We start from the raw sequence: 60,948 nt of genomic DNA, 5'->3' as shown, positions 1-60,948 counted from the left end.
CTTCCTCCTCTCTTTCCCTATGTCGTTTCCATTTTCCCCGCCCGTCTCCCCTGTTGCCAGTGCCAGCCTTGCCCCCACTGCCTGGTGCCTCCATCATTCCTAGGCTCACCAATCTGATCGGAGCCGTGCTGCCCGCAGAAACGCACGCTCTCCCAGCCATGCCCTCCCCATCCTCGTGTTCCAATCCCCCCTTCCTCTCTCCTCATCAGCCCCGTTACATTCTTCCTAGCCTGACGCCGGCAGCGAGTCTCCTCCCTCATTCCCTCCCTCTCTCCTTCCCTTCCTTCCTCATCCCTCCCCCTCCTCTCCCTGCAGTGCTTCCCAGCCCTCGCTGCAGTGCAATCCATCACTCCCAGCAAGGTCCTCACACCAGGGGAGGGGGAAGCCTGGCTCCCTGTGAGGCAAGGGTGGGTGGGCAGGGAGTGCAACTATCTCCTCCTTTGCTAGGAAGTGAGAAAAGCTCGCAGAATACAGACCCTTCTGGAATTGAGACCTCCCATCTGCTTCCAGCTATTTTATTTATTCCTTTACTTATTTAGTCTCTTTGTTTTCAAAGAAAAATATGTTTCTGCCAACATTCCAATGAGGGCGACTGAAAGGAAACCAAGGAGACAGAGAACGCCAGAGTGAGAAAAGCTTGTTCAGATAGAAGAACCGGGAGACAGCACTTGGAGGGAGGGGAAAAGAAGGAAAAAAGGAGAAAGAAAAAAGAAAAGAAAAGAAAAGAAAAGAAAAGAAAAGAAAAGAAAAGAAAAGAAAAGAAAAGAAAAGAAAAGAAAAGAAAAGAAAAGAAAAGAAAAGAAAAGAAAAGAAAAGAAAAGAAAAGGAAAGAAAAGAAAAGGAGAAGGAAAGAAAGAAAAAGAAAGAAAGAAAGAAAGAAAGAAAGAAAGAAAGAAAGAAAGAAAGAAAGAAAGAAAGAAAGAAAGAAAGAAAGAAAGAAAGAAAGAAAGAAAGAAAGAAAGAAAGAAAGAAAAACATGGCAAAAAACAAAAACAAAAACAAAAACAAAAACAAAAGCCAAACAAAAAAAACCAAACAAAAAACCAACCAACCAACCAAACAAACAAACAAAACCAAAACAACACCAAGAATGAAATTGGAGAGAAACCTGAGATGGCAGACATGGCAAGAAAACTCAAGGAGTAAACAATAAATAGCCAAAGGAGCCTTGCTAAAGAAGTTTGATTGATATGATGAAATAACATTTATATTTTAACAAACAAATTCAGTGGGCTTTGATTTGAATGCAAATATTCTATACAGCTGCACACAAATAAAAATCCAGGGTTCTTTATTAATTGTCTTTTAATTTTTTAATTTAAGAAAAATAACTTAATGGGTAAATGGTCAAAGGTTTTTTCATAAGAAGATACATATCAGTGCAGCTGCATTAATGGACAGAGTCAAGAAATTATTAGAATAGTGCCAAAGTAGATTTTTCAGCTACCAGTGTTGCCCCTTTACAGGCATGTTGTGAAGGTCCTGTTGATATATAGAATGGTCTATATTTGTTGCTGTTTTCATCTCTTTAAAGCTGAGGTGAGCTAAAGCAGTGCAGGCCTTTAACATGCACACATTTCACATCAGGACAGATTTTCATTAACATTGCTTGCCTTGATATCAGTCTGCCATTGAATAGAATAGTGACTACACCTGGGGAAGGTCACAGGAAAATTCAGGTGACCTGGTTGAAGTCAGCAGTACCTACAGGAAACACAGTGATTTATATCAATGTGGTTGCAGTAATGCCCAAAATCTTCATTCAGATTCCTGTAATGTCAACTGTAGAATAAAACATAAACGAATATTTAAGTCAGACTTTACAGTCCCTGTGAAGGTATAGGAAATGGAGGGATGCAAACCTGAAAGTGATGCTTCCTAATTTCCCCACAATGTAAACCCTCATCAATCTATCTGCTAACATAAAACATCATTTGCATTTCTTCTACTCAGTACAACTTGTTCTTCTTTCAGAAGCAGGGTGAGTGCTGTCAATGCTGACACGGAGAAGGACTTCAACATTTTGAATATTTTCAAACTGGATGTGGCCAGTTTAAAAAAAAGGCTTTGACAACAGATCTTTCATAAACATTACAGAATTTAACGCAAATGCCTTTTAAAGTTGACAGCTTTCACCCCTTCACCAACAATGTTTAAAGCTTACAGGGTATGCTATTTTTAAATATCATTAATACAGTTTTGCTGGCTTTGGACTGTTAAGGTAGACAAAACCAATAAAATCTGTTCCACCATGGAGGACTACTAAAATACACTAAAATGGTATAAGAGGCTGGACTTTAAGTAAGACAGATACTGTATTGTTTGGAAACCTCAGGTGTGACTTGATCTGTGCGGAGCAGCTCTGTGAACCTGTCTGTGTCAGTGTAAGACACAGCTCTACTTCCCAGCAGTGACTGCTTCAGCCAGCTCTGGTTACTGCTGCAGGGCATGATTGCTGTGCTGCAACAGGAGGATTAATCCTGCTGGCTTTGCTCCAGAGTTTGTGATGTCCACAAGAGATGGGAGAAGGGGAGGGAGAATCCATCACGTCCTTGCTGGTGTTTGACCTGTGTCTGCAGCCTCATCTGTATATAAAATTGCACCAGTTGAATTAAATATGGTGTTTCTATGTGCTCCAGAGTCTGTATGGACACACATAACTCAGCCTGCAGGAGGGATTTATATGTTTGTTAAGCTTAAAGTGTTATGCATCCCCTGAGAGAACAGTTTTGGAAAAAATTCCCTGAGAAAGGCCATATTTGAGCTCACATCCTTGGACAAAGCAGAGGTTGGAGGAACAGGTGAAACAGCCAGGAAGAATCCTGTACCCTGAGACAGTACAAAGGATCAGAAAGGAAGGATGTTTGTGATAGTATGAACCACAGAAAGAGCAGAGAAGGAAACCCCAAAGCACAACCAGTGAAGAAGGAAGGCCCTGACAACTCACTGTAAGCACCTTGGCCGTGAGAAGCCTGAAGCACAGGGACAAATCAACCAACCACAAAGCAAAGAGCTCACTTATTTCCTCTTTTGTGCTCAGTTCTTCACAATGCTGAATGGATTTGAAGGAGCTGAGTCAGTATTAATTAGAGTTTCATGGACGACCTTTTTGTGTTTTGTGACTGCAAGACTGCCTGCCCTCTATGCACTGCCTTGTTGATTTGGAAATAATGGGGTGAAGAATTCCTTATTTTTGTAGATGGGACAACAGAAAATATGACTGTGAGTAAAATAGAGACAAATTGTGTGTCTAGGCTCCTGTACTTGGCAGTATTCACTCTTCTACGATGTGATGAAGATGTGAAGCTCCCAAAATTGGGGATAGATGGATCTGGCCTTTAACTCATATCCCTTCCCATTGATGACCTCACCAACACCAGTGGAGCAACTGCAGGATGATGTCAGACCCCAGGTACTAAAGGAGCCCATCAGCAGTAGGGTGCCAAGAAAATTCCTTTCAGTCCCGATTCACACGACTACTAGAGCTGCATTATTGACATGATGCACTCACAGATCTCACAGCAGTTCATTAATTTCTTATCACTTGGTTGTAACTTAATGCCCTGTTACCATGAGGATATGTGAAGTCCCCAGAAACAAAGAGGAGAAGTAAAAGTCTCCAAGACCTTTGCAAATAGCATGCCCCAGGATCACTTAAACTGTCTGTTCAGATGCTGTAGTCTACAGGGTAAAATGCACCAAGAGACTTTAATTTCCAGGAAGGCTGATTTTGTATCTCATCCAAAATATGCTACCATTACTACAGCATCCCAGATAAATATGATGGGATCAGTACCAACTGGAAAGGAAGATAAGTTTTTGCTGAATCACTGTCACTGCATCTGGTCTTAGGTAAACACCTACAGGCCCTTGGGTTAGCACTTGAGGGAATATATGTATAGACGTGTTTCCTCTTTGAGTCACCCACGCCATTTACTGTGGCAAACAGTTCTTTTTTGAACAGTTCTTCCCACTGTACTGTGGCACTGATACCTTTTAAACTTTTAGAAGAAAGAGTGCTTTACCTTGAGTCATCAGCTGTAGATGTCCCCCAAGATACCCTGTGATGGAGGACAGCAGCATGCAAAGCAGAAAAGAGCAATGTGAGTGAGAAGGGAACGTGCAGAAGTATGTGAAGTATTCATCTCTCCTAGCCATGAAGGGCGTCCAGCAATCTTTGTCAATGTCCATGATTATTTTCTATCCCAAAAAAACGAGTTGAACAGTTGCTAATCCAGTAGGCAGAAAAAGAGGAGAGCTAAGAGGAGATGCTTCATACCAGATGAAGGCCTGCAGATGCAGCGCCACATGTCTTGGAGAATGTGCTTGGACTGCAAGAGAAAAAGGGGCGTTCGCATGCCGGTGTGCTGCGGCTCCCTCCGGTGTCCACCGCGAGCAAGAGCAGCAGGACACCTCCAGCTATTTCTCTGTGGCTTCTCTGGTATGTAAAATACTGAACAGCTTCCAGCGAGCAACTCCATCACCAGCAGCATCGCCCCCATCAGCACTAAGCTCTCCAAACGGAGTGGTTTTGCTAGCACAAGGGATCTACCCGCATCAAGCAGCTGAGAGAGAATGTCTTCCAGTTTGAAAGAAAAATTTAAAGCTCAAGAGCAATCAGCAGAAACCTCCTCACCCAGTACTGGCTGTGAATCCTGTGCTCTGTGGGAGACGGTGGTACATCAACACATTGGTAGATGACAACATTTGGCATCGATGAAAATTTCCAAATAAATGTGTTGAAAACTCACCAGGCCTTCAGGATGTTTTAGTTAGCCTCTTAAGCGGTAACAGCTCAAATGACAGCACAGAGGCACAGAGAAAAACAAAAGCCAAACCAAGGTGTGTGGAAAATTGTCCAAACATAGTGCTATGTGGACTTCCAGAAAAAGCCAAGGATATGAGACGATTCCTCAAACGGGTGGTGGTTATAACTTCCATCATATCCTTCTGTTTGTTTAATGACCCCTTGAGCATTTCCAATGGACTCGGTTTTAGCCAGTCCCTGAAAGCAGGAATGGTGGTGTCTTGCTCCAGTGAAAGAGAGGAATGGTCTTTGGGTTCAGAGGGCTGCCCTGGTGAGCAGGGAAATGCTTAGCTTTCCCCAGACCCTCTGCACCTCTTCTGGTATGGTCCACCACTCATGCATCCTCCAGAAGTCTTGGGAGGACCACAAATAAGAAAGAACAGTTGTTTTCCCCTTGAGCACTGCCAAAACCAATGTTCAGCCACTCTCAGGTAAGAAGTGGTGACTTCATTTATGTCATGTGTGGGCAACATGGGTCTCACGTGGCAAGGAGGACACAGTGAGCATTTCCTTAGCAACTGTATATAAGGCATTGTAGGATTTTATTTTCAGTTTGCAATTAGTTGAGAACAAATGGGGTTACCAAGCTACCAGGATGAGCCTTAGGGGACACAGCTTTCCCTTACAAAGTTTCTGTCTTTCATTGCTGTATGAGGCAGGGAGCTGGGGTCATTTCCTAGCCTTCTCCTTGGCTCCAGGACTGAGATTGTGTCTTGAAGCTCATCCAGCGCCTCCTCAAACCCAGCAGAGTTGTTACAGAAGCAGTAAAGGGAAAAAAAGGGAAAAGAAGGCAGTGAAAGCAACAGGAGGAGGTCAGATCCAGGGGCTGTTGGAGGAGGAGTTAGGGGAGAGTGGCTATTCCAGTGGGACTTGTGGGGCTTGCACCTCCGTCAATCATAAAATGCACCGTGCTTGGAGACACGGGGGAGTCAGGGGGATGGCAGTGAAGGTCAGGTCTCATTCATCGTCTTCCTTCTCAGTTTGTGACTCTCTCATTTTCCAATTTTTTTTTTCTTTTTTTTTTCTTTTTTTTTTTTTTTTTTTAATTGTCTGTCTTTCTCAGGCCAGAACGGCAGCGGCGCTGCAGGACGGGCCCCGTGGCCGGTACCTGTTCCCGTTCCTTGTGCTCCCTGCCTGCCACGAGCCTGCTCCAGTGGGAAGCCCAGTCCCTCCATCCCGCCGGGAAGCGCCAGCAAGGCAGCAGGGTGATGTCCCCGCTGTCGCTGCCCGCCGATGCCCTCCTGCCAGCCCGTCTGCCCGCCGGCCCCGGCCCCGCCACCGGCCCCGCTCGGTGCCGCGGGGCGGAGAGCCGGGGGAGCATCCGGGCGCATCCTGCGGGAGAACGGGATGCGGGCTCCGCAATGTCCCTGTGCCACGGACAGCCAGGGAAACGGGGAAGAGGACCGGAGCACTGGGGCGGGGGGGACTGGCGGCAGCTGCGGCGGGAAGCGTGGCTAGAGGTAGCGGCCTGAGGAGAAGCCGGGCTGCATAGAAGGGCAGGACGAAACGGGACACCAGTGTGCAACGCAGACCCAAGAATCCATCCCTGGTGCTGGGCCATCCTGGGGGAATGGGAGGAGCCCCTTCGCAGGACAATAAACTCTGGAATGAGGGTGTGGGCTGCTGCTCCTCGCTCCCCCCCTTCATTCCACATGCATGATGATACCATATCCCTCCATCTCGCTGGCTTCTTGGTTTTTTTTGTTTTGTTTTTTTTTCCTTTTTTTTTCCCCTTTTCCCAGAAATTGTATTTTGAAGACAAGCAAAAGGAGAACGTGTTCTGGGTGTGGCTGCATGTGATTTACCCAATAGCCAAAGTGGGGGGGCGCCGAAGGGGAAAAACAGAGCGTCTGCTGCTGAAGGGAGTGGAAGCTGAGGGCTGCAGTAAGTGATGGGGACCCTGTCTTTTCTTTCAGTGCTCCTCGAAATAACTGAAAAGTAGAAGACAATGGAGGGAGAGAACGTGGGGGAAACTTTTCGTTGCATGCTGAGTGTGTGTGTGGAGCAGGGCTTAGCCATCTAAATGAGAAAAGAGTTGGGGACTGGAGAAAGGAGATGGAAAAGAGGAACAAAGCAGGTGGTGTTATAAGTTCAGTCCAGAATGTTTCAGAAATACCTGGAAAACTCACCACATGAAAAGGGAGACAGGAGGGAGGCTGAAAGACCAAATGGTCTTGAGAGGAAAATGGGTACAACAAGCAAAGTTTTTGAGGTGTAGGGGAGGGTATACCAGTTCCTGCCTTAGCTTTCCTCTGTTCTCTCCTCCACTCCACAGGGATGAAGATCTCTGGAACCTGTATACTGTTTTGTGTCTTAACACTCTTCTTGTCCCCAGCTGGTGAGTCCTTATGCCCAGGGGAAGGATTTCTTCCCCATCTGGGCCCCTCGGAGTTTCCTACACAGAGTAATGTGCAATGATCTACGGATAAAGACAGAGATATGTGGAGGGGTAGAGAAGGGGGAAGGACTGAACAAGAAAGGCAAGGTGGATATAGGATTGTAAGGAAAAAAATAGGAACTGGAAACAGTTTCCCATCTGTGACACTCTCCAGTAAGTACTGGGAGTCACAAGAGACGGAGGTCCACAGCTTCTACTGCAGGTATGTTATAGTAAGCAAAACATCCAGATCAAGATGAGAAAGAGGGTTAGCTGTGCTTTGCGCTTACTGCTGTACCACCTGTGTATGCACGATCTGCAGGACATTTCCCAGTGCTCTGCAAAATTTGTTCTGTCACAGTTGTGACATGTTTGCTGTCACTAGCAGTTCCTGCTGGAATGACCTCATTCCAAGCCACTCAACTGCTGGGAGGTTTTGTAGTATTTGTACAGCTGTTTTGAGAAACCTCACCTCTGTAGTTCAGACCATTTTCTGCTCTTGGTGGTTGTGGTTGTTGTTATTCTGTTTTGTGTCTCCATTACTTTGTTTGCTTGGAGATACTTTGGCAAAAATTGAGATTTTTTTTTTTTTAAATGGCACAATGACAACAAAAAAAAAATAAAACAAGAGGGCAGTATCAGACATTATAGTCAGAAGACTTGGGACAGATAGTGAAAGATTAATTTCAGTGAATGGACAAAGCTTTGCCCTGGAAAGACTGTATGTATCACTTTCAAACTAGGTTATTCTAACACCCTCCTTGATCCTGCCCTCATGCTGAAAGCTGATTCTGTTCCAAATAGCACTTTTTCCTTGAAAGGTGCACAATAAACAATGTCATGTTTATGACTGTGAAGTAGGGAGGTGAGGCATCCAAGAGATGAGCTTATAGATGGACTGCAATTTGAAACAGGAATAAAAAAAAAGGCCATGGTTTTTATTGTACATGAAGGAAGCCTGAAAGGAATATTTCTTAATTTTGAGTATTTTGTTTTAGCACTTCTCTTTGGGTTTGTTTGTTTTAACTTGGAAAATAACAGGAATCACCAGCTGGTCTCTCATTGTTTCTTTTGATTTTGGGTAAGCTACAGATTTGGTGAGCTGCAGTTCTAGATCTCAAGAATGAATTTTCTGCAGCTTGGATAAGAAAGTCCAGTTGTTTATAAGGCTTGTTTATTGGGTACCACAGTAATTATAAATTGAAGTGATTGAAGGTGGGATAAGAAAATCACCCTTTTTGTGTCCTCGCCTCGTATGAAGAGATTTCACTTATGTCCTTTTGTTTTAGAATTGGACTGGTTTTCTATTCAAGCCCTAGGGGAAACCAAGATTCGTAATAGCTGACTTTTCAAAGTTAGAAAAAGGGGAGGAGCCAGCCTGTCTTTTCTGCACATCTCTTCAAATTCAGCACTGCTGGCTTCTGCAATGGTTTCAGGATTTTCATCCTTCCTTTTGCATCAGTAACAAATGAGAAAGTGCTCAACACCATTTTCTTCCCTACTTCTTACAATTAAGAGATTAGCCAGAACAGGGGAAGTTTTGGGCTGTATTGAATTGTGTACTTAAGTTATTATGCATGTCTGGCCCTCCCTGGGTTAATCGCCAGCAGCTGGCAGCAGGGTGGGGAACAGAATTATCAGGGTCCAGCAACTCCTGTAATGCTGTAGAGCAGGATTACGTAGGGGTCCCAAGAGACCCTCTGTGGCCTGCGAGTAACTGCCCTTGGAATGTGGAAGAACTATGACAAAAACTCCAGACCTGATAGTCTTTACCCACACAGTGCTCCCATTAAGAGCAGAAAGCTGCAGGCTGAGGTCGCAGGACGTAGCGGGATGTACTGATTTTTGGGCTGGTCATGCACACATCCCTGCAGTGCCCCAGATCGCTGGCTTTTTCCTGCCAACTCCTTCCTTCATCCCACCCCAGTTATGCAGACATTTCCCTCGTCTGTGGCTAGCAGGAAATATTTTCCTATTCCTGGCTGCTGTAAGGAAGTTGCTCTGTCACCCTTTATATTTAAACAAACAAACAGTCTAGCCCAGTTCCAGTTCCTTCCATGTAGCATGCACAGCCAAGCCTTCATCACTCCCCTTCTCCAGTTCAGCCAGAGACTGAGAGGGGAAAGATTATCTGCTCTGTGCTCCATACCCTGGCTGGATGATTTGCTTAAGGAGCTACAAAACCTGCAGTCTGCTTTTTACTGTACCAATGACTCAATCCATGCCTCCAAGTAAATAATTTCCATGACTCAGTTTCCTCTTTTATAAAATAGAGATAGGGATTTTGCTCAGCCTCCAGAGCAGGGAGGACACATCGATTTTTTTTTTTTTTTTCAAAATGCATCAAAAGAAGTTTCAGAAGTGCAAAGTCTGGTAGCAGATCTGGAGGTATTTACTAACTCGACCCTGTGCCTAGCCATTGCCCCTGGTGGAAGCAGCAGGGATAGGATCAGGACCCGCTGTATCCACGAGCCTTTCAACAGCAAATGCAGCCAGCAGTGGAGGCTGAGGCTGAGTGGAGAGCATTTCTCCCTTCAGCAGAGGGCAGTGGTGTCTCCTGGATAGATAAACATTAAAATTTCACAAAGCCCGCAGTCTATAAAAATCTGTCTTTTGTCACGCCCCTCTCTTCTTCTCTTGCAGACTGGTTTCCATGGATGGTCAATGGGCAAGAACTGGAAACTGCAACTGGTAAGTATTACAGGCATGTCAATGTGCTGAAGATTGCTTGTGTGACCTAGTTGTCCCATGGAGTTACAGCCTGTTTATTAGAAAATACTGTTCTCTGTTTCTTTGTCTCTGACATTGTGAGCTTACCTTTCAGTGAAGACTAAACAAGCTCTCCAAGACAACCTGCTTAGTGTTACACGCTCTTTACAAATAGTTCTCTAGTGCAGGGGTCCTGAACACTTAGCCGAAGGGTACAAAGTTATGCTCACAGTCAAGGGTTGTAGGAGGTCCACAAAATCTGGTACGTCTTCAACCATGAGTTGCTTGGGGAACTCTACTGCTGCTCAGAAAATTCCTAAGGAGAATGGTGCACAAATGGCATGGTGCTTTAGTAGTGAGGCCATGGGGAAAGGATATTGACTGATCTTCTTACTGGCTGTGTTGTTGGGGGTGAATTGATTTATCCCTCTAGACCTTAATCCATTTTTGCCACACAGTAAGATAAAATGAATGTACATTTACATCATTCTTCAGCACCCAAAAGGACCTAAAGGGCTTGCCTTTTCTTCAAACCTGAAGCCCCTGGCTAAGCCTGCAGCCATCTCCCAGCTATGATCCTATGATATGTAATATCTGCACTTTTCCAGAAGACTATTCAGAAGCCAGCCCAAAACATGTCCTCCAAGCATCCTTTCCTTCATGCTTTACCTCTCTACCACTACCTCAGCTTTGTCATCAATTGCTTTTCAAAGAAACTCATCCACTGATGAATTTCTGCAGTCAAGGCTAGGTTTTGGAGTTGCCTCCGTCCTTCTCTGCCATGGGTGCCCTCTGCTGTCTGTCCTAGTGCTGCAAGACCCCTCAGCACCTTCATTTTAGAAGTCTTTCTTTCACATCAAGATGCCAACAACGGCCATATCTGAGAATTCAAAATATGCCTTCAAAATACACTGAGGGTTGATACAACATGTGCACTAAGAAATCCAGTCCCAGGCCAGCCACCAGAAAGGGGAGTGGATACGGGCAGGTTGGGGGTACTGTGTTTGATTATGTATTTGCTGGGTTGGATCCCACTGTCTCATGAGCCTATGATGGCAGGAGAGGTAAATCAAGCTGGCTCTGGCTGCCTGTGTAAAGGACCATAAAGTAAAGAAAAGCTTTTTCAAGGACATTTTCTTTTCCAGGTGGAGTTACCCCTGACAGCTCTGGTAAGCTCCAATCTCTTGGCATCTTCATGCTTCTTTTTCCCTTTTCACCACTGCTGCCTACACAGTCACAGAAATTACCCATTATGCCCGGAAACTCCTCATCCCACTTCTGATGCGTGGCAGCATTCTTCCAGCACTTACAGCTGTCTGGGTGTCATTCTTGTGCTCCACGCAGGGAAATGAATTTAGGGTGACTTAATGGTCCATTCTCCAAGGAAATGCCAATCTCACTTCATGTATCAGGGCTCCCTGAAGATGTTTCCACTGCATGAATCCATGAAATTTAAAGCTCACATGTCCTTGGGCTTCCAGAGAAGGTGGCAGGAACAAACAGACTAAATGATGAGGGTGAGAAATTGGACAGGCTCAAACTGGGACACAGGCTGTGTGTGTGTGTGTGTCTGCTGACTGGTAACAGATGTGCTTCAGTTCTCAGGAGACAGAGGTGCCAAAAATCCCCTGAAAGTAGTAGAGCAAACCCTGAGCATTGTTGGTGCAGGAAAGTGGAAATTCTGTTCTTTCGGTGCTGTCTGCCCCACCGTGCCTGTGTCTCGGGGGGCAGCAAAATATCTGTGAAGGGAAGGGTGGATGGAGGACTTGGAAGATAAGCACTTAGAGCACACAGTGCGTGTCCTTAGGGAGTGGAGATGGCCCCAGGAGAAGGACACAGAGCTGAGGGAGTGTAGGCAATTCCAACAATGGGCAATGGAGGAAAAAAGAGGCTCAAGAAGGAGCCTCCCCACTTTTTCCAACCCCACTCTGAGTTCAAATCTGTCACCACTGGCCTTGGGTTATGGTTTCTCTCTCTGCTGGAGCAGTCTCTCAAACACATCCCTCTGAGGTGGTGACGACCAGGCAGGGCAGGGAGAACACATGTGGTCAATGCTATGGGTCAGAGAGAAGCAGCTATGCATGGCTGTTTCTGGGGAGTGTGCTCTGAGTGCATGGGAACTCATCTGAGAGTGGTGTCTTGTTCTCTAGAACATCAGCTCCACAGTTTGTCCCTTGCCCTACTCTGCTCATCAGCTGGCTGCAGTATTTGTTGTGGGTCAGACTGCCATGAGACTGAGTCAAGAGGCCAGCTGGAAATGTAATGAGGATAACTGAAAACTGCAGATGAGTCGAGGGGCCAGCTAGGAATATAATTAAGATAGTAAAAGACTGCATATTTTGGTTAAGATCTTAAATAAGTTAGAGTTAAGTTAGAAATCTGGCTAGCAAGAATCATGTACTCTAGTTAAAGTGTGACAAAGATATCTGGAAGTAAAGCTTGGAGTGACAGGGGATAGACGGAGAACTGCAGAAGGGCAGAAACCATAAAAATAACTGGCCTCTAAGAATAATTGAACAAGAGAGGCTTGGACAGTGACTAGCAGTTCAAAAAGTCCTGCCAACCGGACACAGGTGAAGAGTTCACCATGAGGAAGATGGCTTTCTTCCTCCTATATACCCACTCCCTTATTTCAAAATCCCACCGACCCAATTAAGAGGATACAATTGCCCAGCCATAATAGATATTCAGCTAATTATAATGCGAAGCAGGCAGCTAATGATTATGTGTTAGGCATCCATAGAAACCACGTGAATATATAAAACCTTTTTTAGATAAATAGAGAGCAGGAGTCTGCAACTTCTCCTCACACATACCTTTAGAAATTATTCCACAGGTAATAAATACCCTTCTTTTCAACTTTAATTAGTTGAAGAGTTGTTTGTCCATGCTTCAAGACAATACTGGAAGAGGAAAGTGGAAGCACGATATTGTATCTATGATGATGTATGATCTTTGTGGTTGGGATGGGAGGTGAAAGCAGCTGTGTTCAGCGTATGAGGCCTGACAGTCTGTAGGAAGGTAGATAGGACTTCGTGTCCAGACCAGACTGGTGGTGACTGACCTACATCTAAAGGTTAAAAGACTAAAAGTGAAGCCTTTGCAGCAGACTTGGGCTTCAAAATGCTTACTATGGAGGGATCAAGCAAAACTCTTTGCAAAGGATGTGCCATTGGGAGCCATCTTTGGTCTGTAGCATCCTATCAGCTCTAGCACACCCAGCATATTTGCAGAGAAAGCCTGCAGGTACTCTGACAAATCAGGTAATAAAAACACCATGATCAGCATTGCCTATGAACCAGATGTGAGATGGCTACTAGTCAGGACTGGTAAACCATCAGCAGAACACTGGCAGGAGGGAAGAGACTGTAAGCTTAAATTAGGATCTTCCAATACATCTCTTTTTCCAGGTGCAGCTGCCACACCACCTGTGCTTCTTCCTCCTGGTGAGTTTATTCTCAGTTTGCAACCACGTGTTGTGGACCCTCCTTCCCTCTCCTCACACAGTCCCTTACACACCTGGAATCCTGCCTTCTCTGACTGCCCCTAAGCCCCACACTCAAAAAGATTCATTCTCTTTAACACACATGTTTTGTCCATGCTTCTGGCTAACACTATGGCACCTGAGCAGAAGCAGAAGTCCTCTGTAATTGCTCATAAGAACTTGCACCTGGCAGTCAGTTCTCTGAATTCCTTTCCAGTTTGTTACTGGGTAAATTATAAAATGTACTAGTTTGATGTGGTACAGAGGGATTACTTCATCAGAGGGAGTAACAAACCAACCTCTTTTTGACCCCTTGTCATGGACATTAAAGGACCAGTGGTGTTGGGATGCTGTTTCTTAAAGATGTGTGTCACTGGTCCTTGTGAAGGGCAGTCACAAAGTCCTTCACCTCTTGACTTGATAAAGGGTAATTACAGCAGCTAAAGAAATTTACCTGGCCTTTTAAGTCAGAATGTCTCTACCCTGTAATTTTGAACAGTATTGGTAATGCTTTATGGGAAAGCTTAGGCAAATTTTTAGTGTTGTTGACTGCTTAGCTGGCACTAGACTCACATTGGATTTGTACCTTACGGTTTCATGTCAGTAACAATGAAATCTTTTTCCACATTAGAAGTTACAATGGAAAGTTCTTGAAAGAGTTTTCCAGATATTTGTTTTGATTAAGCTGATTTCTAGGAAGGAACCATGGTAACTAACTAACTTTGCTACCCTCTGTCTTCCAGTTCAGTCTGACAGCGAAACAACAACGGCTTCATCAGGTATGTTTTAAGTTTGCTGCCTGCACTCTCTCCCAGACCCACTTTCAGGCACCCTGTTAGCTCTCCAGAGGGGTTCTGGCTGGGCACACAGCTCTGTCTCCTGGAAAATTGCTTTAAATTGTTCCTTGAATTAGAAGTACTGGAGAATGATGGTAATAGAAGCTGAAGCCTTCTCCTGGATGGTGTGCCTGGGAAGGGAGGAGCTGGCAGACCAGCAGACCAGATACAATGGATCAATATTGTGTCAGTGTCAGTGTCCAAGACCTGGCATTTCAGAACAAAGAAAATCCATTGTAGTTAGTTACAGAGTTGATTGTTCAGAAAAGAAAGAAACTAGATTTGTGTCCTGAAATGTGATAATTGCACATCTATTAGAAACGCATGTCTTAAATATGCAACTAAAATTTACATTTTCTTTATATGTGTCTGTCTCCTTTACAACATGTGCCTTCTGTATTGTGGGGGTCCAGTGGGCTTGGTTTGAGTTTCACTCAACTTTCCCTTCTTTTTGTCTTGCGAAGAGAGGGGATCAGAAATGGCTGCACTATTTTCCTCTCCTCTAAATCAGCCCATCTCTCATATGAGAGCAACAATAGAGGCTGGGGTCCTTCCCTTCAAGCCTGGAGGACTGTACCTAGTGATAAGGTTATATTTGTGCCTGAATGAGTGCACCCGGCTGTGATGCTGGGTTGCACCTCCGTGTTTGTGTGTGTGTTCTCAGACTGCCGTGAGGAAAAGTTCCCTTGCACGCGCCTGTACTCTGTTCACAAGCCAGTAAAGCAGTGTATCAGCTACCTCTGTGTTACAAGGTAAGAAACCAGCAGTCCCTAGGAAAAGCACTAAAAACTGCCCAGAAATGGTATGTCCAGTTCAGTAATTGTTCCTTTTGAAGACTAGAGGTTTTCTCTGGGAACCTATTGGTGAGATGAATCCTATCCCCAGAGCATCCTTTCAGAGTAATTATTTAAAACAGCACAATGGCTACAGTCTGTGCAGCACTAAGGAACTGTATTGTGCCCTATATTGTAATCCATATTTAATCCATATTTATAGGGCCATGAAAATCATCGGAGGTATGGAGCACCTCTCCTACAGACAGGCTGAGAGAGCTGGGATTATTCAGCTTGGAGAAAAGAAGGCTCCAGGGAGAACTCATTGCAGCCTGCAATACCTAAAGAGGGCTTATTAAACAGAGGGAGAGCAATATTTTACATGGGGAAATAGTGATAAGACAAGGAGGAATGGTTTTAAACTGAAAGAACGGAGATTTAGATTTGTTGTCAGGAAGAAATTCTTTACTCAGAAGACAGTGAGGCACTGGCACAGATTGCCCAGGGAAGCTGTCAATGTCCCATCTTTGGGAGTGTTCAAGGCAAGGTTCGATGTAGGCCCTTGAGCAACCTGATCCAGTGGGTGACATTCCTGCCCAAGGAAGTGAGTTTGGAACTAGGTGATCTTCAAGGTCCCTTCCAACCCAAATCTTTCTATGATTCTAAGATTTCATTAAGTCTTTACAAAGATTACTTTGCTATTGAGCACCCTTATTCTTGGCAAAGAAATTATAAAAATTTAGGATTTGCCTGCTCACTAGTGAATATACATGTTTATTCCCTGTTGCCCTTTTTTGTTTCTTTGTGTCCCTGTGCCTTCCGCTGCTGATCCCGGTGATCTCGCAGTGTGCGTCGCATGTACGTAATAAACAAGGAGGTGTGCACTCGCATTATCTGCAAGGAGAATGAGGTCATGCAAGGTGAGTGGTACCACAGGCTAGCCTAGAAAGATAGCCGCAGCCATCTGATAGAGTCTCCAAGCTGTCTAGTTGGCTTAGACCCTGATCCACATGCGATAGCTTCCCTGGACTTTGAAAGAGCTCTAATGCAATGCAGTCTTGGACATTATACACATGCCATGATAAAAAAAATGGGAAGTAGAGATTGTGCTACTAAAAAATATGATAGCTCTCTATTCCTCGACCTTGATCATGGTCTAGTAGTCCCAGACACACCCTTACTCAAAGTTGTACTCCTTTGAGGTTAAAGAGTAAATCTCAGTATTTCTGTTCATGAATATAAGCAGGATCCAGTCTAGATTTTTTATGCAATCTTTGTTGCAGCAAAATAAAAGTTGTTTTAACTGTACACGTAAGGTACATGCATAAAGCCAGAAAGAAATTCATAAAAGCCTAAGGACTTGCTTTGCTTCCCTCATGTATATGAGGACTGAGCAGTTTAAACTGTTTCTGTAGATGCAGTGAAGGATGTACCTCTAACTATTCTGCTGGTGAAGAATTTGAAGGAAGCTTTGATTATCTGTCAACCTGTGTGTGTCTGCTTGTCTTCAGATGAGATCTGTCGCCAGCTGGCTGGCCTTCCTCCTCGACGTCTCCGCCGATCCGGGCAGCCCCTGCCTCTCCCTTGCAGACAGCTCCTGGAGCAGCAGCGCAGGCCTGATGCCCTGTGAGCTACCGACAGTAGGAGAGGAAAAGGAAGAGAGAGAAGTCATCATCCACTACCTACATTCCAAGACAAGTGCATCTTGTTTGTGATTCCCCCATTGCTTCCTTGCTTCTATGCCTTCTTCTACATCCTCTTCTTCAGGTGCTGCAGGGCACAGAGTACCCTCCCTGCCAATCTGTCATGATAGCTGTTGTCATCTTTATAATCTATTACTGAGGATAGGGGACTCTCCCCTCTTTTCTCTCACACTCTACCTGGCAGACTGTGAGCTGCTCATTTCCCAGAGGTCCTTATAAATGTGCTGCACCTTCTCTTGCTTCGCCCCTGGAGAGAGCCAGAAATGGGGACAGGATGAAGTCCTCCCCAATGGTACAGATGCCCTAAGCTGCATCTCATCTCACCTTCATGCCCTAGGACTCCTGCCCTAGATTTCTGGCCTGGCATCAGCATGAGCTCGGATGTGGTTGGTCAGCCTGAGCCACTCTGATTCTCCCGAGCCATTGAGTTTGCTGTGTTATAGCACATTCTCCTCCTTGTGTCTGCTGGCCTCAGGGAAGTGACAGAACTAGGAGATGAGCTGTCATGAATCCAAGGCACTCCTCCCTGGATGGCAACAGATCATTTATAACTACCTCTGGGAAGTTTTTGTCTCAAGCCCATTGCCTCCCTCACACACATCTCCTACCAAAAGGAGAAAATCTGCATTTAGTATGGGATTATATTTTTCTCAAAAAGATTATGTTGGATCAGAGTGCTGCTTCTTCTACTCCTCCTCTCCTCTCCCCTGTTCTTGTCCCTCCCTTCCCTCTGAAGACATCTCTTGATGCCCATTCCAGGCAAGTTTCAGGGAGCAGTAATTGCAGCTGCCTCCACTCCTAAGCCCAAGAAAGCCCATGAAGAACCTGTGTGACCTGACATTACTGAGACCTTGCAATGAATTATCTTGTCTTGGTGTCTTGTCTTGGTCTGGCTACCTCCACACTCTCCAGTTGCTGTGCCTGCTTTCAATCTCCAGTTGAGTTCCTACCTCCTGACCTGGAAGCTCCTGCGCAAAGCAGGAAGGAGCTGCAAATTGGAATCGGATGTGGGAGCAGAATCATTATCTGGGATTGCTGTTTACCTGGGACCTGGGATTTTCCTGCAGAATCTCTGACTGTGCTGACCTGCACAGAGCCAGGTGCTGATGGGGAAGGTAAACATATCTGCAGGTATAAGTGCTTATACAGGCCAGTCTGGGCAGAAGAACTCACTGTGGCAGCACTGGATGTCTGGTCTGCTCAAGGACTGTGTTTTCTAGATACATGGAGAACATTTCCAGGTATATGGGCAGTTTTCATGATGCGGCCAGGTAGGGTAAGTGGGGAAGAGCAGTCTGAATTGTATTAATCACTCCATGTGACTCTTAGTGGAATGATTCTGTGGGGCACCAGAGGATCAGCAAGACCCTATGTTGTTCCCAAGTAGCTGAAAGCCAGTTTGCTAGATTTGGCATTCAATCCCCAAGCATTGTCTGCTGAACCCTTCAGTCTTGCAGGACCACTGCCCTGTTGCACAGATCCAGGGTCACACAGTACTGGGGACAGTTTGCTGCGCAGAGGCAGACATCTCAGAAAAAGAGCAAAACAATTTGTGCAGGACCATCTCGGCAGGACCTGCATTTCTGCTGTATGCAGCAAGAAGCTAATCACATCCTCTGTGTGGGGGATGTAACCCTGTGCAGACAGATTCCATATGAGGTCAAAATTAGCCCTAGATGGACTAAATCTCTCTATATTTATCCAGTGTACAGGAGAAAGAATTCCAAATCACACAGTGACTAGAATTTTTTCCTACATATAGGAACCCTGCACTGCTACTCAGAGGATGATGCTCCTCTCGAGTACTCCAGGCTCATGAGACTAGGAATGAAGGAGGGATTTCTTTGTACTGAGAGGGTGCACATTTCTGTAGAGAGGAGGGTACTGAGAGCTTGATCTCAAAGACATTCAAGCCAGTGGCAGCCACTGGCTTCCATGCCACAGGGACACCTGTGAAAATTGCCTGTGTGGAGGAAGGTAGGATGGAGATGGATCTTGGAAATTGGACTGGGTCAAGTCTGTTCTCTGTATTTAGAGGTGAATATTCATTGCTATAGATACATAACTGGGTAACATAGCTACTGTACAGCATATAAAAAATTAACTTTCATACAGGTTGGGAAGTGGTTAGAAGCCTTTCTGTTGCTTTCAGCAGGGACAGGAAGAGGTGCTCCTGTCCAGGAGAACACTGTTTTAATGCTAGAGTCTATATAATCCATATTAAAAGAAAATTTATTTCCTGTTATTCTTGACAACTCTCATGTGTTTGGGTTTATTTGTCTCTTGCTGTATTTCCTCCAGATTTGTGGGTATACATGATTGCATAGAGAATCTATCATTTGGAAGCTTTTACTCCCTGCTAGCCTAGTCCTTTGCTGTCACCCTCCTCTCACTCATGAATCACAGCTCATGGGAGTTCCTGGGAACGCTTTTTTTTTCCTAGAGAAACATAACATTTTCTCCAGCATTTTTTTTTACCATGGATAGCTGTGCTAGATTTTCCTGACAATTGTTAGATGCTGAACACAGGGATAACTCCTCCCAGCCCATGAAATTTGTGCTGAGGACACATCTTTTTACTATGCACATGCCATGACTTTCTGGTGGAGAATTAACATCTCCAAATAAAATGGCAAGGTGACTGAAATAAGAGAAAAGCTTAATAAATATCACATAAGAAGAGAAGAACTTGCTTACTAAACTGCTTAACTCAATAAGGAGAATATCTGAGAGATTACATTAAAAATTACACATCTAGGTCAAAAGGATTAGGAAAATTTCCTTTTCGTTGATTTTCTGACTTTGTCATGGTTTCATCAGACACTGACTGATATTTTGGTTGAAAAGATGCTCAGAAAGCACTGAGACATGGGGAACTCTGAGCAATATCTTCATATGCAAGCAGTCAAGTCTGCATTTAGATGGTATTTCCAGAACAAAAGTGGCTGTGAGCCAAATTACCCATTAAGCTGCCTCTGGAAGTGCCCCATAGATCTTCAGGACTAAACCACACAATGCAGATTATTGCACAACACTCTCCTCTACTCTCCTTCCTGGCTGAAGCTGTGGTGTCCTGATCTCAGACTGCTGTAGTGGGTACAGCCTCAGCCCCAGTGGCTGGAGACACTGCTCCCTCCTACACAGGGCAGCCCCTGCTCTGTCTCATAAACTCAGCCATTGCAGTGCTCCTGCATTGGCACTTTCCCCTGGCTGTGTGAGCCAAGCACAACATATGCCATCAACTGTTTGTAATTCAGCTTATTCTTCCCTTTCCCTTACACTAGAGTCGGCCCACACTTCATTGGCACTTGTCCCACACCCAGATTTATCACCCCTGCCACTCCAACCCGAATTGCCACAATATCTGGAGGTCACTTTCTCTACCAAGCCAGGGAAGTGGTTTTAAATACGCCTCCAGGTAGGTGTGCTGCTCATGCAGTTGGGCTAGCCACAAAGAAAGCTGACAGAGCCCTGGTTTTAGAATCATGATTCTGCATTTGTGGCTGATTTTCACAGCCTCTCCTGACCTGGAGCAGCAGTTAGATGCCCTGCAGTCACTTCCCACACCACATGATGGCTGTTCCTCCTCCTCTTGCTGTCACAGCTCCCCGGTACCGATCTGTGTGACCAGTTTGAAGGCTGCTGGTTAAAGCCAGTGCTCTGATGTCTGCTCCCTAGTGAAGCAGTGCCTCACTGCTGGGCATGTGGAGCTAACAAGCATGGGAAGGCTGTTGGAAGCAGCTGACACGTCACCTAGAAGCTCCTGAAACTTGTTGCCTGAATCCTGTCCGCAAGAACCCGCAGCGTGAACAAAGAGCGTTGGCATCGGGCATCTCGGCTTGGAAGGATCCCTCGGGGATATTCTGCTGGCTGCCATGTGGGCTTTTCCTTCACAGACAGGACTGGTCCTTGCCACCTACCCAAAAGAGCTCCTCTACTCAACAAAGAATAGCTGGGTTGAAACCAAAAAGGATTTTAGCTTTAATTTTTTTTTTTTTTAATTGTTAGGGTGGTTTTTTTCCAGAGATATTGAAGTACACGATCCTGTAGTATTGACCCCTGGCACCACATGGTGACATTGTTTGACAGTGCACATTTGTCCAGTTGTGAACAGCTCCTTGACTGGGGCACAGGAAATCTGAGATCCCATTCTGAATCTCTTCACCCCCTGCTCTCTGATCTTCAGCACATTGCTTTTCACTCTCTGTTCCTGCCATCCTTAGAACCTGTAATGCAGCAAGTTGGAAAACTCCCACAAAATAGAGAGCTGGATTTTAGTTCATTAAAAAAGTTAGTTAAAAATGTGTGGGTAATACCACAAAGGTATTTGATTGTCTACTTTTACTATTAATGTAAAATATTTTTTCAAATAAAAACATGTTCAATAATGTGAATCATATCCGTTAAAACACAAACAGCATGTGCTTGTTGCTAGTATGCTGAAGTGTATTTAAAAAGTGAATTGTGAAAAACATTCCATTCATTTAATGAATAAATTATCTATCAGAATGCATTCTGGGGCATTTTACTAAGGTGGCAATTTCCATACAAATACAGCTGGTCACAAATTAGCAAAAAGGTGTAATAGAGAAGCATATGTAATTCAATGTGTCTAACCAATAAGACATGTCAGATCTCACCTGCTTGAATACAAGAATAAATGTAGGTTAAGCCGTGCATTTTTTTTAATAAATGTGGATATTGAGATAGTATATGTTCCCGGTTAGAATCACAAATAAACTTACATTGAAAGTTAACATGCAGAGCTAACTTCAAAGCTGCTCAGATTGCTCAGAGCCTTGTCCAAGTGAATTCTGAAAAATTCAGCAGGGGATGGAGAATCCACAACTCGTTCTAATATTATACCACGCTTAAGATGGAGAATAGTTTCCTGATGTCAGATCAGAAATTCCTTTATTGCATCTTTCATCTGCTGCCTTTGTTCTTTTTGCTGTGCATCTCTGAGCAAACTCTGTCTCCCCTACAATATTGTTGCAGACAACTGAAGAAAATGACAATAAACTTTTAATTAATACAAAGCACAAGTTTAATTGCAAAACAAGGCATTAAAACTATTGAAATAAATTCTCTTCCTTTGGGGAAATTGTGTTAAAAAATGCAAAGCATTACAAAAATCAGTGGTTCAATTAAAGGATTTGCAGTCTGTGCCTCTGCAGCAGGCCACTTTTTCTATGCTCACACAGCATCTACTTCTTGTGCACCACCTTCTCACCCTGCGGTCACTTTCAATTTCTCTGCTTTGGGTTTGGTAGCCTTGGGTTTCACTGTTTTGCCCTTAGCTGGATCTTTGCCTCTTTTGGTCTGTCAGTTTTCATATCCTGTAGCTATTTCTTGGCCATCTTGACCTTCCTTGGGACTTCCTTCTCAGCCAGAGCTAATCAGGGCTCCTTGGCAGTGCTACTTGAAGGCCAGGTGGGTCTTGGCCTTTGCTGCCTTCTTGGCACCTTCAAAAGTGTTTCTTTTCTGCCTGGTGCAGTGAGTGTAGTTGCTCCTGAGACTCTCCGTGCTGTGGTGATTTTCTCATCAGCCCTGGCTGAGCCCAGCACTGTCATCACACCATTTCTTTTGGCTCCACTGTCCTTCAGCTGCTCTCTTTGCAGTTGGTCATTGGTTTAGCTTAGGAAAGATGTCTGAACTCTTTGTAGCCTCTGCAAACCTCTATGCCATTTCTGTTCCCTGAGAGTCCCCAGGCACCCTATTTCATGGTGGATTTTTGCCTCTCCAATCTAAAAGCTTTGCTGGCCTTGTTCCCTGTTTTCCAAATTGCAACAGGACCAAGCTAGCCACCCTTAAGTAAATTTGCCTGTGCCTTGCCTGTACCTGCACAAAAATATGGAAGAGAGGAGTGGGTCTGCTGTCCCCCTGTCGAGCACAGACTGGGCAAAAGGAAATTACCCGGCTGTGTGTGAGAGCAAGATCGAGAGATGCTCATGAGGATTTCCAGCCAAGGAAACCTTGTACAACTGCAAGGTACTCAGCACACGACTGATAGCCAAGGAACATCCAACACGCGATTTTTTACTGAACTCCCAAGACTTCTCTCTCCGTCTCTCCAACAAAGTACTTCTCCAAAGACAACAGGGAAGTTAAAATCAGGATTTACCACCCAGGCCTCAGTGCAAGCTCTTTTTGCACAGAGTAGCACGAGCTGCAGCGCTGCACAAACACGAGCTAATCACAGGCAACACTGGTTTGCAAAACCATAACCACATAGAAGGTGAGCCTCATCGTGAAAAACAGCAGTACAAAACCGAGTTTCTCCCTGTGGCTAGCAGATGATTGCAGAGATATGGAGCCAGTGACTTCCACTGAGGAGCAGGAAAATCAGATTTGAAACAGGGTGTGGGGTGCCCAGAGCAGGGAGCTGAGCTGTAGGAGAATGCCTGCAGCTCCCTGAGCACACAGAGGGTGTTCTCCAGGTCAGCGCAGAGTCAGGAGCCACTTGGGATGGGCAGGGCATGCTGGAGGCTGAAGCTGCAGGCGCTGCAATGGGAAGCAGCAGGGTGCCAGCAGCTCTGGGAGGTACTTTACCCCTCATCTCTCAACATGGGGAGGGCAATTCTGCTTTCACCACAGAGTCTGTTTCTCTTAGCGTAAATGAGGTAAGCTCCCAACCATCTCACGGCCTCAAGCCAGAGAACACACTAGAGGATATTTGGCATAAGGATGTGGATTTTGGTCACATTTTTTTTATCTGCAGTCATGATGGGGACACCATTCACTGGGTCTCAAACTCCTCAATACAATCTAGCCCCTTTCCTGCCCTCCTGCTGGTGATCCCAGAAGATAGCAGTTTCTGGTAGCAAGGGCTGGAAGTGCTGTGGCCTAGAGACATGGTGGAGGGTACTAATACAGACAGGGAGACAAAATAATTGTGGGGTCACAGGCCAGAATTAAAGATTATTAGTTCCTGTAAGGAGCCCTGGGCTGGGCTGGGTTAGCAGAGAGCTGCAGGGCAGGAATGAGAAGCACTCACAGGGCTGCGGTTAAAAAATGTACACTCAATTCAATAGTTCACCCTAATTTGCCTTGTCCCCCTGCACCAAAACAAGCTCAACAGTGAAACAAAAATAAACTGCAGGTCAAGTCTCCAGGTAAAGATTTTGCAGTGCAAGCCTGGAAAGCTGAATTACTAGTAAAACACACAGTAATATATAACCTTAATGCACACCCAGCAACCAGATGCCCTCAATTCTGCATCAGTGGCATCATTGACAGTCCTGCAGCATGCAGCAGTGCAAGTTTTGTAAACTCACCCTCCCACACATCCTGAACTCCTGCCTTTTTTACTTCCCCCTTCCCTCTCATAACCTGGAATCCCTGCTCTTGTCTAATTTAGATGCAGCCTCCGTGACACTCACCCCACAGTGCTTTAGCTTTGCATTTGCAAACCCCACCACCACACCATCCCTCTCTGGTGAAGTCCACCCCAGGCAGACCGCACACACATCCTCTCAGCTTTTACGTATCTCTGTGGTGCTGCACATTCCGCAAAAATCACTGCTTTGTAAAGCAATGGCTGAAACCTTCTCCCCAGGCACAGCATCCACTGCTGCATCACAGGATGAGGTGGCAGCTCCAGGGACAAGGCTCTCTGCCCTGTGTCCTAACAGCAGGCTGCTCTACATCTAGTGTGGAAGGGTTTTTTGCACCCAGGACTGGAGTAATGGGAGTGGTGTGCCCAGCAGAGGTTTCTGAGCAAGTGCACTGCCTTTGTGTTGGGTCTGTCATTCTAAGGAGGGTGAGGAATCTTTGTGGAGTGAGTGCAGTGCAATGTGTGTGTAATAAATAAGCATTTTGATGGACAGTCTCAGGCTTAGCATATGCTCACATTGAGTGAGCATGTTCCATGTGCTTATAATAAATAAGCATAACAGCTTATTCATCTGCCAGTGCCTCACTGCAAGGAGCTCCACCATTCATTCCCCTGTTCAGCATCTCTGTGCAAGCCAGTGGCTGTGGTGCATCAGCACTTGTGGAGCAGAGAAAGTTTTTCTGTTTGAGGTTTTCTCTTGAGGCCAGGGTGAGCAGGTGTCTGCATTTCTTGTGTTCAGTGTTAAACCAACCAACTGGTGACAGAGGCGCTACTTTCAAAAGGCGATTTCTGAGCAAAGGGTGAATGGAAAAAATAAATATATATTTATAATGGTATGCACCAACACATGACTTCCTGTTGACTAAACAAGCAACCTCTCCTCTGCTTTGGGGCTAGATAATTTAAATTATTCACTGTATTTTTGCTGTCTAATTTCTTGGTAATTTGCTTTCTGAATCTTTCGTAAAAGTAATGGTGGCATTCCTTCTCTCACCCCACCTTACACCTGACCACTGCTCTTCAACCAGCACTTATTTCTCTGTTCTCACTCCAAGACAGAAAATAAAGCCCTGAGCACAAGAAACCTGAAGGGATGCTAGGACATTCTTCCATGATCCTGAAAAGCTGGAGCAATGCCTCTCACTAGATAACACTCCAAACACAGCAGCACAGGGACCCTCTCCAGCCTTCCCCACCAAACTTTAACTGACCCAGGCTTTGTTCAGAAACAGTGATGGAGACATCTTCAGTATTTTCCTCTCCCATCTCCAAAGAGGTTTTCATTGAGCAGAAAGGACAGAAAACTGAAGCATTTCCCCTTGTGTGTTAGCTCCCAGCCTATGCTTGACACATGTAACAGATTTAGCAATTTACAACCAGGGAGAAAGCTGGACAAGCAACCAGATCAGGGATCAGCAACCTTTCCATGGTTTTCTAAACTACTTTTTTTTTTTTTTTTTTTTTTTTTAACCAGAGCAGGGGTGACATCTGCTAATGAGCAAAATCTTGCTGTGGCAAGAGAATGCAGCTCCTCTTTTAGGCAGAACTGCCTAGGAAGTGAAGGTCACTCTTGAAATGTCCCCTAGACTTGCTACAAGACACTAAAGCACTTCCACACCAGCAGGTTTCTCCTCTGGGGATTAGAGATAGGGGCAGATCTATCTGCCTCTGACTCTTTGCACTTGGATCTCACATGTGAAGGAAGTTACCAGTCTAAATGAAGGGCATTAGAAAGCCTCCAGCAGTGCTTAGACTTGAGAGCCTTGACATTAATTATAGTTCATCTGTTTGTATATCCATTCTTTCTTTTTTATTTCTGTGGAGAGCAAAGAAACTCTTAACATTTAGGAGAAAGGACATGTTTTGAACATGGAAAGACGAATTCCACTTTCAGGCAGGACCAGAGAAAGGATCTAGTTACACATTTTATGAGACTTGACATGGAAAACCTTTGAGAAAATAATTTTGCATCAATTAAATTTATGGGGAGGACCAGGCTGGCCATGGAGATATTTCTTGACTCCTTTCAAAGTAAAAAAATTATATAAAATTTTGTGCAATCTCTTGGCTATGAAAATTAAGAACCAGCACAAGAGTAAAGGTGAGAATTTACTTTGATTCATTGAATGAAACAAAAACAGTTCGGATCTCTAAGAAGCAGATTTCCCAGAGGGTTTTGCTTTTTGTTTTTGCTTTCCTTTTTTTTCTTTCTTTTTTTTTTCTTTCTTTTTTTTTTTTTTTAATGTCCTGCGTAACAAATGTGCTCTTTGAATTATTAAAAGAAAATCTAGTATTAAAGCGTGATGTGTTGGTCTGACCTAGGAGATTTGTCACAAGGTGCTACTAGAGCAAAGGCTGAAAGGGGACAGCTGTTTCATTAGCCAGAGTGTTCTCTTAGGCTCTGTTAAGTAGGACAGGGATTCTCAAGGATTTCAGTCTTTTCTAGCTTTGGTCAAGTACTAGGAGCCAGATCCTCAAGGAGGATAATTGCCACAGCTCTTGAGACCAATGCAGCTGCCAAAACGTGTATTCATTGAGTATGTGTCCTACCCAGGCATTTCCCTGAGGAGTAGGACAGCCCATGCCCGGGCTTTGCAGGAGCGCTTCTCCTTTTGTTGAAGTATGCCATGCTCTCTGCTCTCAAAAACAAGTCCTCTCCAAGCGCTGGGCTAGAGAGTCTGCTCTGTTCTGGCAACTCATCTCTCCTTTGCCTGTTTTTGCATATGCTGGTTTCGCAAAGCCTTAGCATTCTGAAAACCAGTAAAATTAATAAGGAAAGTAAATCAAGCAGAGAAAAAACGAAGAACTACCCTAGCGTGAGGTAAACAAAAGCCCTGCTTCTCACCATGCCCCGCCTCGGGCAGAAGCGGAGCAGTGTCCCCTGCCTGCCTGCTCGGCACCCTGGCCAGCCCAAGGCCCTGCCCCAGCCTTCGCTGTCCTTCAGCCCTGCACAGGGCATGGCTGCCAGGGCAGCAGCAGAGCCTGGGCAGCCCAGAGCAGTGCTGGCAGAGCAAAGTGTGTGCATCCTGAGTGCCAGCCTGGCTGCGACAGCGCAGACCTCAGTCGGGGGGTCCTCACTGTCGCCCTGCCACCAGCAGAGCTCGGTGCTGGTGCCAGTACAACCTGGAGCAGCAGGATGAGGCCCAGAGTCACTCCCCACCGGTGCTTTTTGTGCAGCTTTGCAGCGCAAGTCTGCCACCACTCCTGGTGTGTTGATGGGGCTCATACACCCGTGGCAATGTTCAGGTGCAAAGTGAGGCCAGCCTCTCCCCACTAAGCCCTGGGAGCTGAGTCCCTCTCACTCTCGTCTTCAGCTTCGGTGCTGCTCCATGCAGCTGCCAGGCCTTTCAGAGGGTCACAGAGGAGTGGGGAAAGTCTGCCCACAAGCTGGTGTTCCCTGAGCTCCTTCCAGCAGGGTGGCTCCAGGTTGCTGCACAGAGCTGCCTCTGTGGTGGAGCAGGGCAGGGTCACCACCATCCCTGCACAGCTGCGTGATGCGAAGCCCGGAGGGATGGTGTGGTTTTGCCCACATTCACACTAGTGGTATACAAGCTCTCAGGCCCCCTCTAACCACTAGACAATGTTTCCTGCCTTGTTATGCTATTGATATTATTTCAGAAAAATTTTGCAGCTGGGGAGGGCTAGTAGGTAGTGCAAGGGGGGGTGGTGACCAATGGGTGCTGAGCATCTTTCAGAACTGATGCCCCTTTGCATCTCAACACTTTTCTCTTGAGCTCCTACAGCTCCAGAGACCCTTCTAACTCCTCCCTCAACCACACCCCGATGAAAGCCAGCAGGGAGTAGATAGGGGTGGATGCGGAGGGGACACACAGGCCAGTCCACATTTCTGTACATCAGGTCAGAGGGCTGCGCACACAGAGCCTGCAAGATAACCTCCTTGTAATCCCATCACCTGAGAGAGACCCTGGGAGTCATGGACAGGTAAAAGGAGTGCCTCTAGTTTCTTGCTCGTATGAGAATCTTTCTGGCAAAATTAACTTGCTTTCCCTCTGGTTGACCATCCCTTTCCCTTTCGCCATCTGACTCACTGATCTAACTCCCTGCCTGTCCTGCTCTTGCAACTTGCATCTTTGTGTCTCTGTTGTTCTTTCTCTTTGACTTTCTGCCACCTGTACTCTTTTCCCTTTCTGTCATTTCTTTCTTGTGGCTATTCTCTGTTCCTTTCATTATTTTTCTTTTCTAGAAACAAAGAATGATAACAGGATGACAAGGATGAACAGTCAGATGCTGTCTGCTGCTTAAGCCCCTCAATCCTCTACTTGCGCTGCAATTAGTCTGTGAGCTTATTATGACTAATCACTCTCCACAATTGCATACTGTGCAGGGGGCTTCACTCTGATTTCATGAATCTTTATTTGAGGAGAAGATCTCTGTTCAGGCTGCTTCTTCAGTGCCCAGGTGCAATCACAGCTCCTGTGTCCTTGCTGCTTTCCCTTGAGCTATGCTATAGCCATAGGAGTTGCATGTGTATCCAGCAGTTTACACCTAGCCAGACATCTGCTCAGCTGCTCCACACAACATTTGTTCATTCATTGTTCTGTTTGCACCAGCCATATTCTGAAATACTCCCTGGGAAAAAAAAAAAAAAAAAAACAAAAAAAAAAAAAACAAAAAACAAAAAAAAAAAAAAAAAAAAAAAAAAAAAAACAAAAAAAAAAAAACAAAAAAAACCAAAAAAACCTGGGATGGTGAACTCCAGAGGAAAGGGAGGAAAGAGCTGATGTTAATGAACATTTCCAGTTGAACAAATGTCTTCTGTGATTCAAATTGCCTTCAATTTGTTTTGAAACAGAAAAAAAATCTGAGTGATCGTAATTTTATTTTTCTGTGGTTTGGGGTCATTTCTTGTTCTTTGCTCTTATTTGCATCCGCATGCAACTCTGCAGGGTCAAATACATTGAATAAAGAAAAAAGGAATGACATGAGAAGTGGCACAATTAGGAGAAAAACCAGAAACATTTTGAAAGCAAATGGCTTTGCACATTTTGAAAGCAAATGGTTTTGCCCAAAACTTTAAAAAAATAGAAAAGGGAAAGTCTGTTTTCCCTTATGTTTTTGATGTGATAAAATGCATTTTTCCATATGGTTCTAAGGAAACATCAACATAATTGTAATTGTTTTCCACCTGGCTTATATATTTCTTCAGCAAGCAATTGTCTTGTGCACAAGGCTCTGCTCTGTTTTCTGCAGTTGTGGCACACCCCAGGTAAGTGCTTTGCAAGCCTCTGACCTATCACACCTGTGCAATTTTCTGGGTTATCCTTTCCGGACAGCCTCAGGATCTGTCACCACAGAACAGATCACCTCTCCAGCATCTCTGTTACAGGGCACAGTCTTTTCCATATCCCTGCAATAACACATCTAAGGCTTAGAAACCTGTGGTGAACCACTGGTTGATGATTTTATGGGGAGACCAATGTGTATGTGTGTGTGTGTGTGTGTGTGTGTGTGTGTGTGTGTGTGTGTGTTAGGAATATAAAAGGGTGTTCATTTGTGTTTGCACAAAGGCAGGAAAATAGGGTGAATCTAAGGTGGTAAGGAGTGAGTCAGCTCCAAGACTGAGAAAGATGATGAAGAACATACAGTGGGTATGGGGAACAGGCACACACCATGAACAGCCAGAGAAAGAGGTGACGGAATGCAGTGGGATCAGCTTGTGCTCTACTCCTGACACAGCCTGCAAGCCCAACAGAGCAGCACTGCAACAGTGCTTATGGGACAGACCTCCAGGAACAGCCTCAGACTGTTCTTTGGCTTAATGAGACACTTAATGGGGATGCTTTTCCCTCCTGAGTGTGTGCAGTCTGCTCTTTGGACTTTCTTCTAACTGAAGGCATGCTCGAATGTGATGTGCTTCTGCAGGAGCCTGTCAGCATAAAGCATGGCATAACAAAGTATGTGTGTGCTTGTGTGTGCTTCCTCTTTCTGTGTGAGCAGGACAGGTATTTTTGCACTGCGGGCTGAGGGAGACAGGGCAGGAAAGAGTGGTTTGCCTGTCTGTGGGACGGTCAGAGGAGCAAGGCTGCCTGAGGGAGAATGTCTGTGATGCAGGTGAGGAGCAGTAGGGAGTGTCACACAACCTCAAAGCACATCACTAGGTAGCAAAAGGCAAGAGGATGTGCATGACTGTATGAATGAGTACCTGTGATGCAGTGGCCATGTGTCAGGCTGCACAAGGGACAGGAGCTCCTGGAGGGGCAGAGAGGATGCCTCTTGCTGGTCATTAAGTGCTCTGCAGTGCTCAAGCTTATGGTGACATTAGCAAACAGATGAAGGGTGTATACACGTGCCTAGACTCTCTGATTTAAATTCCTAACAAACCCAAATTCCCCTTTTCTACACTTGACTGGAGATCCTCAGGAAAACCCAGCTCAGTATCTCTTAAACTCACCCCATCTTTGTGCTGAACATCAGCCTAACAGTGGGAAAAGATGACAAAGGATGTGATTATTTTTAACCTATTCACTTCTGTTTTGCATTGCTGCGGGGGAGGTGTGTATCTCACCTCAATGAACCCAGCTGCCTGTGTCCCTTCACTTGGCAGCGAGGCTGTTAGATGTGGCTCATGACTGCCTTACACCCTCCCTGTGCTCCCTGGCAGGAGCAGGCCCATGCCAGTCTTGATGTCTGTCTGCTGTGGAAATGGTACTTGTGTCTGGGGAGGTGTCAGCATACTTACCCTTTATATATTCCATCAGCTACTGGATGGCGTCTTTCCCTGGTCCTGCACACTTTCAATTCCGCTCTTCTTTTAGGCAGTGCTTGGAAGGCATTCTGTCCGCTCTTCTCTGGAGAGATTCTAATTTGGTCTGTCCCTTGCCCCAGTGGATTTTCTAGGTTTCATATAGCAAAAATAACATCTCTTGATGGCTGAACTCCATACCCTCTCATCTTCACAGGTCTTCTCAGATGCCTTCATCCTCCTCCCTCGCTGGTGTCCATGTTCTGGATATTTTCAGATATTTTCACACTCTGCCCAGCCATAGTTGCTGTTTGACTAATCACTATTAATTCACATACCATTTCCACTCACATGGTCACCTGCTTCATCCCCAGGGTCACGTCTGCATCTTTCCCTAGAACATTTCATGCAAATTACCGACACTCTTCTCATACAGAGAGGCTTGGATATGAAGAGGATATTTTTGGTGCTGAGCCCTCAACAGAGACATGGTAAACTACTGGCTACATGAGTAAATGTAAATTCTCTCTCGTCTTCTCCTGCAGCATTCTCATGCAAAGGAGACTCTTCCTCTACAACTTCAGGAACCTGCGCAAGGCCAAGGGCCGGCGTGAAACCTACCTGTGCTATGTGGTGAAGCGCCGGGATAGTGCTACCTCGTGCTCCCTGGACTTCGGATACCTGCGCAACCAGGTAGGGGAACACCTTGCCTCCTGTTCTGAGGTGCCTGCAGCTCCAGTTTGCCTGGGGCAGCAGGGAGCAGAGGGCTGTGACAGCAACTCAGGCACACCTGGGCGCTGTGCTGGTACACACCTCTTGAGGGATGCAGCCTCTGGGTAAAGCTGTACTCTGTGCTATCCTGGACCAAGTTACCAGCGAGACATCCACACTCCCTGCTGCTTTTCCGGTCTCCCTACCTTCCTGCTGAGCTCCCACCCATCCCATTTGTACATCCCTCCACACCAGTGCCCACCAGTGCTTCTCTAGCCCTTAAGTACTACCGTGCCTTGTCCCGGTGTGTGCTGACCCAAGAGCACTCCCCGAACCTTGTTTCTCCTCCCTCACACACCATCCACGCCAGCCCTCCCTCCCTGCCCCTCGCACACCCTGCTCCCTGCCCGCCACCTGACGCCTCACCCCTTCGGTTTCCCAAAGATGGGATGTCACGTGGAGGTGCTCTTCCTGCGCTACATCGCAGCCTGGGACCTGGACCCGGGACGCTGCTACCGAATCACCTGGTTCACCTCCTGGAGCCCCTGCTACGACTGCGCCCAGCACATCGCCAACTTCCTGCGCTCCTACCCCAACCTGAGCCTCCGCATCTTCATGGCCCGCCTCTACTTCTGCGAGGACCGCAAGGCAGAGCCCGAGGGGCTGAGGCGCCTGCACAAGGCAGGGGCACAGATTGCCATCATGACCTTCAAAGGTGAGGTGTGCAGGCAGGACAGGAGATGATGGAGAACTACAGGATGTTAGGGAGACCCAGGAGAGGGGGAGAAGGTTGGGCAAGGAGCCAGAGAAGATGCTGCAGAGTGTGATGATTTAGTGATCAGTGTGCTGTCGAGCATCTGTAACTTCCCCATATCTTGCACAGATTATTTCTACTGCTGGAACACATTTGTGGAGAACAGGGAACAGGCATTCAAAGGCTGGGAAGGGCTGCATGAAAACTCTGTCCATCTTGCCAGGAAACTTCGACGAATCCTCCTGGTAAGGGCCAATTCTCCTTCTTCTTCCAGTGCCTCTTCCCTCAGCTTATTCCTCTCTTCCTCACTGTAATTCCTCTTTGCTCTTTCTGCTCATCCCTGCCATCTGCCATGTCATTCACTCATGTGTCTTCATCTTCCACATCCCTTATGCCTCTTTCCCCAGCTTTCTTCATCTCTTCTCTCCTCGTTCATTTCCCCTTCTTCCACCTCTCATCCCATCTCCTGCCATTCCTTCCTCATATTCATGGTTCCTGCTCACTTGACAACTGACCTACCATTTCTATTTTGTCCTGCAGCCGCTGTACGAAGTAGATGATTTACGAGATGCTTTTAAAATTCTGGGACTTTGAAGTGAAAGTCATCGGCAATCAGAAGACTTCACAAGCACTTGCTCTTTGATTTCCAACTCTCACCCTTACGACAGATCTTTCTCCTCTTCCCTCCTTACATCACTCTTCCTTCCAGCCCTGTGTCTAGAGATAAGACTGTCCTTACTTTTTATTTCCAAGGAGAATGAGGCTGATCTTGTGAAGACACCTTCCCCAGGCTCACACCTTATCCATCGCTAACTGGGAATAGCCAGGACTGCAGTGACATTGCCAGAGAGTCATTTGCCTCCCCTCAGTCCCTGCAGAGCTAATCCAGGTGATCCACTAAATGGAGCTCTGGGTTTAGCCTTGCCCAGGTGGGAGCAGACAGCCTGCAAAGCTGTTTGTGTGACTGTGCTCTCACTGGCACTGCACTGACCTGCACATTTCATGAAGGCTTCAGGGAGCACATTTTTTGGCTCTTAGAGCTGCACTACACTCAGCTGCTCTGCGTCCTCTCCTGTGAAATGGTTTATTAATGGTTTATGTCCTTCTGGTTGTTGGTAGGAAGTTGAAAACCATCACAACTGAAGTGGTAGAGCCTGTGTATTAACATCAAAGTTGACCAGCTACTGGAAAGCTCAGCTGAGAGTGTTGAAGTGAGTCCTTGACAGCACAGGTAGCTCAGCTTGAAAACCTCACGTAAAGCCAGCAGGTCTCTCTAAGAGGATTGTGTGCAGAGCACCACAGCTCTCACTGTGTGGAGTGCTCTTCATCCTCTGAGCATTTCCCCCTAGACCAGACATGCAATGTGCTCCCTTCCCAGCCAGCTGCCTCTGCTAGAGGCACCTTTACAGTCCCACAGTCTTCTGTTTTTCCAAGTTTTTTACTGCCCATAATATGGCCAGCAATGTCGAGTTGGTGGCTGTTACTGAGAGCTGGCCAGAAAAAAAGTCCTGGCATATGCAAAGCTCTTGGGCCTGCAAATAGATATCTTCTGTAGGGGCAAAAATCAAACCATCCTCCTGCCTGGCAATCACTCTGTTTCCACTAGGGGACCCCATTAGCTCCTGATCTGGTGGACACAGTCTTTACAAGCTGAAGATACAGGTTCACGTACATGCCTGCTCACCACCACCTTCCCACCCCCTGAATTACAGCTGGATTGCCCTCTCCAATCTAACCTCTCGAGGCTTGGACAAGGCTAAGTGTGTCCCACACTCTGGGTGTGCTCTGTCATTTCCTTCACGATGGCTGCAAGTTCTCTGCTCCATCCTGTTCCTCTTCCTGGGAAGGCTGGAGGCTCCTCAGAGGACCTCCTCTGGTGCTAGGACAGCAGAGAGCCCTGCTCCTAGAGGACCTCCTTCTGCTAGCAGAGGTCTCAACCAAGTGCATCACAAGCTTCCTACAACTTCAGGCTCCCAAGGCACTCTCAGCTTGGGGAATTTTGACCAGGAATAGCAATGACAGTCCTTTGCAAAGCATTAATTTGCAAGCATGGTGCTGTATATTTGTTTCATATGGTGCATATTATTTATATAAATAAAGGTCTTTCAAACAAGCATCTGGTTTTGTCAATTTTTTGGTATCATGTGGGTGAAGGAGGTAAATTAGGCACAGAGGATTGACGTGTCATGTCTTCCTTCTGGTTTCTGCAGGTACAACCTGGAAATATTAAAATGTCTTCATACTTTTACTTGTAACTTTGAAGTTATTGACAATGTCACCCAGCAGATCAAGGCAGATAAATTGTTCAGGTACTTTGGACATGCTACCAAAAATCTCTGTAGTTATTTGAGATGCTTCTTTCATTGATGGCCAGCTTATTGTGCCCATTCATGACTCATAATTTACCACACTGGACACAAAAGGGCTGACCCAATATGCTTTACGAAGCAAGAAGAGAAGCAAAGATGTATAAAGAATGTTCATCTTTCAGCATTTGATATTGGCCTGTACAACAGCATTGTCCTTCTCAGCGAAATTATTAGAAAAAATCAGCATTTTTAAAAAAAGAGTTGAGATACCAGCTTTTGCCTAATTTCTGACCAACACAGGGTTAAAGATACTTGTTGAAACATGACAGCAGCTGACATCGTACAGAAGAAAAAAATGCAATGAGTAAATGCAAAGAATCATGAACTATATTAAGAATACATGCTATGTTTAGGTTCTTCTGCACATAAATCTGATTAAGTTCAGAGTGTGCTCTAGAGTTAATCCATGAGATTCAGCTATAGAAATGTAGCTCTTTTGCACATAAGATTGTTTTAACTGTGCTTTTTCTGTTCACAAATACCAATTCATACTGTTTGTTACAAGATATTCTTTAATTTGGCTTTCCAAATTAATTCAGCCTCAAACGCTTTAGGTGTCTCTGCCAAGCGTAGCTCCCTGTAGGGTGACTGCTATGCAGTAATATTACTTTATTAACCCAAGATATTTTTCTTGCTTTGGAGACTGTTTATATAGTGAACATTTCGCTACTGATTGTATATTTTTAAGAACCACTTATCTTTACAGCCTTATGGGGGTTGTGGTTGTGCTACTCTAGGTGTCACTCTCCTCTATATGCACCTGGGCAAAAGCTAAGATCTCAAGGGGCCTGTGGCAAATATACCTCCAGACCCAGCTGCCTGAGCTGTGGGAAATGGGGGCTTGTGATTTCTGGGAGAGCATTTTCTCCCCAAACTGTAGGGAACAGCCAGACATGGGGCCTTGGTCCTCGCTGAAAACCCCAGTCTTGCTTCATCAACACTGCATGGTTTGCAGCAATGAACTCTGAACACAGGCACATCCAGGTAGCTGTGGAGTCCTTGATATTAGAGGAAGCAGGAAAAACAGGATGGCAACTGGTGTGGACAACTGGGCATGGCTGCCATCTCCTGGTGCACGGGGTGTCTGCCACCCTGCCGAGGGTGTTGCCTTGAAGGGATGTTGATCCATGCTGCAAACAGCTCCCAAAGCCAGAGATATCCCAGAGATATCTGAGCAGCCTCCAGAACACGTCCACAGAAGAGCAGGACACTGACATCATTCCCACAGCTGCGCACAGCATTACTCCAGGTCAGTACACGGTGTCCTTGGACTTTGCAATAATGAGAAACAGATTAACATTGAAAAATGCAAAGGCACATTCCAGACCCTTGCAAACACAAGCGTGTCTTCTCCCTCCTTTTCTCTTCCTCTCCTGCGTGCTGGTACTTGGAAATAGGACAGAAAGGGGTTTCAGGGTCATGGAATCTCCCTTGCTACTTGTCCCTTCAGGGGGTTTTCAGTCTACATGTATTTGTATTCAGCATTGTCTTTGAGTATGTTTTTCTACTTTCCCTGGTGCTGACCCTTTAGCATTCCTATGAGCAGAAATGTCATTATTTCATCACGTACGTATTAAATATTCACAGTGATGGAAGTCAGATTTGGTTCACAGAAGAATCATGAAGGGATTTGGCAGAGAAGAGACCCCTCGTTCTGACAACGTGAGCAATGATGAGCAGAGCCCCTGCTGGGGGAGGAGAAAGTGGGTTGCTGCAAGAGCAGAGGTCATAGCAGATGAGGAGGCACCAAAGGATGGCAAGTATTCTGAAGGCTGCCTTTGGCTTTTAAACCTCTCATACACTTCTGTCTTGGGCAGGTTTCCCCTCAGGCTTCCAAACCCACGTCAGATATAGCTAAAACTCCATTGCTGTTGCTGCTTTTGCACCCAAGTTCCAGCGCAGGGAGGGTGTTGATGTCTCCCCAATATAATCTTGTCATTAATTCACACTTAAGAACTATCCCACTCTACAAGCTGGCACAATGTTTTTACCAGTCCAGAGGTAAAAATCAGAGGAAGATGAGAGCAGACCAGCTGCCTTCTGTGGTTACCTTTAAAGGCTACCAGTGTGGTAGACCCACCTCTAGGCTTCACATGCCAGCAGGAACACAGCAGAGATACAGTAGATTGCAAATTCACTCTGGCAGATAAAACTAGTGTGAAAAACTTCACTGGGCTGACTTGGAACTGGCAAGCTTCCAAACAGACCAGAGAAAGTTTGTCCTCCTGCCTTCAGTGGAAAGGGCTGACCCCTGGGCATGAATGGTTATGGACCCTGCTGTAATAAGCTGCACGTTGATCAAGTGATTTGATTGCTCCCTAAGGCAACAAGGAGTAAACACTATAATGTCCAGAAAGAGAGCATGTAACATCCAATATGAAGCCCTGGACAGGGATAAGAAAACTTTGGCTGTGCTATACATTGTTTGGAGTTGTTTGATTTGACTAACGTAGGAGACACTCCCCCGACAGCTGTGCTCAGCCTTAGATACACTGCAGGGACTGGAGCTGCTTCCTCAGCCTGCAGCTTTTCTGGCTGTCTCAATAGTCTGCTAAACATCTGGAGATTTTTGCATGGCCAAAGGATGCTATAAGCATAAATAAACTGGAGGAGATAGGCACAGTTCCCACCAGCCCCTGCCTTGTTCTTCAAGTTATCATTTGTGCATGTTGTGGATCCCAGCACCAGCACATTCCCCACTGGGATCACACAGTGGGCCTCCTGCTCGAAGGGGCTGGGAATCATGACACATGGAGCTCCCCACATGATTCATTCAGATGATCTACATTATTTGCTGTTCAAATTCAAAACTGCTGCAAGACCCAACACACCTGTAGTTTCTTTTTGCCTTCTTCCAGTAAAGAGAGCTCAGAGCTTTCAATATCTCCTACTTCACCATTCCACTCTGTGTCTGCAGCTGGAAAAGCTTTTTACTTTGTTTCCCCAGTTTGCACTGAACACCTATGTCTCCAGAGCGTGGAATTACAAGGGAAGGATGTCTACCAAGGAGCTGAACAAGAAAAGCAAAGTTTCCACAATGTTGACATCTTCCCTTTTATTACACTGGTTTTATAGTCATAAATAAAGTTTACACTCATAAATAAAACCTTAAAATGAAGTATTATTACAGTATTGCATAAATACTTTAATAGTATGAAATATATTCTGAAACATACACACGTGGACACAAAAGTGATCTTTGTAAGAAATTCTGAAAGCAAGAATGCATGGCTGATTACTTCTTTGGAACACATCAGAGCATGAAAAATCTTACATGCTGGCATCTCAAGAGGACACTTGTAGAATCTGATTGCAGAATCTGCAGATGTGGAAGGCCTGAGTATGGGGCATGGTCTTCATCCCCACTGGACTCTCAAAAAGGTCTGTAAAGACCAGGGTGTCCTGGATGCCTGGCTACATCATCCAAGCTTCCTGATGGCTTCTCATGTGCTCCTTCTGTTCTCTTCAATACTTAGCAATGCCCAGGAGTCTTCTCTGGTGGCAGCAAGAAACTTAGCAAGGCTGCAGAAGAAAAGACTCCCAGAGACTGGCTTTTCTGGTCTTGTATTGATGCACAAACTGCACTTGGAAGCATGGTGGTGATACTCATTAGCATTCAGTTTGCCAGAAATGGAGGAAGCCCCTAGGAGGAAGAAAAAGAAAACATGAAGTATTTGATACCAAAAGCTTAAGCTGTCTCTTCAGCATGATAGAGAATTTGAAAATAAAGCATCTGCTCCAGGAGATCACTCTGATCCTCCTTTATTGTGTGAAATAATCTCCCTCAAGATACATTTTTCTAGACAACCGGGTAGCACCTCATAATTTACTGTGCCATGTACGCCACTCTAGAAACACTAACCATTTAGAAACAGAACATTTAAAAGGTGGCAACTTGCATAGCTGAATGCAGGGGAAGTGGAGTTGGATCCTGTGGAAAGGCAGATTTTTGGAGGTGTTAGAAAGGCTCCCCAGAGGTTTCTAGTACCACACCATGTTTGCAGCATGGCTGACTCCAAGGCTGGATCTGGCAGCTCAGAGGAAAGTTCTCAGGGTCTCCAGGGGTGGAGGTGACAGCCTCTCCATGTTCCAGTACAGCACCATTGGCAGGGGAGACTTTTTCCTTCTATCCTGCTGGAATTTCCCTCATTGCAGCTTGTGTGTGTTACCTTGTTTTCTCTCTGGGCATCACTGAGGAGAGTTTGGCTATGTCTTTACTGCCTTTATGTAGTGGAAAATTGCAGTTTTGCACTAAGATCCCACTTAGCCACTTTCTCTATAGGACTAGGAAAGCCTCTTTGCTCAGCCTCTCCTCGTAGGGCGAGTGCCCCCATCCCCTGCCCTTGGTAGTGGGACTCCACCAAATCCCCTCTGGTTCCTCAGTGTTCTTCTTCTGCCAGGGAGGGCAGGGCTTGATGCAACAGCGTGTATTTCTCTGGAGCACGTGCCTGGAACTCACCTCATTACACCTCTGCATAATTAGTAAAACAGGGCAGGATGTTCAAAGGGGCTGAACACACAGACATTCCCATTCCTTCTGTGGAGGGTTGGTAGCTAGAACTACTGATGATGGGTCCTGCTCACATTCATTTGAGGGGTGGCTGGTGTTTAGCTGAGACAGCAGAGCAGTTGAGCAAGTGCCTGACTTCCAGCAGGCTTCCCAACCAGCAGGACTCTGCAGAAACCATCAAGGTTGCCTGGCTTGGACAGGCAATTTGTTAGCTGGCTCTTTAAAACCAAGACCTGAAGGGCACATTCCCCTTGTACAGCAGGGAACCGTGCTGAGTCAGCAGCAGTTTGTCAGCACTCAGGAGCATTCAGCAGACAGCTCTGCTCAGCTCCCGGCAAGCATCGCACCCTGCGCTTGATTGTGCGTAAGCTGCTAAATTATTTAATCATCTCAGGCATTAGGAGACTCGGAAAGGCTGAAAGCCGAGGGTAAAACGTCTCCTAAACCATTACATTGCATAAAGTACTTTGTTAGATCAGCTGATTGACTGGATATTGCTACTGACTGTGTATCCTGTCACCTGAATGTCTTACTCAGACAAGAAATTGAAAGGTCAGGACTTGAGGTACTGAAAGTCCTGTGTAATGTTTGGGGTGGATGGAACTGAAATGAAGTGTAATGTGTACCTTTTCCTCAGCCAGAAATAAAACAAGGCAATCAGAGCATCCTACAAATAGGTTAGTTTTGTGTCTGTGACTCTAAGTTCCTGCCAGCAGTTTTGTGCATCCCTTCCTCCACCTCCTGCCATCCATTCTGCACAGAGGGACCAGTTCAAGCAAGAACTGGCCTGCCCCACAAAGTGTGGCTGAGCCCCACAGTTTACTCCAGTCCTGGTCTTCTCTCCTGTTCAGTAGACCACTTCCTCTTTCTGAGTAGGATATCAGGCTGTACAAATAACTTCTGCAGTTGTATGGATTGCAAGAAAAATGGAAAGCAGATCTTGGTCATATTATACTCTAATATGTAAGCTCTGATCCTGAAGGTAAATCCACCCATCTGGGCTTTTGAACTTGCTTAGAAATTAACTGAAATCCATGGCCCTGTCCTGAGGCAAAAAGAGAATACTTGAATCATTATTACAGAACTGAAGGAGCTTTTGGGGTCAAATAGCTCCAGTAAGCTGCAAGTAATGAACTGGTAGCTGATTCATGCAAAGGGCTGAAATAATGTACCCTTTCCTTAGTTAAAATCTGAGAGTAGTCCTCAATCTCTTCTCTTCTCTGCTCCTGGCCAAAAAGGCACAATGAGCAGCATAGTCCTCTGGCAATCTCTTGCCTGCTTGGCTCTCTGCTTATGCAGCTTCAAGCCCATGCTTATTTTTCCTACTATCATTTATGCTAGCACCATTGCTGGGATTGTCCAAATCTCCTTTTCCTTGGATTTTTTGCATTTATTTTCACTCTTGGTGTTTTTTTTCAGGTATCTACTTACCCAAAAGATATGTAAGAGTTCTGTGCTATTCAGAAGGAAGTATAAAGTGACGTTCTGGGGCCAATAATCGTCTTCTCCAGTTTGGTATGCAACAAAATTTCTCCAGCAGTATCTGTAATCTAAGAAGAGAGATACCCAGCCACTCTTGATGAAAGGATGCCCAGTTCTTTCTTCATTAACATGTCAGTGAGTCATTTGTTTCTCAGTAAGAATACAGTAAAGGACAAAGATATTAATACAAGGTGTGCACAAATAACTGCACAAATAAGTTAATGGAAAGGGGAACCAAAACCCTACAGAGTAGCAATATGTCTAAAAATGAATTGCCAGAGAGAGAAATTGATCATTGTGGTGGCTTGGGTAACCCTTATCACAAATAGCATGCTCTGGCATAAAGCCAAGAGAGAAGGAATCAGCAAGTGGCAGGAGTGAAAAGGGAAGTGGTACATGCAGTCAGAGCTGTTTAGGCTCTCCTTTTGGCAGCCTTGTGCTTGAGAACACAGCTTTGCCAAGACACGTTGCTTCAGTCATGAATCTGTCTGACTTATCCCAGTGATCAGGGAAAACCTGGAGTGAGCACTCTAACATTTAGCGTTTCATATCGATCTTAGTGTTGGTAGGATGGCCAGAGCTTCTGTCAATGCTCTGGTGCTACGATCCCAGAGACAGCACCCCCATATAAGTAGTGTCCTTTAAGATTACATTTGACCTGGTGGGTTTCGTAGCTCCACACTCCAGTGGTAAGTATCCACACAGGTGTGTGAGGTTCATCTCTTCAAATATACATTCCTTACATTCCTTTTTGTGAGCTGCTTGTCTGGACTGTTTTTACAGCCAAACATCACCAGGCGAGCAAGATACACACACAAAAAGTCAAGATATACGCAAGACATATCTTCTGTGATGCATCATCTGAATGTGTCCTTGAGACAAGTGTCCTTCTCTTGTCCAACTTCCAAAGGAAACCAATTACTTGATGGAGCAGGCAAGCTGATCTGCATGTGTATTGTAGGAGGGACAGGATTTTACACTGCATATAAAGGAGGTGTGGACAGCTAGAGAAACGTCCAACCCTTCATCTTCAGATTTGGCAAGAGGAAATGACCATGCTGGTCCTGCTGCTATAGAGGACTGGAGAAGAAATAAGGCAGAAGAGAGACACTTTTGCACTCACTAGGTCTCCCCAAAGCCAGCCATCACCTCTGCTACAACCTAAGAGTGCACATAATCCCAGAACTTTCAGTCCGCACTTAGACAAAGAGTAGCTGGGTTACCTTCAAGATTCATGATACGTAGAGTGACTCCATTCATTATCAGGTTGCGGAGACCTTGTCGGTTACGGTTATCGTGGTGCCTGAACAGCTTGGCTGCATATATTACCAAGGTCACGTTAGGGTGTGACCTCAGGAACTCCAGAATCCTTCTGGAGCACTTTCCGCAGGGACTAGTTGAAAGGAACCAGGTGATGGAGCAAGGAGTTTGTGGCCTGACACTGAAATGATTTTCCAGGAAGTTGACTTCAGCATGTTGTTCATGATTGTTCGAGCACCAGTTCCTCCAGATGGAACCTCTTCTCCACCTGATTTCATACAGCAGGTACACCCGTCCATTTTGTCTAGGCGAGTAATTTCTTTGGAAGTCTCTTGGCTGCATCTTCCACCTGAAGAAGAGTACCAGCAGTACTGTGATCCTAGCACTTCAATGATGTTTGGACTCCCACTCCTAACTTTTCCCATCAGAAATGAGCAGCTTGAAGAATGTTGCGATTTAGCGATCTAGAACTGGAATTTGATGAAAGCTTCAGAACACCCCCAGCACCTCCTTGAGAACTGTTGGGTGGGTAAGCAACCTCATTGCCACTCAGAGATCAGCACCAGTCAAAGCAGCAAGGCAACTGGAAAAAGAAGATTGAGGAAAGGGATAGTAAGAATAAAACAAGGCACAAGGCTGTCTCTAGAAATTGCCAAGTAGCTCAGACAACAGTGAGTGACATATCTCTTACCCTTGGTTGTTCTCTCTGGATGAGGGACCTGTGTAGAAAAGATTTGTGAGTCACTGAGGAGAGCAGGTCAGAAAACATAATTTTCTCTACCCTTTCTGTCCAGACCCCTTTCAGTTCTATACACTCCCTGTCAAATCGCTTTTCTCTAAAAGGGGTCAATAAGTAATCACAGCACAGCACGATAGGCACCCTGGGATGCAGGAGGTATGGACTCCTACCTGGAAGTTGAACTTGATGCTTGTTTAAACTATTTTGTACATGAATCCTTGCTCAGTTTAGCTCATTTATGGTTGATTGTGTAAACACTCAAGTTTAAATTCCCTGATTTCAGCAGTACTCCTGAAATCTGTTTTTCCCTGACTAATCGAAGAGCAGAATCAAATGTCTTAGCCCTTTAAATCTTCCAAGCCACTTCTATGAGAACAGGCAAAGCTTGAGCCATTTTCTCACTGGTACTCATAATCTTGGCAATCCAGACAAAAACATTTCTGTGACTGACTTCCCATCTTTACTTAATCCGTAACTTTCTAAAAAACTAAAAAAAACCAAAAAACCCAAAAAAAAAAAATTGCCAAGAAAAAAAATACTAGTACAGAAAGGAGGGTAACAAATGCAGGGTGGCAACACAGACCTGCCTGATTATACACATTTTATCTTCCATAGTGACAAGCAACTTTGACCCCATGACTTATTCATCCCTTCCCAGCTGAGGGTCTGAGGAAAACAGTTGCAGGTGATCAAGGCTACTTATTTATTTTGTAAAAATCCACCAATATGAAACTTAAAGATCTAGGAACCATCATTTTATTTGATAGAATATTTTTAAGTGTATATAAAATATAAATAATTTTGTTTTGCATTTTTATTTTTATGAATTATACATAATATAATAAAGATTTCGTTTAAATTTACTTAGAATTAAGATACTAAAGGCATTTTTCTGCAGCTTAGCTCTTGAAGTTGAGAAATTCTGAATTACACAGAGTAAAATTACATTTTAACACAAAGAAAATAGTTTTCCACATCAACAGAGACATGATCAACTATTTGCACAGCCTTATTGCCTTAATTCTTTAAGAAGAATATTCTAGTTATTTATCACAATAAAAATAAAATAGATGAATACATAAGCTAACTAAATTGCTCCATTCTTAAATGCCTTTGAGATCTCTTTTCACAGTAAAAGTTCTTTTGGACTTTGAATTCTTCCTGCCATACCAAGGTTAACAAAATTATATTAATAGTTTGAAGCTGGACCCCAGACTCAAGATACAGTAATGTATTCAAAGACATAAAACACAAATCCACATCTGTCTCCTGTGTATCCTCATGCCAACAAAACACATTTGTGACTACACTCCAGTTCTCTAGATACAACTACAGTAAATATCTTGATTATGGAGAAACAGGCCTGCCTTTCACATAAATGTACTTACCTCTGGCACTGATGGCAGCCATGGGTATTTCTGGATTTGTGTATTGCTTCCTGGGAGACTGGTGTGCCTTTATAAGTCTTACAGTAGTTTCAGTTTCAGTTTCTATTCCTGAATCAGAATACTGATCTTTGGGCCTTATTAATGCTGCTGATTAGCTGAGCACTTCCTTATGGTGACTTTCTTCACGCTTACCTGTACTATCCATCTGTCTGAAGCTGAAAGCAAGCCCCTGGCAGCAAAGAACTGCAAATGGGGGTGATCCCACTCAGAAATTGGTCTGGCCTTGAGTACAAGGTTACCTTCCAGAAGCTGGAATTTACAGGTGAGCCACTTTTTGCAGCGCAGACAGAAATTACATTTCTTTTTAAACTCTGGCTCCAGAACAGAATCACAAATCTAGTCACCTCAATGCGACAAAAGAGAAAAGCATCTACACAAATGGCATCAAGCCACATAGATGTGGCATGGCATGTCACTTTTCTGACACCCAGATGCCACAAGGATGTTGAGCAGAGCCCAATGGAAAGAGGTAAATAGAAGACATTATGTGCAGAACCCATGAGTCTGTGGAACTCCAGCAGGTGATGGTGGTTACCATTTCCCTTGGTGGGACATCTCCCGTGGAGTTCCAAGGACTGCTCACACCCCCTTGAGCCTGAGTCCTCACTAACGCAATCAAGGAAGACACTCCATGTGTGTGACCTGAGCTGCAGTCAGTGACTGGGCAGCCACTCTCAGGCTGACTCTGAGCAAGCTTCCCACCATCCAGGAGAGTTTGGCAGTGGACACCTTGTTGTGAGGGAACATCCAGATATTTTTGAAATATCACAACTGAGAAGATTTCGGTACTCATGTGGACACTGAGAGCAAGACCTGAGCCACCTGTGGAGTATCTGCAGAACCTGTTGGTCATGATATCAGTTCATTGATGCAAATATTAAATTTTCCAGTGCCCCGAGACATCTGCTCAGCATTATGAACTGGGCATCCCCTTACTGTGATGAGTTCTGTAACTCTCACAAGATGCAGCAAAAGAATATTTCCCATTTAATCTGAAAAATTACTGAAGCAATGCTGGTTTCTAGTGAGAAACTTTCCTCTGACACACCCAAAACTGGCTTGCAGAGGAAAGGGATTACAAAAGAATTCTTCTCACGGCTTAGGTAGAATTGGTCTCTGTCACTCACAGTTTTTTCTGGTTTTGTGACACAATTATTTTTGGCCTGATGCATGATGTAGAGATTGCCTTCCTCGGTGCCAAGCCAGATGTGGGATTTTAAACCTAAGAGAGTGATATATTTGTATTCTCTGCAGCAAGCTCTCAGTACTCTGTTGTTAAAAAGTATTCCGTTTTCCACCAGGACAGAAAAAAACTGGAAGTGTACATAAATGGTGAAGTTCAGAGGGAGTAGGGATTCAGGCACAGGCAGGAGTCTCTGTCAAGGAGAAGAGTGGTTGTGGCAGGTCATCAGGCAGTGCCAACACAGAGTCTGCCCTCTGGGCCTCTTCTGCTGCAAGGTCACTCCTCACTTCTCAGCACAGAATTGTTCCCTGGTGGCTGCATTATTTCCTACCATAGAAGAGTGAAGGGGAGCAACTCAAACACTCAAGAGATTGTTGAAACAAAACCATCCTTAGCTAACATGATTTTGAGTTCGTGGGCTTGATTCTCAGTGAGACGAGAAATGCTTTGGTGCTGTAGAGCTCCCTTCACTGCCCTGTCCTCACAGTACATATTTACAAATAAGCAGAGGTGAATTAGACTTAGAGATGATTAGTCTGATCTGCAAGGACTGGCTTGATTAGCAGCAGTAGTTCCTGACAGAAAACCAGCCACGTGCCACAGAAAGTGGAGAAGGAAAAATGTCCAAGCAAGGAATCAGCAATGCAACACTTTCAGGTGTCTCCAGGAAGCTGAATGTGCTGCATGAGATGGTGGAGAGCCAAAATGAAAAAAAAAAAAAATTGGAAATATTACTCTGTTGGCCTAATGTAAGAAGACTAATCCTTTCCAAATTCAGTAGTTCCTTAAACCCTAATAAAATCAGGAAGACAAGGTTACCATACAAGTGAATTTTCATACTTCTAGAAGGACTTGCACATTCTGTTTATGGGGACCATGCTTCAGTGAGTCAAGAGGAGGATGATGACCTCGAGAAGGATCATACAACTAGGCGGGAAACCTGTTCTTTGGTTTGTTTTTATGAGCAACCAGGAGTAACCCAGTATCCCTTTAAATTGCTACGTGCCTGTAGCAAGGGTTATCTAAATAGGTGGAGTCTCATATTACTCAAACAACTGTGGTAAAATTTTCATTCTACTTCTCATGCAGTCAATTATGTCCCCTTACAGAAACTGCTTAAGGTAATGTAAGAGATAAATGTGGAGGTGGTTTGTGATGCTGAGCTGTTGATAACATCTGAATATATCTCAACCACTCCAGGAAAAGGATTTTTTTTTAAATCACTACCACCCTCATATGCATGCCTCATGAACCTGAATGCGTTTTGGAGGAACATACACAGCAAAGGGTACGTAGAATGGTGGACAGACACTCACTCTTGCCTTCTTTAAACACCAGGTTCCTTAGACCTTCATGAGAATATTCCCTTTGGTGGTAGCAGAGACATGCTGTATACATTTGACCAGATTCACCAGGGAAAACAACCTAAAAGCATCACAGTTTCTTGAGAACATTTTACAAAGGGTCTCCAGGATGTGCACTGAGTGACAGAGAGGTGGAGAGAGCATCAGGGAGCTAGGTCCCTTCAGATGTCTCCCAGGAAAGAGATTGCAGCAAAACAGATCTGCAGCATGACTATTACATTACTGTCCCTTTTCTCAAGCATCTTTTAGCTTATCTGACCCTGGACTACCCAAGATGTGCATCTGGTAACAAATTTGGACTGAGACAAAGTCCTAGAAATGGAAATATATGGAAGAAATTTAGGAAGATGGACAAGTTAGAGGAGAAAGAGGAGCACAGAAGGAAAGTTAAATCAGACATCAAAGAAGACAAAAAGGGACAAGGTTTGAATCAGCTAAAATCCTAATTTGCAAATCCCTGAGGATTTTACAGGTACTGAGCTTTATATTCTCTAGCTGGATGATCTATTGGAAAGAGGTGAGAATCACCAAGTGGAAGTCTGGGAGCAAAGAAAAAGGTTAAATTTAAATGTGACAAAAGCCTGGGACTTATGCCACAGAGGCTTAAGTCTCAGCCTCCACTAACAGGCTGCCTCCTGGACTTAATTTGAAATGGTAAATCCTGTGTTAGTTCAAGTGTTCTGCTGCTGACACATTTGACAGTAAAAGGAAAATCCACCGTGTGTTTACTTGGATTTAATGGAATTTTCTCAGTAGGTATCTATATTTTTTTATGGAAAGAAAAACCACACAGAGCCTTTTGAAATTTATTCTGTGACCTCCACATTTAAAAAAGGCTAAAATGTGTTTATGTATGAACCTGTAAGTAGGAATTCACACTCATTAAGATATTTATGGATAAGTGTATGCACAATAATGCAATAATGCATATAAAAACAAGTTCGTAGATACACAAATACACCTCCTTGGTAGCATATTACTTTGCAACTCTGATAAGCACATCCACCTATGACTCTTATCTCTCCCAGTACCTTTGCTTTCCTTTTCTCTGCAGTCTGCACAGCTTCACCACACTTTACTGAGACTCTTGCTCAGCCTCCGTGTGGAAACCGAAACATAAGAGATTATGATAACTGGTGGCACCCTGCCACTGCTGGGTGAGCTTTATGAGGCTGACTCTGAACAGTGACGTGGAACGGCAGCCAGCCACAAGGATGTGCAGGCAGAGCTCTGATGCAGACAAAGTGAAAAAGAATTGGCTAGTGAGAAGGGCTTATCTGCATGCTTACTTCAGTAACAAAACATCCTGATACCCTTGTAATATGATTCTTTCACATTAACTGGTGAGGTTGTAGGAATCAAAGAATTTCCCAGCTCATTAAAGATACCTCATGAGGAGTCAGTGTGGAAAGAAAAAGCTGCAAGTGAACATATCTCTATTTTGGAATGTTTTTCTACTCTAAGCAATTCTTCTACAGTCTTCTCACACTACTTTGAGTCACAGAAGTTCTATATATTTATCTTTCTGATTTTGCTTAGTTTCTGTGTCTTTGTTTCAATGCACACACTTTGTCAAAGCACAAAGCAGAGCAATAAATACCCCAAACCCTAATCCCATGGGGATTTGTGCCCACGCCCTGCTTGAGAGCCTGAGTCAGTCATCACACAACTGGCAGAGTTTTAAATATGAGGGGGACCACATAACCAGGTGGGCTTCACTTGAGAGAAAGCAACCATTTTCTATAGGTTGTACCAAGGAGACGGTTCAGAGCAGCTCTAGGAACTTGCAGTTCTGAGATTGTCTTTTCCAAGCACTCAGGGATAGCTCAATGACAACAATATATGGTTAATCTCTCTCCAAAATTCAGCTGGAAAATGTAGCTGTCATGGGAGGCAAAACCTCCATCAAAAGCAGAAAATATCTACCAGGACCAGGCATTACAACCATTGGGCACCATCAAGAATGGAGTTAATTTTCTTCTTTGCAGTCTGTACTAAACATATCAGTTCCTGGGCCATCTGTGGGCAGTGTGTCAGTGGAAGCCACAAGTGAGGGCAGTCAAGATAACCAATTTTTTTTTTTTTAAGTCCTCAGGGCCCCAAGAGGCACAGACCATAATAATTGTTTTGTTCTTTTTTTATTGTGAAAAAAATTTGGGGTTCTTTGCTCGTGACCTTGGAATGTCACAAGCTTGCTTTGGACAAAAGCTGGTTGTGATGTGAATGGGTTGAGCGTGGCAAGACAAGGCCAACAGGACAGTGTAAACAAGGACTAAGGAAAATGAGCCTTGGCACAGACAGGGCATCAACAACCACCCCCAAAGCTGCTGGGAAGGTTATACTGTGATATCCTTTGTTTGGCAGCCTGTGCCAACAACTAGTTAGATTGGAGACTGAAAGGGAAACACTTGGTCCACTTTATAAATTTTGTTCAGCAGTTTCACATCATCCATGTTTCTCTTTCCCACCCCCCATAACAACTTGTGAGATCAGTTTTCTCTGCCTCTTCAAAAGCATCTTAAAAGCACAAGGAGTTTCCAGTGGATACATCTAGTGGCCCAGGTCCAGGAGGGACTTGCAAATAAAAATAATTACTTACTTCTTTTAGCCATCTGAGTGGAGATGTTGAAATGCCATGACCATGGGTACTGTAATTATCATTCCACAGTCACACCTCTTGGTGGATGGAGGATTTGCTTCTGCTGAACAGAGCATCTGTGGATTTTTGAAGCTGCATTTTAAAATCAAGTGCTGCTGTCGGTTACATGTCAGAGCTCCCACTGAAGCAGGGGGAAATCCTCTAGGTTAGCACAGTCTTGCCAGTGCAGACTAGTGTTTCAGTGATTAATGATGAGACATTATTACAGCAAGAACTGACACCTACTGGGATTAGTTGATCAGTTTAAAACAGAGACAAGTGCTTATTTATCTGGCTAACTATAAGCTTCTGGAATTTTCTACTCCAGTAAAATGTGGATGCAGATGGCAGGACAGGGTGAAACTAGGTCCATATATGGACACTAAAGGTGAGATGCAGGGTTCCCAAACACAGTCATTGTGGGTATTGAGGTAGTGGGACAGATAATGACAAACCACATCTGGTGGCCAGGATTGTCTGCTCTCTGTGGAAAATAAGTCCTCTGTCACTGCTGGATACAGCGTCTGCACTGGGCTTTCTGCCCTGATGGGGCATTTTCTGTGGTTTAAAGTTCACTTCTCTTCACCTCAAACCATGAGGTAGGAAACAAGGCTATCTGAGGACAACAAGTCTCCAGAGATGCTCTTTTTGGCATCCTGCCCATCTCTTGCCAGATGATGGGCCCTGGGACCCCAGGAGCCCAGTGCTGGAAGACCACAGCTGAAGGGATGATAAGCCCAGAGACAACTTTGAACTGGTTCAAGAGAGGCTGCCCCAGATGGATGAGCACAAATCCATGGGGCCTGATGGGATCCTTCCCAAGGCACTGAAGGAGCTCCAATATCATTGCAGGACCTTGCATTGTTTCTCAATGGTCTTGGGAGTCTGTAAAGGTTCCTGGCCAAGTGGAAGATGACTGTTGTTCCAATGTTTTAAGAATGGTAAGAAGGAAGACCCTGGTAATTACGCCCTGTCAGTCTCACTTCAGTGCCTGGTAAAGTTATGGAGAAGGTTATTCTGAGAGACAATTATCAGGTCCTGAGAGGGATGTCTGGACCACCTCCTTTGAGGCAGCCAACATTTGGAACAGCCTTGGGCTAAATTAAGGCAAAACACCAAGCAATCAATTAGAAAGTTTTATTTATAGGCTGCAGCAATTAAAACTGTATGATGGTTCAACAGTCTGTAGCAGCAACAATTTAAACCTTTCTGAACAGCCTGCAGATTTAACCTTTCTGAACAACATGTGGCAACAGCGATCTTTGAGCAGCCTGTGGCAGCAGTGAGTTAAACTTTTAACCAGAAGGAGAAAGGAAGAAGGAAAGATAGAAAAAATAGAGGTAGTGAAAAACAGACCTGGCCTTGTCCAGATTCTAAATACAGAAAGGTGAATACACGTTTCACCAAAAAATGATACACGTATCATATTGCTAATAGCACTTCGTTAGTGAAGCTCAAGGCCCCTCGTTCAGGCCTCAGTACTTCACCTCCAGCATAAAATGTCCAGCACACAGCGGGAAAAGTCCACAGGGCCCTGGGTGAGCAGCTGGCTGATGGCTCAAACAGTTACAGCCAACGGGTTTACATCAGGCGAGTGACCTGCCCCCACTGGGGCTCCTTGGGGCTCATTTTTACAGCCACTGGTCTTCAAGGTTCTTATAAATCATCTGAATGGGGGAATCAAATGTAGGAACCAAAATGAAGTAATCTTGCCAATGATACTGAACTGGGAGGATCTGTGGATTCCCTTGAGGGTAAAGAGGCCCCGCAAAGAGATCTGGATACTAAAGAGCTGAGCAGTCACCAATTTTATGAAATATTACTAGAGCAAGTGCTGCATTCTCCACTTGGGACCAGCTAATCCTGAAATTTATGTAATCCTGAAGCCATTGATCTGTGATAGGACTGGTGTAAATGGAATGAAGCTGCATTAGTGGAGGTTCAGCCTGGACATTAGGAAAAGATTCTTCACTGACATCAAAAACTAAGCCCACTCCTCTTAAATTTTTAAGAGTTTTAGTAAATGATAATAGGGGATAATCATTAAGCAACACTTACAGCATACACTGGGTGCATGGCCACAGCCAGGCACACCCACCCACCTCTTCTGCCTGCAGTCTTTTACACTGTTTCAGTTGTATTACTTCCTCAGAAGATTTAGCAGATTTATTTTGGGCCAGTTGACTACAATCTTGCTTCAGATTTTTGCAGCGTTTGCACAATTCAATAGTTGCAGACGTCGCCAGTCTAGGGTGGTCTTCTGATGGTCTTCTGATGGCATTTTAAGCTTGATGCTCTTCCTTCATGGTCTCCTGCTCTTCACTTATGCTATCTTGAATATACATTTTGCAATAATAATATCTTAAAACACACCTTTTGCAAGCCCACTTACATCTTTTAAAAGCCTTATTTCCCCTTTTACGTTGCCCACAAGCAGTTATAAATTTTACCACACTTAAAAACAATTTAAGACTTATACTAATTATCTAAAAACAATTACAATTTTATAATTAAACCAAACAAATTATAGTGAAAGCCAGCTACTACATAACTGTTTATAACATGGATGCTGATTTTAGTCATGTTGTTTAGTTTTAGATAGCCAAGCAAGGAGAAGGACTTGATGATCTTTTGGGTCCCTTTCAACTTGAGATATTCTGTGATTATTTGATTCTACAAATGAAGACCCTGAAATGGAAATAGAAGTATGACATTTAGATCCTCCAATTGCATTTTGAACCTGCTGTGATTTGAAATGGACATAGCAGAAGCGGGCAATTAGTTGTAGTAGCCTAAAATGTTGCTTTTCCACATATGCCATATGAAATGGATTTCCCAAATAACCAATGACCCACATAGCCATAGAGTTCTTTCACTCTCAATCACTAAAAATAGCATTTGTCAGAAAAATCTAATACATTGAAATCAAAATGCTGAAGCACTTATATTAGTTTTGCTAGATTTTTTTTAAAATACAGTCCTTCCCAGCCAAGGATGTGGACCTGTTCATCCAAGCAAAGTGTCCTGTCTCCAGGGCCACAAACTTTCAGCACTCTTGCTGAACACACCTTTCTCTCTCCTGCCTTTCAAGAGGTCTGGCACTAAACAGAAGCAAAGGCTGAATTTTCCCAGGTTGTTCTGTTTTGAACAGCTTTTCTCATCTCACAGAAACTGTACCCTTCCAGCCAGTCACAGAAGTTACTGCATGGAATCTGGAAGGGATTTTAAGGAAGTATGCAGGGGCCCAATAACTGGGGGGTGTCAGACCACTGCAGACATTGAGAGAAAGGGGCTGAGTAGCACCATTTGGCAAACTGAAACCCATGCTCAGATCCAGGTTAAAAAGGAATCTGGTGGAGGGTTTCTGAGATGAGACTGGAGTTCCAGGTAAAAACTGAGGAATTTCCCACCCTGGAACCCAAAGGAGAAAAACTGCACAGCTTTTCCTTCAAAATATTGTTGCCTTTTTCAACCTAAAAATGAAACCTGAGATAATTTTAGTATAGGAGGTAATATAAAAGTAGATTTTTATTTGGAGGCCTCCACGGGCAGTTATGGAGAATGTGCACAAAAGCACCCCCACATGAGGTGAATATAGTTTTGATTGGTTTTAGGAAATTAGCCTAATTGATAGAAAGCCCCAATTAGGAGGACAAGTGGTAATGCAACTCTCCCCCAGGTCAAGCTCCTTCTCTGGAGCCCTCCCTTGGTACTAGCTGTATTTGTTTATGAAAATGTGTCTCAAAGACCTTGTTCTCAACCTTGGTTCCCAGGAAGAACCAAGACAGGAGGCCTTGTACCCCTGGGGCTTGGAGCTCTGGAATTTGTTTTGTCTTCCTGCCTAGGGAAAGGGCACAGAAAAGTACTGAGAAAACTAGCTAGAATACAATGATAGGCTACAGAGCTCCAAACATATGCGCAAAGAACACAGAGAACATATAAAAGAAAAAAGGCAAAAACCAAGATGGCATCAATATAATGGAAAAATATTCACAGTGCTTCTCTCCCAGTGCAACAGGACAGTTCCCATGATTTTAGTACATTTTTTTTCTCAGAAGCCAAAAGCCTCAAGAGTCTGGTTGGACTCTACAGTCCAACTAGAGCTACATGTGAACAAGGGCTTCTTTCCTGCTCTTTACAGCTCAGTTGCCCCAGACTGAAAATCATTTCATTTGATCCCCTCTATCTCTCAGAGTGTACTGACCTGAAGGATATCTTCGAGCTTTGTACGATTCCTCTGTATCTCTGATTTAAAATTATTGGGTGAGAAATAATAGTTGACACCTGGTTGTATAAAGGTCTCCCAACAGTAATTATAGTCTGTAGAAAGAGAAGCAAGATAATTAACCTGAGTTTATTCAGATACCAGGGAAGCTCAGGCAGCAAGACTTCTTAAGCTCTTCCTTGTGTCCATACCACAGAAACAGCTTGACCATGGATAGGTCAGCTGATGGATGCTGTCCACTCCCTATGTGGAACCAATGCCATTCACTCTGGGCAATTTTTTCCCTCCCTTAATTGCGGAGGAGCTCTTCAGCCAGCCTTATCCCACCAATTGCATTTAGGACAAGGGAGAAGGACCATATCCCCCATTCCCTCAGGAGTGACATAAGAATGGTATCTCTAAACAAAAGAGAATTTTCATACAGATCTGGTCGCTAAGGGTCCTGCTCTTTTTTTTTTTTTTTTTTTCTTCTCCTGCACTACCTAAACATCTTTTTTTTTGGGATGTGACTCTCATTCACTGCCTGGTGATGGTTGTGCCCCTAAAGAAGCTGAGCAGACATGGGGCACCATAGAAGCAAGCCCACACCCAATTCACCCATGCACAAAATTCACCAGCTCACCCCTCCCCAGTCCCACAAAGCACGGGAAACCTTGCCTTCGGCTTCCATGGCTTTAATGGTCACTCCCTCCAAGCTGTGAAGTTCCCTCAGGCCATCGCGATATCTGGGAATGTTTGTGTAGTAGAGCCGTGCCACTCGTATGTCTATGTTCACATTGGGCTGCTCCTCCAGGAAATCCCGGATTATATCGCAGCACTCCCTACAGGGGCTCCAGGACAGGTACCAGGTCATGTCACAGATATTGTAGCTTCTTGGCTCAAAGACTTCGTCCAGGAAGTACTGCTCTGCATGGCAATCTTCATAATCATGGTCATTCCTGACCCAGTGCTGCCAAAACTTGGTGCTCCCACGCCACTGCAGCTCGCACAGTAGGTATGTCTCCTTTGGAAATTTGCAGGGATCAAAGTGTATTCTTAATGCCCTCTTAGATATATACATGCTGAAACAGAAGAGAAAATTCAAGGAATCACTGGTTACAGCTTTGTTTTCAGTAGTACTCCAGTACATTAAAAAGGGGGAGGGTGGAGGAAATCAGAGGAGAACTGAGAAGGGCAAAGCACGAGACAGCAACACAAGGAAAATGGAGAGGCAGGCACCAGGCAGGGTAAAGGAACTAAAGGAACCAAATCCTGAACTGTTAATCCTCCCCTCCTCTACAGCTGCATGCAGAACTTCCACCATCTTCCCCCTCCCGATGCCTGTCCTCTTCCCTGTCAGTGGGAGTATTTCTAAAAGCTTTCTATATTTTTTGTGTGTCAGGCATTTTTACAAGGCTCCTATGTAGCTCTTTTCAATGTACGGAGCTGTTGTGAATTTTGTAAAAACTAATACAAAAAATAAAAAGAAAAAAAAAGAAAGAAAATAAATGCACTGATGCACTACGAAGCTGAATATTTTTCCTTATTGGATTCTCTTGCTGTTTATACTTTCATAAGGATTAGTACAGTCAGCACTATCCCACATGAGAGAAGAGGAAAGAAGTTGTCTATGCAAAAAGATGCAACTCCTAGGATGGATATTATCTGAGTTCAGAACGGACCTCTAAATATTGTCAGTTAAGGACTTATACAAAGGCTGCCAGTAGTCTTGAATATATCTTTTATACTCAGTAATTATCCATAATGCACAAATACTGAAGCCTCCAGAGGCACTATGTAGCCTTTGTACAATTGCCTAATACAGAGATTGATATGAGAACGCACTTCAGATATATGTTTTTCCACATTAGAATAATTCAGAGTAAATCTAGTAGACAACTTATCAGATTCTGAAGAGAGAAGCAATAAGCCTGTAAATTGCTTTATAGATTAGTACTCATTAGTAACAAAAACCAACAAACAAACCAAAACCCAAACCAAACCAACAAACAAAATGCACAACAAAAAAAAGTTGCAAAACCCCCCCAGTCTGAGCCACGGACAAATGAAATCTTGCAGAAAAAGTAAAGTAACTGTCACACATTCTCTATCTGCAGAACTTATCACTTATGTAAAAAAGTATCTCATTTATCTGAGTCAGTCAGAAGGCTTTGTCTTCTTACCCTGTCTTCTTCCTCATTCCAGCCTCCTACACATAAAAATACATAGGCACACAGACCAGTTTATAAACCACGGGGTGTGTCCCTCTTTATCTTCTCCACCTCAACTCCATTTATATCAACCAAAGAAACCGCACATGCAGATTTATTTATCAGACTTTCTATTGAATTTATGTAAATGTAATAACAAGTGTAAATGTAACCAAATGTTTAATTATGGTACAGGAATAACTATTTTATTATACGTAATTCCTTTAGTAGGTTGATAAAAAAAACACTACGAGAGACAAAATTGAAGCACAGACTCAAATTTTATGCTTTCTCATTTGAGATGTTAAAAGAGATGCACTTTTTCTATTTATATTATGTTATTTGGAAGTTAATGTCTATTAGCTTAAATCTCTGTTAAACTCAATTTTTAGGGAATATATATATATATAATTATATCATATGTTCACAATAAATATATAAAATATGTGACTGGTTGAAGTTCACCAAAGAAAATTCATTAATTCATTAATTCGTTCCCAATATTCAAGCCAAGTCAGTTAATCTAATTTTTACAGAAGATTCAGGTTTTTTGAAAGCAAGATCACAACAGATTACAGCGATCTGATTCGTTCAAAGGTGCCTGTAGATGTTCCCATCTGATTATAACACGCAAACAACTTGAAACTTTCAAGTTTTACTTTAACAGGTCTTAAGCACCCTCTTGCCTGTGTTTTGACCGTAAAACACTGCACTCTGGACAAGCTACTGCAACGGGTGTGCTGTGTTCAGGGACATAAAGCTATTTCTTTAGAACAATCCTGAAATGCACAAATCTTCAAAATACAGACACCTTAGAGATGTGTTGAGCAGAGTGAAATTTATGGTGTAATCAACTTAGTAAAATACGACCAAAAGTCTGCATTCTTATTAATATTTGCTACAGCTATTACTTGCTATTTTTAAATAGTAGATTAATGAAAATTTAAACAACACTACCAGAAGGACAAATGAGAAATTTTAAAACCATGATAAAACACTCACATACTACAGAATATATACAGAAAGGCAGCGTTCATTTTTCTCCCCAAGACAGATAAGAGAATACTTAAAGTAAATTGTGAGTTTACAGATGCATTGCCCGAATTCATGCAATCACCTCGACTCCTTTTTAAAGTGTTTGCAGTTATCACCAAGCGTCCTTCATGGACACTTCATGCATGGTACACGTATACACATAGAGCCTAACTCAAAAAAAAAAAATCGATCACATAACACATTGATACAAATATGAGACAAAATTCACAGTTAGCAAATAATTAAAGATATAAAGAAGAAAACATTATAATTTTTCTTTCTAAATCAGGTCCGTCAATCTCATAGAGGGGAACTTGTAATCCTTTCAGAATTTGAGAGCTGCAGAGAAACGCACTGTAAAGTATGACAAATAATTTGAAAGGCGGATTGTACCCCAAAATGTTTAGAGGAATTAGGGCAGAAAATGGCAGAGGGATGACAGCCAACGTAACTATCTCCTAGGCTTTATTTTATTTTTAATTAATATGCAGCTGCTACGTAAATGTGCATTAAACTTGAAGATGCATTGACTGATTACAAAATACATTTTAAAATGTGGTAATTATGTATTTCCAATTGTATGGTCCCATCATCCGTAACTTGAACAGGAATGCAATGAGATTATTTTAAAATGTACTAATTTCACAAAAACAGCTCCTAATACAAATATCTCTTACAAAAACTGTGTCATAAACTGCATCATCATAGATATTGAAAAATTTTCCTTCCTTCCTCTAACACTTTTTATTAGAAATTATTTAAAGCTCTGCTCATTGCAAGATAATAACAGTAATAATGATAATGTCTAAAAATACATGAGCACAAATTTCTCGAAACTTCTTTAATCCACGGGTTTTTGTCCCTTGCTAATGCTTTGCACAACCGAGGCACTTCTTTACTAAGCGCATTCTTTACACTTCCTTATTTCTTTTCTTACTCGCATTAAAACTTCCCCCTCCCTCGAAGAGAAAATGGTCTGAGACACTTTATTTTGGCTGATAACACCTGCTGTCCCAAGACCTGGCGACTGCCGGGCAAGGACGAGGCATTTTCAGCCCCTCTCGCAGCCCGGCGTCGGGGCCAGCCAGCTCCCGCCTCCGCCCTTCCCCAACACCCCCATCTCCCCCGGGCTCTTCCCAGCGCCTGTTGCTCCTCAATGCCTTACGGCTCCCGGGACAGCTTCCAAACCACCGGGAGCTTCCCCAGCGGGCTCGGAGCCCAGTGCAGCCCCTGGTGCACCGCAGTTACCCCGGGGACAAAGGTCCCGCTCAGGTGCATTGCCCGAGCCCTTCCCGAGCCCGCAGGGACGCAAAGCCCTCCCCGGGGCTGCGGGGCGAGGGGCGCCCTCGGCTCCCAGCAGCGGCACCAGCACAGAGCTGAAGCTGGACTGCTTTTTTTTTTTGTTTTGTTTTGTTTTGTTGTTGTTTTTTTTTTTTAATTTCTTTTACCCTCTCATCTTTCTCCTGTACATGGCTTCTCCTTTCCCGGTGGACTCTGGCGGTGCTGTCCTCCTGGTGGTTCTGTCCCTGCAGACGCGGCTCGAGGTGCGCCCAAGCGCAAGGCGCGCCCCCGGGCTCCGCGGGCACAGGCTGGCGAAAGACGAAACGGAAGAACTTCGCGGGGCCACAGTTGGTGCCTCTCAATGACGTATCCAAACACGCCTGCCCCCAGCAGTGCTCTCCCCTCCTTTCCTCACGCCTCAGATGAGCTGCCGGGGCCCTGATGAGTTTCCAGTTAAAAAAACGTAATAATTGAACCATCTCTTTGAAGCGTGATTCTAAGTTTCAAATGGATGATAATACCTCCTTGGCGGAAAAACGTGATTTATTCTTCTGTGCAGGACACTCCTCGCAGGGCCCCAGCTGTTCCCTGCGGCACACAGACCTTCCCTGAAACACCTGAAGCTCAGCTCAGTGGAAAGCATGGTTCTTCTGCCTTGTGTGCTGCCAGATCTCTCCGTGCTGTCACAACTTTGTCAAAGCTGAAGTGCTCACAAATACCACTCATGAGAGACTTCGCTCACAGTGTCAGCAAAGCTTCATCACCCTCCCTACCAAACCATCAGGGTTTCCCCTCTGCTCTTGAGCAATGCTGCCTGAACACAGGGTGCCCAGCATCTGAAGGGGTCTTAGATTAACTTGATGTCTATACTCCTATCTCTATTCTATTTCATTAAATCAGCTGTTGGTTAACTCATGTCTTGTCAGGCTTTGCTTACTGATGAGAGGACTAGCGGATTTGTCTTTACAAAGAAGCTGTGGGTCTGCTGGTAGATAAAACTAACACTGGGAGATAAAAGAAGAAATGGGAAGGATTCCACTGATTGATGAATGGAAAAAGATATTTGCTTTTACAAATAAACTTCAGGTTGGCTGATAAATGAAATCAGACATTGAAAGATGAAAGAAACAATGGGGAAGAAAAACCCCTAAATTCCCTATCAATTAAAAATTAAAAGGGAGAGTTATACATTAGAGGGAAATCTTCAGTACCTCAGCCAATGGGCAAAGAGAGAAGGGAAATGTGCCCAGGAAATTAGGATAAAAAGGGAGGCTGTGTCCTCCAAAAGGCTGAGAGAGCCATGGAGAATGCCCCATGGCCTCTCCCTTTATTCAAATAAAGTAAAAGGACTCCTCTGTCTCTTTTTTGGACATAAACCTCTGATGTTTGTGGATTAATTTTCCTAACACTGAGAACAAGTATGTACCCTGCACCATCTCTCTTGCAGATAAGTCATCCTGGCCAGACCACTAAAATGCACACATCTTGGAACTGGACTTTGATTTGATCCTTGTGGGTCCCCTCCAATATTCAGAATATTCGATGATGATGATGAGTATATGGATAAGAATAGGTGTGCCACCAGCACTCCAGGAGAGCAGCTTACCTCAGACTCAGCACTACCTGGATGCACAGAGCCAGCCTTGGACTACAACAGTTACAGAGCTATTTGTCCCTCCAGGGACTGGCCTTGGGGCTTTTTTCCATTACCTGAGATATCCCAAAATGGTGCCAGTTGACAGCTTCCATTTCTCTTTTTATGGAATACCTGAAGAAAATTGCTGAGCCCTGCCTCTTCTGAGGGACAAGGAGCTCCAGTGATTACAGGATGGATGCTGAAGCTGCTGCCAGGTGTTGACACCAGCTTGTCTAACCCTCTTGGATTGAGTGCTGGCTGCCTCAGAAGGCACCTGGATGGGGAGGACAAAGGGAGCACTGTGGGCTGTTGGCTAAACATCTATGCCACCCTAACCCAACGGGAAATCTTGTGTGTCTTGGAAGGGGAAGTAAAGACAGGCACAGTAAAGCCAGTGTCTTCATTTTGACATGTCTGTTTGTAAATGTATTGTAAGTATCTGTGGCAACCTTCTGAAAGCTGGAAAGGATCATGAATATTACCAGGTAAGTCTGCTAGGAATGCACTTCTCTCATAAAAAGCAGAACACAAATGGAAGTTTGTGGTGGAAATTAATGAATTTCAAGGTTGTGATAAACTCACCTAACTTGGAATGAAAAACTTATATAAATAAGGAATGGGCTACTTTGCAGCTTGCAGATTGAGGTGTCTTATGCATTTAAGATAGGGTGGTGACACTCAGCCTGAATGGGCTTAGCAGAGATTTGATGGGAAATACTCCTGCAGGATAATGTGCAAAATGAGTTTGTTTACCTGAGCCATTCCAGTGACTCTGTTCTGACAGCAATAGACATGAAGTCCATGGCACAGGATGAAGTCAAGACATGGGATAAGTACTCTCCTAAACTGCAAAAGCTCTGTTTCCTACAGTGTGCCTGTCAACAAACAGCTTTCTCCAAAGATCTACACAGTATGCGATGGGCTGACACTAAATCATGCCTGTATCTCTTCTCCAGAAGCCATTTCCTATTCGTCACCTCTAGCTCCACAAACGATATGGCTTTTATCTGCCACCCCTGCAAGTTCTTAGTGAGCAGACACATATTCACATTGTTATGAATATTTTGATCAAATAATCGATTAAGTCATAATAAAGGGTTAGCTATTGTGATACATGTTATGGAATAATTCGTGCTTGTGTAAAATATACATGAAATAAGTTGTGCTTGTACGAAAAAGTCTTCAAAAAATTAAAACTACGAGCCGCAGCCAGGGAAAGATGGCTTCACAAATTGTAAAATCACAGATGGAGATGGCAGCGAAGAGAAGAAACCTAATTAGCAAACGAAAGACGTGGCTCCGTGCAGAAATGGGCTCTTTCCCGAGACAGTCCAGAGGTGCCCAAGCCATGAATACCCGATAAGTATTGGTGATCAAGATAGCCAGTGTCGTCAAG

General features: G+C 44.4%; 3 protein-coding genes across 4 annotated transcripts; 2 read left to right on the top strand and 1 right to left on the bottom strand.

Moving 5' to 3' along the window:
• Positions 1-1,030: 1,030 nt before the first annotated feature.
• Positions 1,031-19,339, top strand: MFAP5 (microfibril associated protein 5). Of its 2 annotated transcripts, XM_038151052.1 has the most exons (10): positions 4,704-5,238; positions 5,871-6,691; positions 7,083-7,145; positions 9,828-9,875; positions 11,039-11,062; positions 13,304-13,339; positions 14,121-14,156; positions 14,878-14,965; positions 15,833-15,906; positions 16,498-19,339. In XM_038151052.1, exons 2-10 carry the CDS (start codon positions 6,415-6,417, stop codon positions 16,614-16,616), a joined length of 765 nt encoding a protein of 254 aa, XP_038006980.1. In that variant the 5' UTR covers positions 4,704-5,238; positions 5,871-6,414; the 3' UTR covers positions 16,617-19,339. The 2 variants fall into 2 exon arrangements, with proteins under 2 accessions (XP_038006989.1, XP_038006980.1); XM_038151061.1 differs by lacking the exon at positions 11,039-11,062 and having other exon boundaries at positions 1,031-5,238.
• An 8,449-nt stretch (positions 19,340-27,788) lies between these two features.
• On the top strand, positions 27,789-33,253 carry AICDA (activation induced cytidine deaminase). Its single transcript, XM_038142347.1, has 5 exons — positions 27,789-27,967; positions 31,274-31,421; positions 31,884-32,154; positions 32,323-32,438; positions 32,734-33,253. The coding sequence occupies exons 1-5, from the start codon at positions 27,960-27,962 to the stop codon at positions 32,785-32,787; spliced, it is 597 nt and encodes a 198-aa protein (XP_037998275.1). The 5' UTR covers positions 27,789-27,959; the 3' UTR covers positions 32,788-33,253.
• A 4,479-nt stretch (positions 33,254-37,732) lies between these two features.
• LOC119703498 (DNA dC->dU-editing enzyme APOBEC-3F-like) lies at positions 37,733-58,342 on the bottom strand. Its single transcript, XM_038143464.1, has 7 exons — positions 58,084-58,342; positions 54,069-54,472; positions 53,391-53,506; positions 51,861-51,874; positions 41,778-42,199; positions 40,504-40,622; positions 37,733-38,205 (listed from the first exon to the last, which is right to left on the bottom strand). Exons 1-7 carry the CDS (start codon positions 58,104-58,106, stop codon positions 38,179-38,181), a joined length of 1,125 nt encoding a protein of 374 aa, XP_037999392.1. The 5' UTR covers positions 58,107-58,342; the 3' UTR covers positions 37,733-38,178.
• Between the last annotated feature and the right edge of the window lie 2,606 nt (positions 58,343-60,948).

Source organism: Motacilla alba, chromosome 1 (genome assembly GCF_015832195.1).
Source record: "Motacilla alba alba isolate MOTALB_02 chromosome 1, Motacilla_alba_V1.0_pri, whole genome shotgun sequence".
In the NCBI taxonomy this organism is placed as follows: domain Eukaryota; kingdom Metazoa; phylum Chordata; class Aves; order Passeriformes; family Motacillidae; genus Motacilla; species Motacilla alba.
Note: the sequence above shows the minus strand (reverse complement) of the source record. Positions and strands in the feature narration are given on the sequence as shown.

What these genes read in the sequence shown, in the direction of transcription:
- MFAP5 (XM_038151052.1), top strand. Translation starts at nt 6,415, where the DNA reads ATGAGGGTGTGGGCTGCTGCTCCTCGCTCCCCCCCTTCATTCCACATG. An exon ending in AGTGGAAGCTGAGGGCTGCA is followed by an intron (nt 6,692 to 7,082) that starts GTAAGTGATGGG and finishes TCCACTCCACAG; the next exon opens with GGATGAAGATCTCTGGAACC. An exon ending in AACAACAACGGCTTCATCAG is followed by an intron (nt 14,157 to 14,877) that starts GTATGTTTTAAG and finishes GTGTGTTCTCAG; the next exon opens with ACTGCCGTGAGGAAAAGTTC.
- AICDA (XM_038142347.1), top strand. An exon ending in TCGGATACCTGCGCAACCAG is followed by an intron (nt 31,422 to 31,883) that starts GTAGGGGAACAC and finishes GGTTTCCCAAAG; the next exon opens with ATGGGATGTCACGTGGAGGT. An exon ending in AACTTCGACGAATCCTCCTG is followed by an intron (nt 32,439 to 32,733) that starts GTAAGGGCCAAT and finishes TTTGTCCTGCAG; the next exon opens with CCGCTGTACGAAGTAGATGA.
- LOC119703498 (XM_038143464.1), bottom strand. Translation starts at nt 58,106, where the DNA reads ATGTACAGGAGAAAGATGAGAGG. An exon ending in TAAAGCCATGGAAGCCGAAG is followed by an intron (nt 53,507 to 54,068) that starts GCAAGGTTTCCC and finishes CTCTTTCTACAG; the next exon opens with ACTATAATTACTGTTGGGAG. An exon ending in ACGTATCATGAATCTTGAAG is followed by an intron (nt 40,623 to 41,777) that starts GTAACCCAGCTA and finishes CTCTCTTCTTAG; the next exon opens with ATTACAGATACTGCTGGAGA.